The sequence below is a fragment of the Oncorhynchus kisutch genome, linkage group LG12 (genome assembly GCF_002021735.2).
Source record: "Oncorhynchus kisutch isolate 150728-3 linkage group LG12, Okis_V2, whole genome shotgun sequence".
Classification (NCBI taxonomy): Eukaryota; Metazoa; Chordata; class Actinopteri; order Salmoniformes; family Salmonidae; genus Oncorhynchus; species Oncorhynchus kisutch.
This window is the reverse complement of record NC_034185.2, coordinates 11145110-11217198: the sequence shown is the minus strand read 5'-3', so window position 1 is coordinate 11217198 and position 72089 is coordinate 11145110. Positions and strand designations below refer to the sequence as shown.

The 72089-nt window shown below is 42.3% G+C and overlaps 3 protein-coding genes across 7 annotated transcripts; all 3 read right to left on the bottom strand.

Annotated features, from left to right (window-relative positions):
- Nucleotides 1–6718: 6718 nt before the first annotated feature.
- On the bottom strand, nt 6719–16573 carry LOC109900512 (eukaryotic translation initiation factor 5). Of its 4 annotated transcripts, none has more exons than XM_020496163.2 (12): nt 16482–16573; nt 15973–16203; nt 13779–14058; nt 12866–12947; nt 11992–12164; nt 10057–10168; nt 9274–9389; nt 8725–8886; nt 8057–8218; nt 7727–7891; nt 7364–7501; nt 6719–7057 (listed from the first exon to the last, which is right to left on the bottom strand). In XM_020496163.2, exons 3-12 carry the CDS (start codon nt 13848–13850, stop codon nt 6959–6961), a joined length of 1281 nt encoding a protein of 426 aa, XP_020351752.1. In that variant the 5' UTR covers nt 13851–14058; nt 15973–16203; nt 16482–16573; the 3' UTR covers nt 6719–6958. The 4 variants fall into 4 exon arrangements, with proteins under 4 accessions (XP_020351752.1, XP_020351754.1, XP_020351753.1 ...); XM_020496165.2 differs by having other exon boundaries at nt 16010–16203; XM_020496164.2 differs by having other exon boundaries at nt 16453–16530.
- Nucleotides 16574–18143: 1570 nt separating this feature from the next.
- LOC109900511 (tripartite motif-containing protein 16) lies at nt 18144–20591 on the bottom strand. Its single transcript, XM_020496162.2, has one exon. It carries the CDS (start codon nt 20550–20552, stop codon nt 18945–18947), a length of 1608 nt encoding a protein of 535 aa, XP_020351751.1. The 5' UTR covers nt 20553–20591; the 3' UTR covers nt 18144–18944.
- A 24046-nt stretch (nt 20592–44637) lies between these two features.
- Nucleotides 44638–71756, bottom strand: LOC109900509 (tumor necrosis factor alpha-induced protein 2-like). 2 transcript variants are annotated; one of them, XR_004211859.1, is made up of 14 exons: nt 71531–71756; nt 66026–66191; nt 60449–60619; nt 58563–59250; nt 57937–58051; nt 56786–56908; nt 55425–55519; nt 54717–54809; nt 52900–53026; nt 50120–50245; nt 49888–50043; nt 48274–48395; nt 46345–46652; nt 44638–45015 (listed from the first exon to the last, which is right to left on the bottom strand). XR_004211859.1 is itself a non-coding variant. In XM_020496161.2 (13 exons), the coding sequence occupies exons 2-13, from the start codon at nt 66177–66179 to the stop codon at nt 46436–46438; spliced, it is 2187 nt and encodes a 728-aa protein (XP_020351750.2). In that variant the 5' UTR covers nt 66180–66191; nt 71531–71756; the 3' UTR covers nt 46067–46435. The 2 variants fall into 2 exon arrangements, 1 of the variants encoding a protein (XP_020351750.2); XM_020496161.2 differs by lacking the exon at nt 44638–45015 and having other exon boundaries at nt 46067–46652.
- Between the last annotated feature and the right edge of the window lie 333 nt (nt 71757–72089).

Below are 72089 nucleotides of genomic sequence, written 5' to 3'. Positions count from 1 at the left end.
GAGACCGATGGGATTAAATAGGTTAATGCTTAGTGGATTGCCACTTTAAAATAACATAACTTTAGCAGTTCTAAATGTAGGTAAATCATTTTATAGATGATTTGGGAGTTCACTCAAAGCTTTGACATACTTATAGGCAGTGGTGGAAAAAGTACCCAATTGTCATACTTGAGTTAAAGTAAAGAATTCTACCTGAATAGAAATTGGCTTAAGTAAAAGTGAAAGTAATGCAGTAAAATCCTACTTGAGTAAGTCTAAAAGTATTTGGTTTTAAATATACTTAAGTATCAAAGTACATGTAATTGCTCAAATATATTTAAGTATAAGTATACATAATATCAAATTCCTTATATTAAGCAAAACAGACGGCACCATTTTCTTGTTTTTTAATTTACTGATAGCAAAAGCACGCTCCAACACTCACATCATTTACAAGCAATGCAAGTGTTTAGTGAGTCCATTAGATCAGAGGAAGTAGAGATGACCAGGGATGTTGTCTTGAAAAGTGTGTAAACTAGACCATTTTCCTGTCATGCATTCCAAATGTAATGAGTACTTTTGGGTGTCAAGGAAAATTTATGGAGTAAAAAGTACATCACTGTCTTTAGGAATGTAGTGAAGTAAAAGTAGTCAAAAATAATAAACAGTAAAGTACAGATACCCCCAAAAATGACTTGAGTACTTTCAAGTATTTTTACTTAATTATTTTACACCCCTGCTTATAGGCAGTACTAGGTACTCATCACTACATACAGTGCCTTGCGAAAGTATTCGGCCCCCTTGAACTTTGCGACCTTTTGCCACATTTCAGGCTTCAAACATAAAGATATAAAACTGTATTCTTTTGTGAAGAATCAACAACAAGTGGGACACAATCATGAAGTGGAACGACATTTATTGGATATTTCAAACTTTTTTAACAAATCAAAAACTGAAAAATTGGGCGAGCAAAATTATTCAGCCCCCTTAAGTTAATACTTTGTAGCGCCACCTTTTGCTGCGATTACAGCTGTAAGTCGCTTGGGGTATGTCTCTATCAGTTTTGCACATCGAGAGACTGAAATTTTTTCCCATTCCTCCTTGCAAAACAGCTCGAGCTCAGTGAGGTTGGATGGAGAGCATTTGTGAACAGCAGTTTTCAGTTCTTTCCACAGATTCTCGATTGGATTCAGGTCTGGACTTTGACTTGGCCATTCTAACACCTGGATATGTTTATTTTTGAACCATTCCATTGTAGATTTTGCTTTATGTTTTGGATCATTGTCTTGTTGGAAGACAAATCTCCGTCCCAGTCTCAGGTCTTTTGCAGACTCCATCAGGTTTTCTTCCAGAATGGTCCTGTATTTGGCTCCATCCATCTTCCCATCAATTTTAACCATCTTCCCTGTCCCTGCTGAAGAAAAGCAGGCCCAAACCATGATGCTGCCACCACCATGTTTGACAGTGGGGATGATGTGTTCAGGGTGATGAGCTGTGTTCCTTTTACGCCAAACATAACGTTTTGCATTGTTGTCAAATAGTTCAATTTTGGTTTCATCTGACCAGAGCACCTTCTTCCACATGTTTGGTGTGTCTCCCAGGTGGCTTGTGGCAAACTTTAAACAACACTTTTTATGGATATCTTTAAGAAATGGCTTTCTTCTTGCCACTCTTCCATAAAAGCCAGATTTGTGCAATATACGACTGATTGTTGTCCTATGGACAGAGTCTCCCACCTCAGCTGTAGATCTCTGCAGTTCATCCAGAGTGATCATGGGCCTCTTGGCTGCATCTCTGATCAGTCTTCTCCTTGTATGAGCTGAAAGTTTAGAGGGACGGCCAGGTCTTGGTAGATTTGCAGTGGTCTGATACTCCTTCCATTTCAATATTATCGCTTGCACAGTGCTCCTTAGGATGTTTAAAGCTTGGGAAATCTTTTTGTATCCAAATCCGGCTTTAAACTTCTTCACAACAGTATCTCGGACCTGCCTGGTGTGTTCCTTGTTCTTCATGATGCTCTCTGCGCTTTTAACGGACCTCTGAGACTATCACAGTGCAGGTGCATTTATACGGAGACTTGATTACACACAGGTGGATTGTATTTATCATCATTAGTCATTTAGGTCAACATTGGATCATTCAGAGATCCTCACTGAACTTCTGGAGAGAGTAAAGGGGGATTATCCCATTTCATCTCTCTCTCTCGTTCACACACACACACACACACACACACACACACACACGTGGGTTAACTGCCTGTTCAAGGGCAGAACGACAGATTTTGTACCTTGTCAGCTCGGGGATTTGAACTTGCAACCTTTCGGTTACTAGTCCAATGCTCTAACCACTAGGCTACACTGCTGCCCCCTCATTGATCTGGGAAACCATGTTGTTTGAGGTCATTGATCTGGGCAGCCATGCTGTTTGAGGTCCTTGATCTGGGCAGCCATGCTGTTTGAGGTCCTTGATCTGGGCAGCCATGCTGTTTGAGGTCAGCAGCATCAAGGAACTTGATGTACACTGAACACAAACATAAAACGCAACATGTAAAGCGTTAAAAGATCCCAAAAATATTCCATATGCACAAAAAGCTTATTTCTCTCAATTTTTTGGGGCACAAATTTGTTTAAATCCCCGTAAGTGAGAATTTCTCCTTTGCCAAGATAATCCACCCACAGGTGTGGAATATTAAGAAGCTAATTAAACAGCATGATCATTATACAGGTCCACCTGGTGCTGCGGACAATAAAAGCCACTAAAATATGCAGATTTATCACACAACACAATGCCGCAGATGTCTCAAGTTGAGGGAACGTACATTCCTGCCGACTGCAGGATTGTCCACCAGAGCTGTTGCCAGAGAATTGAAAGTTAATTTCTATACCTTAAGCCACCTCCAACATTGTTTTAGAGAATTTGGCCGTACTTTCAACTGGCCTCACAACAGCAGACCAGGTACAGTGCAGTTGGAAAGTATTCAGACCCCTAAAATTAAATACTTTTTTCCCCCTCATCAATCTATACACAATACTCCATAATTACAAAGCAAAAACAGGTTTTTATACATTTTTAAACATTTGTATTAAACAAAAACGGAAATAATATATTTACATAACTATTCTTTACTCAGTACTTTGTTGAAGCAACTTTGGCAGCGATTACAGCCTCAAGTCTTCTTGGGCACTGTGATAGTCTCAGAGGCACACCTGTATTTGGGGAGTTTCTCCCCTTCTTCTCTGCAGATCCTCTCAAGTTCTGTCAGGTTGGATGTGGAGCGTTGCTGCACAGCTATTTTCAGGTCTCGCCAGAGATGTTCGATCGGGTTCAAGTCTGTGCTCTGGCAGGGCCACTAAAGGACATTCAGAGACCTGTCCCGAAGCCACTCCTGCATTGTCTTGGCTGTGTGCTTGTATCACACCGACAGCGTCATTGCGCAAAATATATATCCAACCTTCTATAAATCCAGCGTTCTATAAATCCAACGTTCTATAAATCCAACGTTCTATAAATCCAACGTTCTATAAATCCAGCGTTCTATAAATCCAGCGTTCTATAAATCCAACGTTCTATAAATCCAACGTTCTATAAATCCAACGTTCTATAAATCCAACGTATGCACCACACCGAAGGCACTGCAACTTCCTCAGCAACACAATGCTGCAAGGAAAACACAGGGTTCCATTGGAAATGAATGTAATTCTGGTGTTTCAAAATGCAATGATGCTGTCGGTGTGATAGAAGCGTCAGGGTTGTTGTCCTGTTGGAAGGTGAAACTTCTCCCCAGTCTGAGGTCCAAAGCGCTCTGGATCTCGCTGTACTCTGCTCCGTACATCTTTGCCTCGATCCAGACAAGTCTCAGAGTCCCTGCCACTAAAAAAACCATGCCCACAGCATGATGCTGCCACCACCATGCTTCAACGTAGGGATGGTGCCAGGTTTCCTCCAGACGTGACGCTTTGCATTCAGGCCAAAGAGTTCAACCTTGATTTCATTAGACCATGGTCTTGTTTCTCATGGTCAGAGTCTTTAGGTGCCTTTTGCAAACTCATAGTGGCTACCGTCTGGCCACTCTACCATACAGGCCAGATTGGTGGAGTTCTGCAGAGATGGTTGTCCTTCTGGCAGGTTCTCCCATCTCCACAGAGGAACTGTAGAGCTCTGTCAGAGTGACCATGGGGTTCTTGGTCACCGCCCTGACCAAGGCCCTTCTCCCCCGATTGCTCAGTTTTGCCTGGGCGCCCAGCTCTACAGTCGTGGCCAAAAGTTTTGAGAATGACACAAATATTAATTTTCACAAAGTCTGCTGCCTCAGTTTGTATGATGGCAATTTGCATTTTTCCAGAATGTTACGAAGAGTGATCAGATGAATTGCAATTAATTGCAAAGTCCCTCTTTGCCATGCAAATGAACTGGATCCCTAAAAAACATTTCCACTGCATTTCAGCCCTGCCACAAAAGGACCAGCTGACATCATGTCAGCCATTCTCATTAACAAAGGTGTGAGTGTTGACGAGGACAAGGCTGGAGATCACTCTGTCATGCTGATTGAGTTCGAATAACAGACGGGAAGCTTCAAAAGGAGGGTGGTTCTTGGAATCATTGTTCTTCCTCTGTCAACCTTTGTTACCTGCAAGGAAACACATGCCGTCATCATTGCTTTGCACAAAAAGGGCTTCACAGGCAAGGATGTTGCTACCAGTAAGATTGTACCTAAATCAACCATTTATCGGATCATCAAGAACTTCAAGGAGAGCGGTTCAATCGTTGTGAAGAAGGCTTGGGGTAAAGTCCTTTTGTCTGATGAATCCCCTTTCCGATTGTTTGAAAAAAGCTTTTCCGGAGAAGACAAGTTGAGCGCTACCATCAGTCCTGTGTCATGCCAACAGCGAAGCATCCTGAGACCATTCATGTGTGGGGTTGCTTCTCAGCCAAGGGAGTGGGCTCACTCACAATTTTTCCTAAGAACACAGCCATGAATAAAGAATGGTACCAACACATCCTCCGAGAGCAACTTCTCCCAACCATCCAGGAACAGTTTGGTGATGAACAATGCCTTTTCCAGCATGATGGAGCACCTTGCTATAAGGCAAAAGTGAAAGCTAAGTGGCTCAGGGAACAAAACATCGATATTTTGGGTCCATGGCCAGGAAACTCCCCAGACCTTAATCCCATTGAGAACTTGTGGTCAATTCTCAAGAGGCGGGTGGCAAACAAAAACCCACAAATTCTGACAAACTCCAAGCATTGATCATGCAAGAATGGGCTGCCATCAGTCAGGATGTGGCCCAGAAGGTAATTGACAGCATGCCAGGGCGGATTGCAGAGGTCTTGAAAAAGAAGGGTCAACACTGCAAATATTGAGTCTTTGCATCAACTTCATGTAATTGTCAATAAAAGCATTTGACACTAATTAAATGCTCGTAATTATACTTCAGTATTCCATAGTAACATCTGACAAAAAATATCTAAAGACACTGAGGCAGCAGACTTTGTGAAAATGTATATTTGTGTCATTCTCAAAACTTTTGGCCACAACTGTAGAAAGTCTTGGTGGTTCTAAACTTCTATCGTTTAAGAATGATGAGGCCACTGTGTTCTTGGGGACCTTCAATGTCGCAGAAATGTTTTGCTTTCCTTCCCCAGATCTGTGCCTCGACACAATTCTGTCTCAAAGCTCTACGGACAATTCCGTCGACCTCATGGCTTGTTTGTTTTTTCTTGTGGGACCTTATATAGACAGGTGTGTGCCTTTCCAAATCATGTCCAATCAATTGAATTTACCACAGGTGGACTCCAATCAAGTTGTAGGAACATCTCAAGGATGATCAATGGAAACAGGATGCACCTGAGCTCAATTTCAAGTAGCATAGCAAAGGGTCAGAATATTTATGTAAATAAGGTGTTTGTTTTTAAATTTACAAACATTTCCAAAAAACTGTTTTCATTTTGTCATTATGGGGTATTGTGTATAGATTGCAGAGGAAATTGTTAAATTTCATAAATTTTAGAATAAAGATTTAACATAACGTGGAAAATGTCAAGGGGTCTGAATATTTTCCGGTCGCTGTGTCTGCAGACATCACGTTTCTGTATGATAATGCACTGCCCCATGTCACAACGATCTGTTCACAATTCCTGGATGCTGAAATCGTCCGTTTTTTCCATGGCCTGCATACTCACCACATATCACCAGTTGAGGATGTTTGGGACGCTCAGGATTGACTTGTACTACAGCATGTTCCAAGTTCCTGCCAATACCCAGCAACCTCGTCGTGTGGGACAACATTACAGAGCCTGATCTACTCTACGTGAAGGTGGTGTTGCGCTGCATGAGCCAAACCGTAGACGCACCAGAAGATCAGAAAACCAGTCACGCCCCTACCTTAAGGTATCTGTGACCAACAGACCCATATCTGTATTACCAGTCAATTGACTGATGTCCTTATATGGACTGTAACTCAGTAAAATCCTTGAAATTGTTGCACTTTTTTTGTTCAGTATAACTCTCAGTACACCTACAGCATTGCAGACTATTATGCAGTCGGCTCACAAACTTCCTGTTTCACTAAGTTTCCAGATGCCAAAACCTCAAGGTGATCAGTACATGTAGGGAAGGGCCATCCGCTAAGAGTCAGATGAAAGCCTTGGCTCGAGAAAAACAATTGTCAGCTCCATTTTCTTTGTAGTCACAGAAATGTTGTAGTCACTGAAACTGTTTAACTTCAGAAATGACTCTATATGCAGCAAACATTCTTTAATTGATTGGAGGCAAAATACACAGAAAACAAATGCAGTGCATTTAGTGCTGTAGTATAAACCACAAAATACTCTCCACCCATATAGAAACATCACTCCATCTAGCGATCTTGATAAAACAGGCGCAAAGTAAATAGATTCATCTGGTAAAGCTGGAAGGTAGTGGGGGAGGGGCATGCAAAATTGATGTTCCAAAACTGGTTGGTGGAGGCCTGTTTTGTTTCTAGATGGCGTCGATGTCAAGGTCGTCCTCTTCCTCAGCGGGCTTCTCTGGTGTTACACTCTCCACTTTCAGCTCGCGGGCAGAGGACGAGTAGACCACCTGGGAAAGCGAAGTGGGGGGGAGGGGTTGAGGGAAATGTTAATTGGGTGAAATCGAGACACTCCGGCACCACTAATTTCTCACCAGGATGCACAATAAACAGAACGGTTAGATAGAAATGTATTGAGTAGAAAAGTCAAGTGCTTTGCCATGCAGAGTTGGGCATCATGTCAGCTCTACACCCATCTGAATAGATCCATAGACAGGGATCATTTGCATTTCAATGCCGTAACACCAAACCTACATCTTTGTGTATGACGGGAATGACCATCTTCAGGTAAATCAACTGTAGCAATAAGTCATTACCTCCACGTTATCATCTTCCTCCTCATCTGCGCCGCTGCCCTCGCTCTCCTCTTCCGCCTCCTTAAGCCACTTGACGAAAGGCGCAGCCTTGGCGTGGATCTCTTTGGCCAGCTCTTTGGACACGTACTTCTTGGACACCTGAGACACACAGGGTTGATGTGTTAAGAGGTAGCATGTGAGAGGACTTGTAGGTCTCGGGTTCTAGTGTAGATTACCAGCTTTAAAAATATCAGTTTAACATGTAAAATCTTTTGGATCAGGCGTGTCTAACAAAATACATTCTCTCAAATGACACAGACCTAGATGAATAACAAAATGTTTTATTCTATTATCTCAGTTAACCCTGATGGGCATCCTAGTTACCTTCTCAGCCCAGGCCAGGATGACATCCTCCTCAAGCAGGTCGGCGTCGTACAGGTCTTTGAGGACGATGGGCACGCGGGGCAGAAGCTGGGCCTGGTGCAGTTTCACCAGACACTCAAAGCCCCCCAGGAGGTACTTCTGGGCCTTCTTGTTGTTGTGGGTAAACTGGACACCAGAGAAGAGATTAGGCTAAAATCTATTGCCACAATAATTTTTTGTTGAGGTTATGCCAAACAATTAGTGTGACAGAACTGACCAGTTTGAGTTACGGCACAGAGCTAAAGAGACGAAGGAGCCAGAACGGACACAGTAAAGCGAAGTGGGACTCACTCTGAGGAAGTGTCGTTTGTACTTCTTGATCTGGTCACGGATGTTCTCGTCCATCAGCAGCTCTGTCAGGATCAGCGGGGCCGTGTCCTTCACGTCCAGACGCTCCGCCTCCGCCAGGATCTCTTTATCCGAGGAGTCGACGGCACCGTCCTCCTTCTTTTGCTGTGGAGGGAGTGACAAGAGGTGAGAGCCACCCAGAGACGTCTCACACAGTTACAAGGACCTCTTCATTTATTTTATTTCATTCTTATACAACTGATAAGAGTCAAATGTATTTTTAAATCAGAGACCTGTCCAAAGGCAGTAACAATGGTGCATTTGCACTCTGCTTAGCGCATGTTTATTTCCCAGACAAAACAGCCATAATACCTGGATGTAGCAAACAGTCTCTGGGATGAGAATAGTCTCGAGTTTATAGGCGGAACACAAGACTTGGATGAGCGAGGCACCCCGTCACCTCTGTAACACCCTTAAGGTCAATACTGTGACCACAGTAAATAGAATTGGTACGACACGAGCAGAGGCAAATCTGAACTACAGCAGTGGGGGGGGGTTCCATGCAAGGCCCATGCAAGCGAGCAATAAGCAAGGCAGAGCGTGTTGAGTTGACAGGGCCCAGGTAAAACAGAAATGGGGTCATTTCTGGACAGGGTCCTCCTGAGTCTGACCTTGACAAAGTTGTAGAAGAGGTTGACCCTTTCCTCCAGGGGTTTCTCCAGGTCCTCGCTGAGGGTCAGGTTCTTAGCATGCGCGCTGATCTCCTCCATCCGACGCTGCTGGGCCTCCTCTGTCGTCTCTTCCCCCCAGTCCTGGTCATCATCGTCACCGTCCTACAGCAAATTCATCACATTTCATTTATACAGTGCTTTTGAAAATAAGACGGTCAGCGCTACACAGTGGAAACTGTTCCCATGAGGCTGTACGCTACAGAGAAACAAGAACAAGGAGAGCATGGACACGGGTTGCATTTAATTCCAGAAAGCGGTCCATTCAATACCCTTCACGGATTGAAGACAACTAGACAAGAAAGAAAAAGCTCTACCTAGACCCTAGAAAACAGCTCTACCTAGATTCTGCTTTCACCTATCCAGTTCTATCAGAAGTGTGAAGGATGATACTGAAACTTCTCCAGGTCAAGGTAGATCAAGCACCCCTCAGGTTTCTGCCGATGCTTGAGGTCTGGCTGGCCACTGAGGCGATGAAGTGCTGGTACTCACCACAGCATCAGGGGCGTCTATGTCGTTGTGGTTGGAGGCTTCTCCATCACTGGAGCCGTTCTCCTTGTCCTTCTTCTTGCTCTTCTTCTCCTTCTTCTTGACAGACCCAGTGTCCTCTATTTGCAGAGAGAGAGAGAGAACGGTGGTAAGTCAGGACAGACAACTTATAATTTCTCGATGCCTTGTGTTTCTGACATTTACCCGACTGGAGAATGGTTCTTCAGTGTAATAAATTCAACAAACATACAGCCTTGGATGACTTGAGACAGTGCCAAGAAGTGCTGTGAGAACAGGTGCCACAGCAGACACTGCCCTCTGATACTGCAATGCTCACTGCTGCTCATCTTTGACTCATGACAATGACTCATGTAAAAAAAGAAAAGGTGCATTGCGTAAGATTTCAGCAGCAAAATACCACCCAACATGACTCATCTAATGCCTTAAGTTTCTTGTGACCCATCAGACAAACTAATCCTGTGCCTAGTAGCAAAACAATAGCTGTGTTCACATGTGGTTTAAAAATGAAGGACATAGCATATCTGGCATTGTTTTTAAACCAAGCCCACATTGAACAAGCCTCAGCTTGAACAACCCTGTACAGTAAATTCTGAAATTTCCAGATTTTCAAAGAACAAATTAAATTTATGGAATTTCCAGAATGGCAATGCTGGGAGAGTATGCATGTCTGACAAAGCAGTGTTCCTGAAAGCGCTAAATAAGAATGAATATTTTTCCAAAGAGTCGTAGCTTCCGTCAGACAGCATTGGAACACGTCTGGCTCACCTGGTGGGTTCCTGAGGATGAACGTGCAGAGCTTGTGTCGCGTGTCCAGCATACCCCTGTAGCCGCAGGCCTTGCAGGAGTTCCCGATGGTTTGTTTCTTGGCATTGATGTGCTGAAGGACAGAGAAAGAATTCAATCTTCAGTATGGTCTTATTAGTACTCAAGTCTCATATCCTAAGCGGTAGCCAAAGCAACAATTAGCTACGAAAAAAAATAAAAGCCAACCTTGTTAAGTTGGGTAGCAAAAAATATGCAGATGTGTGCATAACGTATGCAGGATGGCCAGTTTGAGAAGCTAATTTTGTTCTTGCTGTTAACACCTTTATGACCGAATATTCTGTTTAATATCATCCCTGAAAAAGAATGGTGCTCAAGTACCATTGCTCTATGGGCCAGCTGCACAGACCTAGATCAAGCATGGCCTGGGACAAAAAAGTCTATGCAACCACCCCAAAATATACCAAGATTTTTTGGGGGGACTAGATAATTGAGCAGACAGCTAACAACATTGTTCTAGACAGTGTAATACAGTATGATGTCTCGGTCGGCAAACACTGTCCTCTACTATAGCGCTTGAGGGTAAGGCCTACTGTAGAAAACCAATGAATAATGCAAGCGGTTCGTTCCTGTTCTTAGAATAGACTGCATTCACTCCATTCCAAAGGGACACGACCAGTCTGACAGGCGTATGAATAAGCCCAGTGTGGCCAGGAAAGATGTGCACGGATCCTGTGTCAGTTCATGATTGGTTTAGGGGGATGGAGGCTTCGCTAGTAACATTATTCTCAACATCTGAACCTAATCGAGCATCTGATGCAAGATTTTAGTTCTCGGTTTTCGAGATTAATCAAAGTTCATCTGACCTATTCTTTACATTGCCATTGGGAATGTTTCAGGCCCTGATGAACAAGCACCTTGCCGCCTCCACAGATACGTAAGGTGTCAGCAGGCCACAGACCGACTGCAGCATCCTGAGCCCCACGGAGAGATCATGCGACACCTCCAGGAAGTGGCTGGATCGCTGCAGTGCAGGGGACGGAAAAACACACCGCCACTTTGGGGAAACACTGATTTTCTATCAAATTAGGGTCATCCATTGACCAGTATAGCTTGTCTTTCTAATTCTGTGCTAATCCTCTATGAGGACAACTTAGACATATTATAGGAGATATGCATCTATCAAACAGCAGGTTTAGAACCTGACATTTCGGTATCAATACATTGGATTTCTAGTCAGCTCTGACATAAGAACCCCTGCCAACTAAACAGTGTCAGCCAGCCACAGTTAACCGCTGAAAGCTGTGGAATGAGTCACTGTGCACATTCCTTCCGGTCATCTGTAACAGCACTGGAGTTCTCTCGGGAAAGCATCCGTGCATCGACTCGTGATGCAGGCCCTGCCTAGACATGCCTCGCTGCAGAACAGATCCCCCATGGCTGCGCTGACCAGTGACAGTGCTGACCTAATTACAATAGAAACCTGTCCTGTCAGCGAAAACGCAACAGAGGGGTGTGGTGGGACCATCGAGTTCACCCCTCCCTCCCTGTTGGGACAACACAACACAGAGGGGTGTGGTGGGACCATCGAGTTCCCCCCCTCCCTCCCTGTTGGGACAACAACACAGAGGATACCAAGTCCAGCAGAAAGGGCTGTTTGGATGAAGAAAAAAAGCAAATACCAAAAGGAAGCTCCATCATGTCACACTGCACCTGCAAAACAGTGGATTTGGTATCTAAAAGGAAGGGAGCCCGGTCAGTCCTGGTTGGACCTAGGAAAAGAGTACGGCCAAAAGCTAAAATGGAGTGATAGTGCGTGCATGCCACCCCCCCCGCCCCCCCCCTCTTAATTCATTCGATAGCAGAGGGCGGGTCAGTTTCAATGAGGTCTTTTCCAGGATCTGACAAATGCGAGGAAAAGCTTTCCAGACTATTTACCAGGTCAGTTTCGGGATTGTCACATTCGGGACACAGCACAAACTTGCGGATGAATCCGTCCAGCATGTCCTGCAGCTTGTTCGCTTCGTGCGACCCATTGACGATGAAGCGGTCGTTCTTGGCGTCAAACTGGGTCTGGGCACCCAACTCACAACCAAAGAACTTGGTGGGATCTGGATAAGGAGATCAAGAAATAAAATGTCAGTTTACTTCGTCCAAATATGATCAGATTAAAGCTTTTACCTTCCTCATAGCTTGGAGAGCTTGCCTTTATTGTATTTTGTGCTGACGTTCATAGCCTCACTCTTTCCTACAGATGAAAGGGGTTCCAACATATTGTCAAAATGAGTCCACATCCCACAACATCAGTTGTGTAGATCGGCCACATCCCACAATCCAAAATGAATGGAAAAGATAAGCAGCATTTAACTTCCAGATTTGCTGCGCTCATCTTTTCCATTCATTTTGTGTTGATGCATAGGCCTATAGCCCAATCTACCACACACCATATTGTGGGACCTGGACTCATCTTGATGTCAAGACTATATCCAAAAAAACATCCAATAAACTTTAAATGTGGAGTGCGATGTCCCCTTTTAACCTATCGTTAGATGACTGGGCACAATGTAGGGAACAGAGAGAGGCATTTACAAGTACTAAAAACTTGTCACAACCTTGTGAAATAGATGTCAATCTAGGTCGGTCAGACCATTGCCCAAAAGGCTGGGGTGTGTTCAGCAGGACAATGTTGTGGAACATTCAGATAGAAAATGGCCTGTTATAAATAAACATGGCATTTCTACCTGCAAAGTTGGACAAGTTTTGGCTACTGAAGGTGTCCCTTGGAACAGAGGTGGTGGGGGGGTATACTTACAGGTGGGAGGCCTATTCAGAGACTTGGCAACGTCAGTCATGTTGACTATAACAGTCTTTATACCATTCCCCTTGCCTTCCACCTGGAGGAGACATGAGAAACATTTGTTGAAGACATTTTTTTTATTTTACCTTTAACTAGGCAAGTCAGTTAAGAACAAATTCTTATTTTCAATGATGGCCTAGGAACAGTGGGTTAACTGCCTTGTTCAGGGGCAGAACGACAGACTTTTTACCTTATCAGCTCAGAGATTTGATCTCGCAACTTTTCGGTTACTAGATCCAACGCTCTAACCACTAGGCTACCTGCCGCCCCTTCCAACTGGATCACATTTTTACAGCGTAAAATCCCTTTGCACCACCAATCAAGATGCTCCTCACGTGTGAGGGGACATTTACATAACATTTTGTAATTGTAACCTTTTTATTTAACTAAGCAAGTCAGTTAAGAACAAATTCTTATTAACAATGACGGCCTACACTGGCCAAACCCAGACGACGCTGGGCCAGTTAAGCGTCGCCCTATGGGACTCCCAATCATGGCCGAATGTGACGCAGGCTGAAATGCTGTCTTTCAGAGGAAATCTCCTTCTGTGTCTTAAGAACAAGTTAACCTGCAGTTAAGCTATGTGTGGCCTTATTCTCTTGCCTCGAGCACTAAAATGGATTGTTTAGGTTTCTATCATATTGATTTCCTTTATTTCATTGCGGGAAACATGGGAATGATGCTTTGACTATTTGGACATCCCTAGGTCACTGGACTAGTTGTGCTCTGGTCACTGACCTAACCCTTATGGGAACAACTAAACTGTTCAAGGTAGACATTTCCCCTAACCACAGGTCTAGAATCAGATCCTGACCTCCAAACCATTAGGGATGACAGTGACTCCAGTCAACTATGACTCCGTACTCACCTTGGCGATTATACGGGGCATCTTGTATCGGTAGAACTGATCCAACACGCTGCGGTTGACGTTGACGGACATGATGGCTGGCCGCAGGCTTTATCAGTATGATAGAAAGATCTTGGACTGCAAATTTTTGGTATCCTCTGTCTGGCGAAGATGGGATGACATAAACGACTGGAAGAGGGTTCGGGCTCGGACATGAAAAAGGTCTTGCCAATGAGGCTGCAAGCTCCGCGCTTGTAGGTTAAGTTCACCCCACACAGGTTCCAACAGCTGCGCAACAGCTCTGAGAAGAGAGAGGGGGGGGGGGGAAGACATCACAGCAAAGAATGAATGCTAGTATAAAGTATGAATGTACCCTGCTATCTTGTGAGACCGGTACAAGACATGATTCCCTATTGGCTTCCCACCCTTGCCCCATGGTCACTTATCTGTGGTGAACACCTGCCAAAAGGCGTACCATCAACTGTATGTTTTTGCGCGATATTCCAAATGACTATTGCAAGAATAATTTTTTATATATGAGCGTTTAGGTCCGCTTGTTTCCATGTCTTTTGGGTCTAGTCTCCTTTGCGCCTTCCCATTTACACCAGAGATCTGTATATAATGACGAGATGCTCATGTCTCCGCCCTAACAATTGGAGTTATTGTCCCAAAGACAAGCGACAATAGAAACATATAGGGGATTATTTAGGACAGACTTCAGCGAGTGAAACCTTTTGCATCGCATCTTCTTCCACACACAAACTCACAATAAAAAGATATCACTTCCACCTCACTATTTCCATGAGGTTTGGTCAAACAGACAAAAATATAAATAAAGATGTCAAAATGGACACCTTTTACTGTAAAAGAGAACCTTCCTTCTAACAATACTCTTATTGTGTCTCAAATCTTCAATTAGCACACAGAGCAGACGCTACAAAAATTAACATTGATTCTGGAAAATGCTCAGTTTGTCACACCTGGCATTGCGGTACCACATACTACTAGCAGCATTTTAACCCAAGACCATTGTGCTAGCTGTCTAGTCAGTGATTTATAGAAGATGCCAAATAAGATTTTTTTTTTTAAACAAGGAGCCGGCAGCACATTATTCGGAGAAAGGTAAGCCACTTGATTTCTGAACAAAGTGAAGAGGCTGTTCAAACAGTTGGAGACAGAGGGGTGCGTTTACAACAATTCCACAGTTCTTCCTTGCTAGCAAATAGATCCAACTTGGTTAAATATGAAATATAAAAAGATTAGCTGGCTACTCTCTAGCATGTAGGCTTGTGGTGAGAGTGTTTTGAGACCAGTGCTCATTTTATGTAAATGCACAATACAATAAGTTATTCATTAGTTCTGGTTAAATGAACAAAATAGGCATTTTAATAGACAGACTCGAATGCCAGATCTGTTTTTTTGCTATCACTGTTTACACTTTGGATAAAATTATTACATTAATGAGTCCTGTGGAAGGCTTATATTTATCCGTGGTATAATTTCACAAGCCCTTGAATTCATTAGATTATTGCTGACTGTTTGTAATGAAGTTTAATAGTAGAACGCTTATTTAGAGAAATAAATACATTGTGAATCGCCCTGAAGAGTGAAAAAAAAAAAAAAAGGCCATATCGCCCGCCGTAGGTTATATCCCATTATTTTGGATAGTACTGAAGTAGCCATTACTTTTTTTTTACGTGAAAAGTACGAATATAGCTTATTTTTCGAATCTTCTTCCAAAAAAACACAATGTACAAGTTCATTTGGAAAGGAATAACTGGCCTACAAACAGTAGTATCATATGGTTAGCTATGCCATTGTAGCTTGCCAACACTAACCATAGGAAAATGCACACATCTATTACTCAAACATATGGCATATGAATCATATAACGTACGTGCACTACAGTGGGTTTCAATATAAACCTAACACGTCAATTCCACTATTTGTACGAAAAGATACAATTGCCAATATAGCTAACATTATCACTATTAAATCATGGCACATGTAATAGGCAATAATGGGGTTTGAGAAGCAAACCAGGCCTCGGTTGAGCAATGTGCTGCAGAGTGCGTCATTCAGAGGAACAGTACGCGAGGGGAGGAAGACGCCATCTTGGTCCACCTAGGAGGCGCATTCACCGTAAGAACATGCTGTAAATAAATGCAGCACGAAATGCCACACAGTAATTAAAGTATAATTGAGTTTAAAATACCTTTCCCATCCGTCGCTCCTGTCGTCCGGGTACTCACCGTTTTCGCAAAACAAAGACATAAACACACCGCTGGTCGCCCAGAGACGCAATAAAGTGTTGTGTGGATGAGCAGTAACGTTAGGGTTGTGGAGACCAAGCGGCACTGCAACAGTGCCGAAAGAGCAGTCCGACCTTACGGTGGAGGGTACTAGAGCCCGCAGAGAAAACTCGAGACGCCCAAAAATGGGGTATCTGGAATAAACCAAAAAAGGGACACTCAAATCAGTACAAAATGACAGGTGTCAGCTTATAGTAATAACTAGTTAACATTAGCCAATGACTATAACATATGGAAGCCACAGAAAACTTAACTAACCTAGTTATAGTTGGCCAATATTTTTTTTTATACAAGTTGATCTGCTCTGTTACCCTTGAATATTTGCTGAATAATTAACATAAAATATATATATATATATTTTAAAGGTCATCTAGCTTAGTCACCATTGCTCTTCAAACTTGCTTCGACTCACCTCCAGAACGTTCTCAGTCTGTTCTTGCAACGCCACTGTAATGTAGCTGTCAACGTAGCTGTCAATCTACACCAGCTCCGTCACTACTTACGCCCATTTTGTACGACGTCACTTAAAATGGCAACTTCTTACTCGTTTATTTTGGTGCCAATCATTGTTGGCTGAGAAGCAATCTCACGAGCTCGCGACAGTAAAATTGATGGGGGAAAAATATGAATGAAAAATGAGGACACTTGTTCAATTGGATGAGATCCCTACATTTTGAGGACAGGTTCATTTATATTATGTGGTGGCTTTTCTGTCTCCAGGAAATATCAGTTCTTATTAAGTGTAAAATGTGGATTCCAACAGGCTTTACATATAATGTCAGGTGTCCTTTACCTTAAAAACATCGAAATATGCACACTGAAAAGGAATTTTATGCATTTTAAACACTTTTTTTGTCACTGGATGTAGGCGTTTTTGCCATGTCCCCAGGTGTTATCAACTTCCACAAGAAATATACAATCAAATAATCAAAGTTAAAAAAATATTTCTTAATTGTTTTTAGTCCTATGTAAAGTATCTTTCATAAAATAAGATTTTTTTCTTGGTTGCTTTGAAGCTAGGAGAGAGCATGCACATGTTAAAGTATAACATATGAGAGAGTGCTTACGTGGTGGCTCAGTTACTTCTTTTAAACTGTATGTAAACTGCAATACATCTCTTTGTGGTGGCACGTATAATGGTCAGTCGGCCTGGGCAGAGAGGGCTGCATACAGGCCGAAGTCTCTGGACGTGTTTTCAGCCACTGTAGTAAAAAACAAATACAGCTCTAGCAGGGTGTGAGGCCAGGGGACAGATTGCTAAAGCATGTGGAATGCTGGTCTGAATAGAGTGGGCCACTGGCAACCTTTCTGGATTACCTGTGGAATTATTGTTGGGGGCGGAGAGTGGAGGTTGTTGTTGACCACTGAAATCTGGGGCAACCTAGTTCAACAGTGAGCGAAGCATTTAACCCTTACTGACCACCAAAATTAAGATTATAGCCTCCCTCATGTGTAGTGTATATAAGAATAATATGCTATACTTCATAGTTACAATTCGTCTTACTTCCTTTTCAGGGTACAGTATACCCACAGGCACAGTCCACACCACAGCTTTGTTGACAGGACCTGGTTCACCTTGAAAATATTACTGAGTGTGGTGCTCAGTTATGCCATTGTGCACTTTAACAAAAAAATATTGCCTGTTCAACAACATGTTGGCGGAATCATCTGGCGAACACTCCACCAAGTCAAGCATTCACACAGTGCCATCATGTGAGCTTAATTGAAATTTCAAACTGTTCCACAATCCACAGTGGTTGGGTTCAGCAACTTCAGTAAAAAGCAAACTGGGTTCATTCATTTGATTGCATGCTGGCTCTATGGAAAAAAAGCTGACTTGACTACTTTTAAAATCAGCCAGATGTACGGTTCATCTACTCTATGCCAATCAGATCCTCCCTTCAGGGTTGGAATTGGTGTGACCTCAGTTTAACCTTTCACCTCACCTCATGTCAGAAATAGACTTGCAACCCCAAATGGAAACTCAAGAGTGTGAAGGCAAAGAGACACTCAAAAGATGAACAGATAGGACAATCAAATGAGATTTCAATTAACTTGACAAAATCAAACTGTGAATAGTAATAAACACGTTTTATTTGGCTAATGGATTGAAAACAATGAAGAAAGTCAGTCTTTCCAACTGATAGCTATATAGGTACATGTCAAATCTGTCTGATTTCCAAGAATACATTTGTCAGGCCACACCCCTATGCACATTAATTGGTTCGTAATGGCCACATTCGAGCTAAAAATCGTATCATATTTATCTACTCCTTGGACTATAGATGCTGTAGGCTATTGTCTACCATCTACAACATCTTCTTTCACTAAAATGAAAAATACTTTTACTAACATAGCTTACATAGATTTTACTTATATAGTCTACTAAAGAAATCAGACCTATCCATACTAGGCTATTATTAAACTGCTTCAGTTTCTGTTCATCTGAAATTCTACATCTAACACACCTCCTACTTCCATAACAAATATGTGTAGACGGCTGAAGCAAGCACACACATATTCTTTAGGACATTTAACCTTTCTAGTTGTAAAGTATATATTTTTTCAGATCATTACATATGTAGGATCTTAATTTGATCCCTCTGTTGCAGGATAACTTTCCTGCAATGGAGGGAATTTAACTTGCAGTTTAAAAAGAATTCAGAAGTTTGAAATTTCCACTTTGAAATTTCAGACTTGTTTTTTCCTTTACGAAAAATTGATCAACCCGAACAAAAATCTCCATTATTTAATCCACATAAAAATGATAATTTCCTGTTGCTGGAGTTTTTTTTCTTCCTTATGTAGTAGCAAACTGGGCTCATATTAAGATCCTACATCTGTATGCAGTTACTGTAATCATGTCTACATATAGTCATACCAAAGTTCCTTTCTGTGTCAATGAAAGTATCTTAACAGATGGTCCAAAACCAAAATGGATCCCATGCTGAAATCCAAGCCCAGGATAGAGGGGCTGAGTGAATTTGGTCTGGACTCTGTGGAGGAGGATCATTGTATCAGAGACGTTGTAAAAGGACAGAGTCCCTGCCTTGTGGTCTAGGTACACTCCTACTCTGGAGGAGTAGGGGACACGTATGGCAGTCTTTTTATCATTGTGGTAGAAAGAACAGCCCGAGTGAGAGCAGATTAAACACCAGGATTGATCATTTTGTCCAAACAAACACTCCTCTCTGCATTTCTTGCTGATGCCTTTATATGAGACAGCTATATAAACCCCAAACCCTCTCCACTCAACCTCCCAGTAGCAGGCTCCAGACAGACCCTTGCTACATAGGACCTGTGGGTTTGAGGTAAATCTGTCTGGATGGTCAGGATAGGACTGGAAACTAGAACTCCATGTCACCTTTCTATTCCCCTCAGATAGACACAGACGGTTATGTACTGTGTTGGGATCCAATGTAAGCTGATCCAGTCCAGGTACCTTGGTCATTTCCTTCTTAAATACATCTTCTAGTTGCTTTTTCAGCCCAGAGAGTAATGTCTTTACACCCTCAAAGGAGATGCTTTGGTTGACAGTGATGATCTCAGATCCAGGAGGGTCAGAGAGAGACTTGAAACTCTGGAGGAAATGGATATGATCCTCTGTGTTTGAGAGCTGCTCCAACTCAGCGTCTCTCCTCCTCAACTCAGCGACCTCCTGCTTCAATTGCTCCAGGAGTTCTTCAGCCAGAATCACTTGCATCTTCTCCTGGGCTCTGATCAACTCCTTCACCTTAGAGCAACTTCGTTCAATGGAGCGCATCAGCTCAGTAAATATCCTCTCAGTGTCCTCTATCGCTGCCTGAACAGAGAACTTGAGTGACTTCATAGACTGTCTCACCTCCTGCATCTCCTTCTCTCTCTTCTGGATTCTCTGCTGGGATTTCTGCCTTTTGTTCTCCAACTGCCTTTGTTTCTCAGTCCTTTCTGCTGCAAGTGAGACTGTATTGTGACCTTTATGTTCATCTAATAAACACTGATAACAGATAAACTGCTGATCGGTGCGGCAGTAAACCTCTAACAGTTTGTCATGACGAGAGCAGATCTTCTCTTGTAGTTGTGTGGAGGCTTTGATCAGCTTGTGCTTCTTGAAAGCAGGAGATTCATGGTGAGGCTGGAGGTGAGTCTCACAGTAAGAGGCCAGACACCCCAGACAGGACATGACGGCTTTGAGTTTTCTCCCAGTGCAGAAGTCACACTCCACATCTCCAGATCCAGCATAATAGTGAACTGGAGAAGCAACTTCAAGTCTTTCCTTCAATTTTTCCACTAATTCAGCCAGCAGAGTGTTTTTCCTCAGAACTGGTCGAGGAAAAAAGCTTTCCTTGCACAGTGGGCAGCTGTAGACATCCTTCTGATTATCCTGATCCCAGTAACCCTTCATACAGCCCATGCAGTAGCTGTGTCCACAGGGAATAGTCACTGGATCCTTCTGTGTATCCAGACAAATCGAACAACTGATCGAGTCCATAGCTTCTGCCATTTTGCCGCACTCACTTCCTGGTTCTGTGTATGAGCATGTGCACTCTGAACCTCTAGAGGGTGTGGTGTTGGATAGAGGCCAAGAAGAGATTAGCTCTGATTGGATAGACAAAATTCCACACCCCTTATAATACATTCAAAATGTCTTCTTCTTCTCTCTGGTAACAGAATAAATGTTTGATTATTTTAAGCAAATACGGTACATCTTAGTTAGGGTGCTGAGTCAAGGCCTCAGACCTAAGTCAACTAATGTCCCAGGTATGTAAGCTACTTTTGTAAGGGATCTCGTCCTCCTCTTCTGAGGAGGAGAAGCGAGAAGAATCGGAGGACCAAAACGCACCGTGGTAAGTGTCCATAATGTTTATTTTAAAACATAAACTGAACACTACGAAATACAAAACAATAGATGTGAAATAAACGAAACAGTCCCGTGTGGCGACAAACACTGACACGGAAGACAAACACCCACAACTCAAAAGTGAAACCCAGGCTACCTAAGTATGATTCTCAATCAGGGACAACAATTGACAGCTGCCTCTGATTGAGAACCATACTAGGCCGAACTCAAAAACCAACATAGAAAAACAAAACAGACTGCCCACCCCAACTCATACTAAAACAAAGACAAAGGAACCAAGGTCAGAACCTGACAACTTTTCAGCTGACTTGGGGATTCAGCTGAGGTCTAGAACATAGGGAATGATTTGTACCAAATACAATGCTCTTAGTTTTAGAGATGTTTAGGAACAGTTTATTACTGGCCACCCATTCCAAAACAGACAGCAATTCTTAAGGGTTTCAGCGACTTCATTAGCTGTGGTTGCTGACACATATATGGTTGAATCATCAGCATACATGGACACACAGGCTTTGTTTAATGCCTGTGGCAGGTCATGGGTAAAATTAGAAAAGAGTATGTATTTGTATACATAAAAGCCCCGAAAACAATTTGATGACATTCGGATGTTATAACATTATAATCGATAGACATTTTATCATAGTTTCAATAAATTCCAAAAGAACAACAAAAAATACCGTACCATTATGCAAATGGATTTAGTTATTGGTCAACATGGCATGTTCACAATAGAATTGAAGGCTATTTGTAGAATAATTTTACAAGAAATCAAAATGATTACACTCAAAATATAAGCCTACTCCTTTTCAAATTATAACCACTAGGGGGGAGCAGAGTTTAAAATATGAAATCTATGAATGTGTCTCGGAATGATCTGTTCACTGAGAACCTTTAAACAAAGCAATGTAAATGAAATTATAATTTGTCATCTTTTTCATATTGTCATTTTCTATACATATCTGTCACAATCCATCATCTGCTGTTGCTAAATCCATCTATCAAGAGAAAGCCTTTAATGAACATTTAGCGAAATACTAACTTGACATGTTATTCATTAGGGTTAGTCTGGAAATGCTTGAGCTGAGGTAATGGAAATGTCAGCATTGTTCTACAAAATCAGGAAAATAATTCTGCCAGTCCTTTCTCCTCTATAAGCAATCATCACAGTCATAGGAACGCATTTCCCTCAACATCATCAACTACAACACATTTCCCTCAACATCATCAACTACAACACATTTCCCTCAACATCATCAACTACAACACATTTCCCTCAACATCATCAACTACAACACATTTCCCTCAACATCATCAACTACAACACATTTCCCTCAACATCATCAACTACAACACATTTCCCTCAACATCATCAACTACAACACATTTCCCTCAACATCATCAACTACAACACATTTCCCTCAACATCATCAACTACAACACATTTCCCTCAACATCATCAACTACAACACATTTCCCTCAACATCATCAACTACAACACATTTCCCTCAACATCATCAACTACAAGAACACATTTCCTTTTTCACAATATGTTATTTTCCCCCCCAGAGTCTCATCTGAGAAACCATTCTGTTGAGTGAGTTCTCTTTATAGGCCTATTGTCATTTATATTTCCTAGTTTTGATTAAATCAAATAAGTAGACATACTTTTTATCCCCAGAATTTACCAACAACTTCACAGAGGAAGGAGATTGCTTCTATTGGTCTGTACTGTGTTTCCCATTATTCTAATGGTATGTATTGTATTGAAATGTTGTGATACAAAATCACTAATGTAATTTTGGCTTGATCATTATCAAGGTTTCCCAAACTCAGTCCTGGGGCTCCACCTGGGTGCACAGTTTTGTTTTTGCCCTAGCACTACACAGCTGATTCAAATAATCAAAGCTTGATGATGAGTTATTTGAATCAAGGGCAAAAACCAAAATGGGAGCCACAGGTCAGAGTTTAGGAAACCCCACCCTCTTCCTGAGGTGTGGCATGGTGAGAACAGATCATTGGAACCTGTTTGGAAATGTTGGTCTCATGTTAATCTACTATTGGATTATGATCAAATGGTAACCAGTCACGTTGGAGGGAGACATTTATATAATTGCAAAGGTCTGGAGGGGGTTAAGCCAGACTGACTCTCAACCCTAGCAAAATGTTTATGAAAATGTAGTTTCAACACTCATGACATGTTATGACATTGGCTCCATAACCAAGGAGCATCCTTCATTGATTTGGATGAGTTTCATCATTCTACAGTAGTTGACCTCACCCCCAAAAAATAAAAATAAGAATACAAGCGTTTTAAGTAAGAATACAAAATAAAATACTTTAGGCCGGTTTCCCACACAGATGAATTCTAGTCCTGGACTAAACATTATTCTTAAAGCAGAATCTCCATTAAACATGTTTTCTAGTGCATGACTAGGCCTAATCTGTGTCTGAGGAAACTGGCCCTTTTTTGTCTGATCTGATAATACAAGCTAGTTATCTCAAAGCAACACTTCTCTCCGCACCCCTGTGCCATAATCAAATATAATCAAATCAAATAAAACGTAATTAAAGAGCAGCAGTAATATAACAATAGCGAGACTATATACAGGGCGGTACCGGTACAGGGTCAATGTGCGGGGGCACCGGTTAGTTGAGGTAATATGTACATGTGGGGAGAGTTATTAAAGTGACTATGCATAGATGATAACAACAGAGTGTAGCAGTGGTGTAAAAGGGCGAGGGCGGGGGGGGGCAATGCAAATAGTCTGGGAAGCCATTTGATTACCTGTTCAGGAGTCTCATGGCTTGGGGGTAGAAGCTGTTTAGAAGCCTCTTGGACCTAGACTTGGTGGTACTGCTTGCCATGCGGTAGTAGAGAGAACAGCCTATAACTGGGATGGCATTGACAATTTTTTGGGCCTTCCTCAGACACCGCCTGGTATAGAGGTCCTGGATGGCAGGAAGCTTGGCCCCTGTGATGTACTGGGCCGTACGGACTACCCTCTGTAGTGCCTTGCGGTCGGAGTCCGAGCAGTTGCCATACCAGGCAGTGATGCAACCCATCAGGATGCTCTCGATGGTGCAGCTGCAGAACCTTTGGAGGATCTGAGGACCCATGCCAAATCTTTTCAGTCTCCTGACGGGGAATAGGTTTTGTCGTGCCCTCTTCACAACTGTCTTGGTGTGCTTGGACCATGTTAGTTTGTTGGTGTAGTGGACACCAAGGAACTTGAAGCTCTCAACCTGCTCCACTACAGCCCTGTCGATGAGAATGGGGGCATGATCGGTCCTCCTTTTCCTGTAGTCCACAATCATCTCCATTGTCTTTAAAAAGTTGAGGGAGGGGTTGTTGTCCTGGCACCACACGGGCAGGTCTCTGACCTCCTTATATGCTGTCTCGTCGTTGTCGGTGATCAGGCCTACCAATCGGCAAACTTATTGATGGTGTTGGCGTTATGCCTGGCCGTGCAGTCATGAGTGAACAGGGAGTACAGGAGGGGACTGAGAACGCACCACTGAGGGGCCCCGTGTTGAGGATCAGCGTGGCAGATGTGTTTGTTACCTACCCTTACCACCTGGGGGTGGCCCGTCAGGATGTCCAGGGTCCAGTTGCAGAGGGAGGTGTTTAGTCCCAGGGTCCTTAGTTTATTGGTCACATACACGTGTTTAGCAGACAGTGCAGACAGTGCAGTAATATCTCCCAATTTCACAACATATACCCAATACACACAAATCTATATAAAGGAATGGAATCAAGAATATATAAATACATGGACGAGCAATGTCAGAGTGGCATAGACTAAGATATAGTAGAATAGAATACAGTATATACAGTGGGGCAAAAAGGTATTTAGTCAGCCACCAATTGTGCAAGTTCTCCCACTTAAAAAGATGAGAGGCCTGTAATTTTCATCATAGGTACACTTCAACTATGACAGACAAAATGAGAAAAGAATTGTAGGAATTTGTATTTATTAATTAGCAAATTATGGTGGAAAATAAGTAGGTCAATAACAAGTTTCTCAATACTTTGTTATATACCCTTTGTTGGCAATGACAGAGGTCAAACGTTTTCTGTCAGTCTTCACAAGGTTTTCACACACTGTTGCTGGTATTTTGGCCCATTCCTCCATGCAGATCTCCTCTAGAGCAGTGATGTTTTGGGGCTGTTGCTGTGCTGGGCAACACGGACTTTCAACTCCCTCCAAAGATTTTCTATGGGGTTGAGATCTGGAGACTGGCTAGGCCACTCCAGGACCTTAATGCTTCTTACCGCCCGGGTGGTGTGTTTTGGATCATTGTCATGCTGAAAGACCCAGCCATGTTTCATCTTCAATGCCCTTGCTGATGGAAGGAGGTTTTCACTCAAAATCTCACGATACATGGCCCCATTCATTCTTTCCTTTACACGGATCAGTCGTCCTGGTCCCTTTGCAGAAAAACAGCCCCAAAGTATGATGTTTCCACCCCCATGCTTCACAGTAGGTATGGTGTTCTTTGGATGCAACTCAGCATTCTTTGTCCTCCAAACACGACGAGTTGAGTTTTTACCAAAAAGGTTTCATCTGACCATATGACATTCTCCCAATCTTCTTCTGGATCATCCAAATGCTCTCTAGCAAACTTCAGACGGGCATGGACATGTACTGGCTTAAGCAGGGGGGCACGTCTGGCACTGCAGGATTTTAGTCCCTGGCGGCGTAGTGTGTTACTGATGGTAGGCTTTGTTACTTTGGTCCCAGCTCTCTGCAGGTCATTCACTAGGTCCCCCCGTGTGGTTCTGGGATTTTTGCTCACCGTTCGTGTGATCATTTTGACCCCACGGGGTGAGATCTTGCGTGGAGCCCCAGATCGAGGGAGATTAGTGGTCGTGTATGTCTTCCATTTCCAAATAATTGCTCCCACAGTTGATTACTTCAAACCAAGCTGCTTACCTATTGCAGATTCAGTCTTCCCAGCCTGGTGCAGGTCTACAATTTTGTTTCTGGTATCCTTTGACAGCTCTTTGGTCTTGGCCATAGTGGAGTTTGGAGTGTGACTGTTTGAGGTTGTGGACAGGTGTCTTTTATACTGATAACAAGTTCAAACAGGTGCCATTAATACAGGTAATGAGTGGAGGACAGAGGAGCCTCTTAAAGAAGAAGTTACAGGTCTGTGAGAGCCAGAAATATTGCTTATTTGTAGGTGACTTATTTTCCATCATAATTTGCAAATAAATTCATTAAAAATCCTACAAATGTGATTTTCTGGATTTTTTTTCTCATTTTGTCTGGCATAGCTGAAGTGTACCTATGATAAATTACAGGCCTCATCTTTTTAAGTGGGAGAACTTGCACAATTGGTGGCTGACTAAATACTTTTTTGCCCCACTGTAAATGTCTGTGACTATAACCAAAGTTAATTTTCTTGGGGGGTAATACGTTCGGCATTTGATTGTGAGGAATTCTAGGTCGGGTGAACAAAAGGACTTGAGTTTCTGTATGTTATCACAATCCTACCATGAGTGGTTAATCATGAAGCATACACCCCCACCTTTCTTCTTCCCAGAGACTTCTTTATTCCAGTCTGCGTGATGAACTGAGAACCCAGCTGGCTGTATGGACGGGGACAGTATATCCCGAGAGAGCCATGAATCCGTGAAACAGAGTATTTTACAGTCCCTGATGCCTCGTTGAAAAGAGATCCTCGCTCTGAGCTCATCTACTTTACTGCCCAGAGAATGAACATTCGGGAGTAATATACTCGGAAGCAGTGGATGGTATGCCCGCTTCCTGAGTCTGTCTAGAAGTCCACTCCGAATACCTTTTCTTCACCGGCAGCATCTTGGAGCAGCTTCTTGGATAAGTTAAAATGCCCTGGGGGGTACGAACAAAGGATCCAATTCGAGAAAGTGGTATTCCTGGTCATAATGCTGGAGAATTACCACCACTCTGATATTCAAAGGTTATTTCCAGCTGTATGTAATAACACAAAAAACATTCTGGCATAATAATGTAAGAAATAATACACACAAAAATGTATTAATGTATAGCTGGCTAAGATATGATTTATATTTTAGGGCACCATGTCTCATCTCACTAACAATTGCTAAGGCAAACCGCAAATTCCACTATTGTGGCTAATCCGTATTGTGGCTAGCTTGACATAGGTGACTTATTCCATCATGACAACATGCTCCTCCTTATTTTACTTATTTGACTATTGCTTGATAAGTGATCTATTTAACATGAGCTAGCCAAAATGCATTGCTTCTGACATGCCACGATCCTGCTTGCTTTACATCTGACAGATATTTACCTACCGTAGCTAGCTAGATAATAATGGTTTGTGATAATTGCAGTTTAGTTCATTATCTAACTAGCTAGGTAAGTGTAAAACTGAGAGTCTGACTGTAAAACGCAGCTAGCTGGCCAACTCAACTTTATCAGGTGTAGCCAAGCTAGCATGTTTGACACTCAGAAACATTAGCTTACCATGATTTTCTGGCCAACTGGACATTCCTCTTGCCCATCCCAGTCAATGCCTTCTTGCCTACTCCCATCTCTTGGACTTTTCTAGGTTAAAAACTACGTTCTTCTTCGATGAGGTTCAAAACTGTGTGGCTGTAGTCTGGTGCATTATTATCAAAAGCAACCCAGTCGTAACACAGCCACCTGGTGCAGGCAGGCAGTCAATGGCTCAGTGTTCCAAAACTGTTCACCTGTTTCTACGTCAAGCAATGTTCCATTTGTTATTTTTGTATGTTTTTATGGTTCTTTTTTTATTTCCCCTTTATTTAACCAGGTAGGCTAGTTGAGAAAACCTTTTATTTAACCAGGTAGGCTAGTTGAGAACACCTTTATTTAACCAGGTAGGCTAGTTGAGAACAAGTTCTCATTTGCAATTGGGACCTGGCCAAGATAAAGCGAAGCAATTCGACACATACAACAACACAGAGTTACACATGGAATAAACAAAACATAGTCAATAATACAGTAGAACAAAGGAAAACAAAAAGTCTATGTACAGTGAGTGTAAATGAGGTAAGATAAGGGAGTAAATAGACCATGGTGACGAAGTAATTACAATATAGCAATTTAACTGGAATGGTAGATGTGCAGAAGATGAATGTGCAAGTAGAGATACTGGGGTGCAAAGGAGCAAGATAAATAAATACAGTATGGGGATGAGGTAGGTAGATAGATGGGCTGTTTACAGATGGGCTATGTACAGGTGCTGTGATCTGTGAGCTGCTCTGACAGCTGGTGCTTAAAGCTAGTGAGGGAGATATGAGTCTCCAGCTTCAGAGATTTTTGCAGTTTGTTCCAGTCATTGGCAGCAGAGAACTGGAAGGAAAGACGACCAAAGGAGGAATTGGCTTTGGGGGGATTGGAGATGCTTAATGTGAGTCTGGAAGGAGAGTTTACAGTCTAACCAGACACCTAGGTATTTGTAGTTGTCCACGTATTCTAAGTCAGAGCAGTCCAGAGTAGTGATGCTGGACGGGTTAGCCGGTACGGGCAGGGATCGGTTGAATATCAAATCAAATCAAATTTATTTATATAGCCCTTCGTACATCAGCTGATATCTCAAAGTGCTGTACAGAAACCCAGCCTAAAAACCCCAAACAGCAAGCAATGCAGGTGTAGAAGCACGGTGGCTAGGAAAAACTCCCTAGAAAGGCCAATACCTAGGAAGAAACCTAGAGAGGAACCAGGCTATGTGGGGTGGCCAGTCCTCTTCTGGCTGTGCCGGGTGGAGATTATAACAGAACATGGCCAAGATGTTCAAATGTTCATAAATGACCAGCATGGTCGAATAATAATAAGGCAGAACAGTTGAAACTGGAGCAGCAGCACAGTCAGGTGGAAGTTGAAACTGGAGCAGCAGCATGGCCAGGTGGACTGGGGACAGCAAGGAGTCATCATGTCAGGTAGTCCTGGGGCATGGTCCTAGGGCTCAGGTCAGTTGAAACTGGAACAGCAGCATGGCCAGGTGGACTGGGGACAGCAAGGAGTCATCATGTCAGGTAGTCCTGGGGCATGGTCCTAGGGCTCAGGTCCTCCGAGAGAGAGAAAGAAAGAGAAGGAGAGAATTAGAGAACGCACACTTAGATTCACACAGGACACCGAATAGGACAGGAGAAGTACTCCAGATATAACAAACTGACCCCAGCCCCCCGACACATAAACTACTGCAGCATAAATACTGGAGGCTGAGACAGGAGGGGTCAGGAGACACTGTGGCCCCATCCGAGGACACCCCCGGACAGGGCCAAACAGGAAGGATATAACCCCACCCACTTTGCCAAAGCACAGCCCCCACACCACTAGAGGGATATCTTCAACCACCAACTTACCATCCTGAGACAAGGCTGAGTATAGCCCACAAAGATCTCCGCCACGGCACAACCCAAGGGGGGGGGGGCGCCAACCCAGACAGGATGACCACAACAGTGAATCAACCCACTCAGGTGACGCACCCCCTCCAGGGACGGCATGAGAGAGCCCCAGCAAGCCAGTGACTCAGCCCCTGTAATAGGGTTAGAGGCAGAGAATCCCAGTGGAAAGAGGGGAACCGGCCAGGCAGAGACAGCAAGGGCGGTTCGTTGCTCCAGAGCCTTTCCGTTCACCTTCCCACTCCTGGGCCAGACTACACTCAATCATATGACCCACTGAAGAGATGAGTCTTCAGTAAAGACTTAAAGGTTGAGACCGAGTTTGCGTCTCTGACATGGGTAGGCAGACCGTTCCATAAAAATGGAGCTCTATAGGAGAAAGCCCTGCCTCCAGCTGTTTGCTTAGAAATTCTAGGGACAATTAGGAGGCCTGCGTCTTGTGACCGTAGCGTAATGCTTTGTAGGTTAGCAGTAAAACCTTGAAATCAGCCCTTGCTTTGACAGGAAGCCAGTGTAGAGAGGCTAGCACTGGAGTAATATGATCAATTTTTTTGGTTCTAGTCAGGATTCTAGCAGCCGTATTTAGCACTAACTGAAGTTTATTTAGTGCTTTATCCGGGTAGCCGGAAAATAGAGCATTGCAGTAGTCTAACCTAGAAGTGACAAAAGCATGGATTAATTTTTCTGCATCATTTTTGGACAAAGTTTCTGATTTTTGCAATGTTACGTAGATGGAAAAAAGCTGTCCTCGAAATGGTCTTGATATGTTCTTCAAAAGAGAGATCAGGGTCCAGAGTAACGCCGAGGTCCTTCACAGTTTTATTTGAGACGACTGTACAACCATTAAGATTAATTGTCAGATTCAACAGAAGATCTCTTTGTTTCTTGGGACCTAGAACAAGCATCTCTGTTTTGTCCGAGTTTAATAGTAGAAAGTTTGCTGCCATCCACTTCCTTATGTCTGAAACACATGCTTCTAGCGAGGGCAATTTTGGGGCTTCACCATGTTTCATTGAAATGTACAGCTGTGTGTCATCCGCATAGCAGTGAAAGTTTACATTATGTTTTCGAATAACATCCCCAAGAGGTAAAATATATAGTGAAAACAATAGTGGTCCTAAAACGGAACCTTGAGGAACACCGAAATTTACAGTTGATTTGTCAGAGGACAAACCATTCACAGAGACAAACTGATATCTTTCCGACAGATAAGATCTAAACCAGGCCAGAACATGTCCGTGTAGACCAATTTGGGTTTCCAATCTCTCCAAAAGAATGTGGTGATCGATGGTATCAAAAGCAGCACTAAGGTCTAGGAGCACGAGGACAGATGCAGAGCCTTGGTCCGATGCCATTAAAATGTCATTTACCACCTTCACAAGTGCCGTCTCAGTGCTATGATGGGGTCTAAAACCAGACTGAAGCATTTCGTATACATTGTTTGTCTTCAGGAAGGCAGTGAGTTGCTGCGCAACAGCCTTCTCTAAAATTTTTGAGAGGAATGGAAGATTCGATATAGGCCGATAGTTTTTTATATTTTCTGGGTCAAGGTTTGGCTTTTTCAAGAGAGGCTTTATTACTGCCACTTTTAGTGAGTTTGGTACACATCCAGTGGATAGAGAGCCGTTTATTATGTTCAACATAGGAGGGCCAAGCACAGGAAGCAGCTCTTTCAGTAGTTTAGTTGGAATAGGGTCCAGTATGCAGCTTGAAGGTTTAGAGGCCATGATTATTTTCATCATTGTGTCAAGAGATATAGTACTAAAACACTTGAGCGTCTCTCTTGATCCTAGGTCCTGGCAGAGTTGTGCAGACTCAGGACAACTGAGGTTTGGAGGAATACGCAGGTTTAAAGAGGAGTCCGTAATTTGCTTTCTAATAATCATAATCTTTTCCTCAAAGAAGTTCATGAATTTATCACTGCTAAAGTGAAAGTCATCCTCTCTTGGGGAATGCTGCTTTTTAGTTAGCTTTGCGACAGTATCAAAAAGGAATTTCGGATTGTTCTTATTTTCCTCAATTAAGTTAGAAAAATAGGATGATCGAGCAGCAGTAAGGGCTCTACGGTACTGCACGGTACCGTCCTTCCAAGCTAGTCGGAAGACTTCCAGTTTGGTGTGGCGCCATTTCCGTTCCAATTTTCTGGAAGCTTGCTTCAGAGCTCGGGTATTTTCTGTGTAACAGGGAGCTAGTTTCTTATGAGAATTTTTTTTAGTTTTTAGGGGTGCAGAGGGAGTCTGGAAGGGCATCAAGGAATCTTTGTGTTGTCTGTGAATTTATAGCACGACTTTTGATGTTCCTTGGTTGGGGTCTAAGCAGATTATTTGTTGCAATTGCAAACGTAATAAAATGGTGGTCCGATAGTCCAGGATTATGAGGAAAAACATTAAGATCCACCACATTTATTCCATGGGACAAAACTAGGTCCAGCGTATGACTGTGACAGTGAGTGGGTCCAGAGACATGTTGGACAAAACCCATTGAGTCGATGATGGCTCCGAAAGCCTTTTGGAGTGGGTCTGTGGACTTTTCCATGTGAATATTAAAGTCACCAAAGATTAGAATATTATCTGCTATGACTACAAGGTCCGATAGGAATTCAGGGAACTCAGTGAGAAATGCTGTATATGGCCCAGGAGGCCTGTAAACAGTAGCTATAAAAAGTGATTGAGTAGGCTGCATAGATTTCATGACTAGAAGCTCAAAAGACGAAAACGTCATTTTTTTTTTTGTAAATTGAAATTTGCTATCGTAAATGTTAGCAACACCTCCGCCTTTGCGGGATGCACGGGGGATATGGTCACTAGTGTAGCCAGGAGGTGAGGCCTCATTTAAAACAGTAAATTCATCAGGCTTAAGCCATGTTTCAGTCAGGCCAATCACATCAAGATTATGATCAGTGATTAGTTCATTGACTATAATTGCCTTTGAAGTAAGGGATCTAACATTAAGTAGCCCTATTTTCAGATGTGAGGTATCATGATCTCTTTCAGTAATGACAGGAATGGAGGTGGTCTTTATCCTAGTGAGATTGCTAAGGCGAACACCGCCATGTTTAGTTTTGCCCAACCTAGGTCGAGGCACAGACACGGTCTCAATGGTGATAGCTGAGCTGACTACACTGACTGTGCTAGTGGCAGACTCCACTATGCTGGCAGGTTGGCTAACAGCCTGCTGCCTGGCCTGCACCCTATTTCATTGTGGAGCTAGAGGAGTTAGAGCCCTGTCTATGTTGGTAGATAAGATGAGAGCACCCCTCCAGCTAGGATGGAGTCCGTCACTCCTCAGCAGGTCAGGCTTGGTCCTGTTTGTGGGTGAGTCCCAGAAAGAGGGCCAATTATCTACAAATTCTAACTTTTGGGAGGGGCAGAAAACAGTTTTCAACCAGCGATTGAGTTGTGAGACTCTGCTGTAGAGCTCATCACTCCCCCTAACTGGGAGGGGGCCAGAGACAATTACTCGATGCCGACACATCTTTCTAGCTGATATGCACGCAGAAGCTATGTTGCGCTTGGTGATTTCTGACTGTTTCATCCTAACATCGTTGGTGCCGACGTGGATAACAATATCTCTATACTCTCTACACTCGCCAGTTTTAGCTTTAGCCAGCACCATCTTCAGATTAGCCTTAACGTCGGTAGCCCTGCCCCCGGGTAAACAGTGTATGATCGCTGGATGATTCGCTTTAAGTCTAATACTGCGGGTAATGGAGTCGCCAATGACTAGAGTTTTCAATTTGTCAGAGCTAATGGTGGGAAGCTTCGGCGTCTCAGACCCCGTAACGGGAGGAGTAGAGACCAGAGAAGAATCGGCCTCTGACTCCTACCGGCTGCTTAATGGGGAAAACCGGTTGAAAGTTTCTGTCGGCTGAATGAGCGACACCGGTTGAGCGTTCCTACAGCATTTCCTTCCAGAAACCGTGAGAAAGTTGTCCGGCTGCGGGGACTGTGCCAGGGGATTTACACTACTATCTGTACTTACTGGTGGCACAGACGCTGTTTCATCCTTTCCTACACTGAAATTACCCTTGCCTAACGATTGCGTCTGAAGCTGGGCTTGCAGCACAGCTATCCTCGCCGTAAGGCGAGTACAGCGGCTGCAATTAGAAGGCATCATGTTAATGTTACTACTTAGCTTCGGCTGTTGGAGGTCCTGACGAATCGTGTCCAGATAAAGCGTCCGGAGTGAAAAAGTTGAGGAAAAAAATAAATAAATATATGAACGGTAATTAAAAAGTGAAAACCGTAAAGTTGTCAGGTAGCAAAACAGGTTGGCAACAAAACGCACAGCAACTCGAAAACAAGCCTGCAAGTTGTGACCGGAAATGACGTCCTATGGATGTATTATCCCTGGAATAGCATGCATTTAGTTTTCGCTGTGTTTAAGAGCAGTTGGAGGCCACGGAAGGAGAGTTGTATGGCATTGAAGCTCGTCTGGAGGTTGGTTAACAGTGTTCAAAGAGGGGCCAGAAGTATACAGAATGGTGTCGTCTGCGTAGAGGTGTACCAGAGAATCACCAGCAGCAAGAGCAACATTATTAATGTATACAGAGAAGAGAGTCGGCCCGAGGATTGAACTCTGTAGCGCCCCCATAGTGACTGCCAGAGGTCCGGTGCCGGGCAGTTGACCGGAGTAGGGGTAGCCAGGTGGAAAGCATGGCCGGCCGTAGAGAACTGCTTCTTGAAATTCTGATTCATTCTATAGTGGATTTATCGGTGGTGACAGTGTTTCCTAGCCTCAGCAGTGGGCAGATGGGAGGAGGTGCTCTTATTCTCCATGGACTTTACAGTGTCCCAGAACATTTGAGTTAGTACTTCAGAATGCAAATTTCTGTTTGAAAAAGCTAGCCTTAGCTTTCCTAACTGCCTGTGTATATTTGTTCCTAACTTCCCTGAAAAGTTGCATATCACGGGGGCTATTTGATGCTAATGCCGAACGCCACAGGATGTTTTTGTGCTGGTCAAGGGCAGACAGGTCTGGAGTGTACCAAGGACTATATCTATTCCTAGATCAATTTTTTTTGAATGGGGCATGCTTATTTAAGATGGTGAGGAAGGCACTTTTAAAGAATAGCCAGGCATCATCTACTGACAGGATGAGGTCAATGTAATTCCAGGATCCCCCGTCAAGGTCAATTAGAAAGGCCTGCTCGCAGAAATGTTTTAAGGAGCGTTTGACAGTGATGAGGGGTGGTCGTTTGATCGCCAACCCATTACGGATGCAGGCAATGAGGCAGTGATCGCTGAGATCTTGATTGAACACAGCAGAGGTGTATTTGGAGGGCGAGTTAGTTAGGATGACATCTATGAGGGTGCCTGTGTTTACGGATTTGGAGTTGTACCCGGTAGGTTCATTGATAATTTGTGTGAGATTGAGGACAATCAAGCTTGGATTGTAGGATGGCCGGGGTGTTAAGCATGTCCCAGTTTAGGTCACCTAGTAGCACGAGCTCAGAAGATAGATGGGGGGGCAATCAATTCACATATGGCATCGAGGGCACAGCTGAGGGCAGAGGGAGGGCAACAGTGAGAGACTTGTTTCTGGAAAGGTGAATTTTTAGAAGTAGAAGCTCGAATTGTTTGGGTACAGACTTGGATAGTAATACAGAACATCTTTGCAGTAGATTGCAACACCGCCCCCTTTGGTAGTTCTATCTTGGCGGAAAATGTTATAGTTAGCAATGGAGATTAAGGTTTTTGGTGGTTTTCCTAAGCCAGGATTCAGACACGGCTAAGACATCCGGGTTAGCAGAGTGTGCTAAAGCAGTGAGTAAAACAAATTTACGGAGTAGGCTTTTAATGTTAACATGCATGAAGCCAAGGCTTTTACGGTTACAGAAGTCAACAAATTAGAGTACCTGGGGAGTGGTAGTGGAGCTAGGCACTGGATTAACCTCTACATCACCAGAGGAACAGAGGAGAAGTAGGATAAGGGTACGGTTAAAGGCTATACGAACTGGCCGTCTAGCACGTTCAGAACAGAGAGTAAAAGGAGCAGGTTTCTGGGCACGATAGCATAGATTCAAGGCATAGTGTACAGACAAAGGTAAGGTAGGATGTGAGTACATTGGAGGTAAACCTAGGCATTGAGTAATGATGAGAGAGATATAGTCTCTAGAGACGTTTAAACCAGGTGTTGTCATCGCATATGTAGGAGGTGGGATAACATGGTTGGTTAAGGCATTTTGAGCAGGGCTAGAAGCTCTACAGTGAAATAAGACAGTAATCACTAACCAGGACAGTAATGGATGAGGCATATTGATATTAGAGAGAGGCATGCGTGAACATGTGGGTCCACGGCGATTCAGACAGTTAGCAGGCCGATGCTAACACGCTAACAGTTAGCAGACCGGGTTAGCAAGCAAGCAGTTACCAGGGGCTAGCAGTTAGCAGACCGGGGCAGGCAAGCTTGCAGATAGTAGACCGGGGCTAGCAAGTTAGCCTTTGGTGGACATCGCGATGGGGGTAAGTCTGTTTTTGCCTCTTCTTGCGGTGACGTCGATAGACCAGTCGTGGAGTTAGTAGGGTTCCAAGTAGCTCTAAGTAGCCGGTCTAGCAGGTTAGTAGAATGGGCCTTCAGCGGGCGTCGCGCCGGAATCCTCAGGCAGGTTATGTCTGTATTCCAGTCGTAGAGGATTGGCGGGGTTCCGTGCCCCGTACTGGCAGTAGAAGGGGTTCGGATATTGTAGCCCAGGAGTGAGCCAGGAGATAGGTCTAGCATGGGTTAGCCCCAGGCTAGTTGGTGCTAGCTCTGGGACGGAAACGTTAGCCAGGAGTAGTCAACCCGGGTTACAGTTAGCTAGTTGTGATGATCCAGATGAGAAGGTTCAGAGTTTGTGGTAGGAATTCGGGTATATGGAGAGAAAAATAGGTCCATTATGCTCTGGTTTGAAACACATTGTTCAAACTGACGAGAGCTTTCCGAGCTAAATGTTAGCTGATGACTGCTAGCAGTGGTTAGCTGACTGGATAGCTGGTATTCCAGTTCAGAGGTAAATAGAAATACTTTAGGAAAAAAATAAAAATAATAATTGATCCACACCACATTGGGTGAGGTGAGTTGCAGGAGAATATTTTGAAGTTGAGGTTTATAAAAAATATTAAAGATAACGCGAACAAAAATATATATACACATTGGACGAGACAAGACAAAGACGTCTGACTGCTACGCCATCTTGGAATGTATACTGTGTAGCACAGCAGCATATAATAGATTTTTATCTCAAATTTCCCCACAATAAGTGACATATCATGATATATAGCTACAGTATATGGGCTCTACACGTTATTGTTTGGGGGGCAGTAATGTGGAACATGGCCTTTAAACTACGCCTTGGCATTGATCAACCAATGGTGTGTTAGATACCACCCACATACGTTTGTTTGACACCCCCCCATTATCATATTGGTGGAAGAAATACATAAAAATAAATGAAGAAAAGGAAACAGTAGGATTAATGTGTGCAATCATTCATCCATTTATGTTTGCATTTATTTATCTATTTGTGTGTGCATTTGTTGATTCATTTAATTCTAATTTCAGTAGCTTTGGTACCCTATGTCTACCGGTTTGCTGAAATGGGTGCATGTAATGGTATTCATCGTCTGAAGAAGAGGAATCATCGGACCAAAGCGCAACGTGGTAATTGTTCATGCTTGTTTTATTAAAACTGAACACTATAACAAGAGAATAACCGAAACAGTCCTGTAAGGTGAAAACACTAAACAGAAATTAACTACCCACAAAAAACATGTGGGATAAAGCTACCTAAGTATGGTTTCCAATCAGAGACAACGATAGACAGCTGTCCCTGATTGAGAACCATACCCAGCCAAAAACAAAGAAATACAAAATATAGAAAAAGGTACATAGAATGCCCACCCAAATCACATCCTGACCAAACCAAAATAGAGACACAAAAAGCTCTAAGCTTTTTTAAAAGCACTGCGTGACAGTGCTAGAGGGAAGTGTGGGTGGATATCTGCAGCAAAAAAACAAAGACTGCCAAAAAATAAACAAAATAGCCTACCTATCACTCTTGTAATTGCTTTGGCCCGGTCAGAATCAGTTGCCAAGGACTGCTTGAATGCAGAGGGGAGATGATGTTGTGTTTCTTTGCGTTTCGATTTTCTAGTATATTGGGGTGATGTAACTGAAGAGTTGGAAGCTGCATAGCCTATTCCGTTGAGCATGGCGACATATAAAACTGTTAACGTTTTATACACAACTCTGCCCATCGCTGTTGTAATCTACTGGCAAACCAAAAATGTTCCCAACCTGGAGATTTAAACGATGGAGAATCCTCCTGTAATACCCTGTTAAAACATGTATTTAGAACTATGGTTAAATAATATGTGGATGTATATTTTGTCAACATTTAATCAGATGAGTTTTATTTTAATAAACTCTACTACTACGGGCTTTGCTGTTGGGCCTATGTTGGTTAAATTATTATGTACTATTGAATGATTGGAACAGTTCCTGTTCACCTGAAGGGATTGGGCCAATAAAGGTGGACGATGGGTGGTGTGCAGAGGACTTCGCAGGTTTTTCCGGTGTGGTGGAGGAGAAAAAGAAAGGGGGAGGGATGCTCTTGAGGGAAAATAACATTTTGTGTACTAAAAATGGTTTTTTTCCTGAATTGGTTTTAATTACACTCTACTTTACTTATTGTAACTAAACGATGTATAGGTCTAATATTTTAGCAATTGAGTCATCTCAATTCTCTTGGTGCTTGGCTGGATTAAAAAAGGTTCCAGTCGTTTTGGGAGCTAGCTTGCCTTGGGATTGGTTGCATCGGGAGCTGGAGAGTACGGTTTGGTCTGACATGCTGACCACACCGCTCCCGCCGTGGGTGCGAGCGTTGCAAAAGAAATGTACACATACATGTTCTTCAATCATTGTACCCACACTGATCACGCGCGTCAACGACTGTCTGCGTAGCCAGGCGCTAAAATAGAACTTGGTTGTATTTGTGATGCTTGACACACTGCAAGTTCTGCCTCTCGCATCTCCTCATTGGTTTTAAGGAGCATATACCCACGTGCGTGATTGAAAGATGAACTGAGGTCCACACTCCAGTCTAGTTTGTTGTGGTAATGCACCTTATAGTTGGTTGCCAACTGTCAAATAAAAATCCAAAGAAGAAGAAGAATCCTGAAGGAGGAGAGATTACTAGAAACAAACTTGGTTTACCGTTTTATCTGTGGATTAATTGTCGGGTTAGAGGACCTTGTGCATTTCCGGTAAAATAACAACCCAATTTTTATATCCCAGGACAAATGAACAAACACCAGCAAGCTAGCTAGCTAAATTTCGATAAATATTTAATGATTTTCAACCTGTCCCCAAATTAATATAATTAGTTCAGAGTTTGCTTTGATATTTCAACCTGCGTGTCCTGATCGCATCTGGTGTGGGTGGACAAAATCAACATGCACGCAATGGCGCAAGCGGTGCGGTCTGGTCAACATGTGAGTCAGTAAGCTGGACAATAGAACTAGTCAAAATTCACCCGAAGGCTGAAATCAAATCAATTATTTAACCAGTTTACCATTTATAAACTACCATTTGCTTTTTTTGTGTTTAACTTTTTGTGGTTTGTAATCTAGCGGTTAAGAGCGTTGGGCAATAACTGAAAGGTGGCTGGTTCGAATCCCCGAACCGACTAGGTGAAAAATCTGATGAGGTGCCCTTGAGCAAGGCATTCACTCTAGTCGATCTGGATAAGAGTGTCTGCTAAATTACTAAAATGTAAACTAGGCCTCTTTGTGAAAGAGTGGCAATAACGTATTAACTTTTAATTATTCAAATATCTACCTCTGATGACATGGCAAGCAGACAGACTCCTCTTGATGACAGGCAGGCAGCACACTCCTGAAAACAAACTGCTCAGCAAAGTAAAGGCTCTTTTGAGAGCTACCAGATTTATTTATATTTTTTAAAAGCTACTTTTCAGTGTCCATGTTATTATGTTAAGGGGGTGTTACTTTGGCAGATAATATCACCCATCTAAATAAATATTTTTTTATTAACTAAATGTATGTCAGATTCATTTATGCTATAAATTGTTATTTTATTGTTGTAAGTGATAAGATTAACGAGACAAATGTTTAATTCTGCAATTCTGAGTAATTACTACTTTAGTAAGGATATACACTTTATTCAGTACTACTGCAGTTCCTAAACAATTCCAATATATGGCAGCATATGACCACGAATGGCATTTCAGAAGATTCGTTTTCTCCCTGGATACACCACTCCCCCTCAAAGGAAAACTCCTGCGTGAGATTTCTGTCCCTTTTCACACTGCTAATGCAAGAGGAAGGACTGAAAAGGCATTTAACATATTATTGTGAAGTAATATAATGAAGATTCATGTTTATTACCTGTTTTTATGCTGATGTTTTGAAATTATACTTCCTTACTATAACGATTATCCATAAGTCTGAATATTAATTCAGTCACCTCTGGTCGACAAACAAAAACATAATTTCCTAGTACATTCATTGTCAAATTCATCAACCAGCATCAACACTCTCTGCCTTCTCGCAAAAGTAGCCAACTCAACAAGTCCGCCAAAAGCTTGTGTAGTCAGCAGCAGCGAGCAGTCTGCCTTCTCACGCGGTAAATTTGATAACCTCGAAGGTTGCATGATGTAATTTATTGGCGGGCTGGAAGATGTGCTCTTGTCTTTTCCGAGGCTGTTTACTCCCAATTTGATATGTTGAGTTTAAAAAATAAATAATGCATGTCTACTAGGGTTGAGGTTTAGTGCGTCTGATCAGTGATGCTTTTGTCGGGGTTCAATACCTACTCACAATTTTTTTTTTGCTCTCCCAAAAGCAACACAGGCCTAAAAAGATAACTGTAAAGTAATGAGTGACCATTTTAGAAAATCGTCGGACATATACTCTTTGGTTGCATGCTATTTTATGTCAATCATATTGCTGCTATAGCCTATAACTGATACTTCATGGTCTTATGCTGCCGTCTATTGGAAATTTGAATTAATATTGGAAATATTAATTCATTAATTCACATTAAAACATTGGTGAGGCAGCTGAGATATAAAGTGTATTTTTCTTACTAATTCTTGAGATCAGTCTCAATCACACCTATCGCAGCCAATTTCTGGACTTTCACAGAGGTTATTAGGGATGCGTTTGTAAATTCCCTCTGGCTATCTACTCCGATTTCAGAGCACTCTAGTCTGAGTGTGCCAGAGCGCAGAATAACGCAATAATGTTTTACTCTCAACACCCGTTGAATATGGCTGGTGTCAGTAAACGTCAGCATAAAAAAGTGTTATTAAATTGTTGCCAGCAGCACAGTTAGTCACCAATGCTCTGGATAACATACAAACAGGCTAACCAGCTCTGCTAAGGGGAGTAAAATGGTCAGAGTGAGGTGTTCTCTCATTTGTGTCTGAAAGTAGTGTAAGGGATGTCGTCTGGAGATAGAGAGGAGGACCAAGGTGCAGCGTGGTAAGTGTTCATGATGTAATATTTAATGAAACAAACTGAACACTGAAATACTAAACAATAAAGTGAACGAACGAAAACCGAAACAGTACCGTGTGGCCCAAACACTCACAAGGCAACAAACACCCACAAACCAAAAGTGAAACCCAGGCTACCCAAGTATGATTCTCAATCAGGGACAACAATTGACAGCTGCCTCTGATTGAGAACCATACTAGGCCGAACTCAAAAACCAACATAGAAAAACAAACAGACTGCCCACCCCAACTCACACCCTGACCATACTAAAACAAAGACAAAAACAAAGGAACTAAGGTCAGAACGTGACAAGTAGCAAGCAAACTAGCCAATGTTAGCCAGTTAGCTTGGGTGCTTGACTGCCGTTGTGAGTTCAGAACGCTCTGGTCAACCCTACTCCTCTGCCAGAGCATCCAGTGTGCGCTCTGAACCTGACTTGTTCACCGGATGTGCTACCTGTCCCAAACCTGCTGTTTTCAACTCTCTAGAGACAGCAGGAGAGGCTATAAAAAGCCAACTGACATTTACTCCTGAAGTGCTGACCTGTTGCACCCTCTACAACCACTATGATTATTATTATTTGACCCTGCTGGTCATCTATGAACATTTGAACATCTTGGCCATGTTCTGTTATAATCTCCACCCGGCACAGCCAGAAGAGGACTGGCCACCCCTCATAGCCTGGTTCCTCTCCTCTCTAGGTTTCTTCCTAGGTTCTGGCCTTTCTAGGGAGTTTTTCCTAGCCACCGTGCTTCTACACCTGCATTGCTTGCTGCTTGGGGTTTTTGGCTGGGTTTCTGTACAGAACTTTGTGCCATCAGCTGATGTAAGAAGGGATTTATAAATACATTTGATTGATTGAACGCTCCAAGAGCAAAACGCTCTGAATTTAAGAAATGGACAATCTGACAAAGCTCTGAGTTTACGAACGCCCAGAGCAAACTCTGAGCGCTCTCTGGCACTCCAGAGTGAATTTACTAACGCACCCTAGGTCACGCCCAATTCAAACCACATGTGGCTTGTTTAGCAAGTGTTCTGCCCTGCAATAATAAATATGATAAAATAACTAATAATAACAAAAAAACAGCAAAATCCTGACATAGCTTTTGATTTTCTAAATGCTATTTAGTACTATAATGGTATTTACTAACATAATATTATTACTAAAATAGTTTCTAAAAGTGTTCTAGGCTACCCTACCCAAGAATTAGGGTTAGGGTTAAGGCTAAAATAGGTTATACCTATTGTTAGGGGTTAGGGCTAAAATAGGTTGTCGGTTTAGGGTTTTTAAGGCAAAAAAACAGTATGGGTTTATAGCTCCCTTGCGCCATCCCGTGGCCATCTGTGGGTATGACATAACTCATTCATGACACTATAGGCCTTCGTAGTGTTTAAATATATTTTTTGATATATATATTTTTTTAATCAATTCATTCGTTCACAGTGCGGACCAAACCAAGGTCTCTGAACCGTTCAGTACGAATATGTGTACCGTTACACCCCTACACGGTACAGTATGGCACAGTAAAGTAACATACGGTACATACAGGACAGCAGAGTTTTATTCAGTAGAATACAGTAGACTACAGTATGGCATGCTACAGTATAGTAGAGGTTAATACAGTAGAGTACAGTACAGAACAGTCAAGTTTAATTCAGCAGCATAGAGTACAGTTTAATTAATCTGAACACTGACATTGAGTCACCCACCACTCCTGGACATGATTCCAAAACCAAGCCACTGAAGGAGAGTACCAAAGGAGATGATCTATTGATTCTGTTTCTTTGTTGCAGTCCGCACATGCAGGGCTGACTGTTCAACACCCCATATATTTAGGATTATTTTTTATTGGCAAGAATTGTATATAATAGTTCAAACTGAAAATAACAGAATGATGTGTCTTGTTGATTTGCATATCAGTTCATAATCCCGATGCCATGATATTGGGACATCAAAAATCTGTTAGAAATTATGCGGTATAGTTCTCAAAGCTCTCAACCTTTTATACAAGTTATTTTAAGCCATGCATGGTTTTGGATTGGCTGCAGACAAACTAATTCATTCCTTTCTCTTTTGAGTAATTGCCTCTTCCATTTTTGTGGCAGAGTTGTGATTGAGTTGGTTATATTTTTGTATTGAGCATTCATCTCCATACACCTTTATCAATTTCTTGGGTGACAACATTTTAGTGTCCTTGTTTACAATGTCATTCATAAACATGATACTGTCCTTATATACTTTATTTTATTCATTTTCATTTAATCTTTATTTAACTAGAAAAGTCAGTTAAGAACAGGTTCTTGTTTACAATGAGGGCCTAGATGCGCCACATCGATTCATCATCAAGTAGTATATTCAAGGCAATCCAGCTTCCTTGAGGATCTATTAACAGATTGCACCTAAATATCTAGATTGTTTTTCAGTAGGATCATAAATCGGTTAGGACATCTACTTTGTGGATGACACAAGTCATTTTTCCAACAATTGCTTACAGAGATTATTTCACTGTATCACAATCCCAGTGAGTCAGAAGTTTACATACACTAAGTTGACTGCCTTTAAACAGCTTGGAAAATTACAGAAAAATATGTGATGGCTTTAGAAGCTTCTGATAGGCGAATTGACATCATTTGAGGTGTACCTGTGGATGTATTTCAAGGCCTACCTTCAAACTCAGTGCCTCTTTGCCTGACATCATGGGAAAATCGAAAGAAATCCACAAAGACCTCAGAAAAAGAATTGTAGACCTCCACAAGTCTGGTTCATCCTTGGGTGCAATTTCCAAATGCCTGAAGATACCACGTTCATCTGTACAAACAATAGTACTCAAGTAAAAACACCATGGGACCACACAGCCGTCATACTGCTCATGAAGGAGTCGCGTTGTCTCTTAGAGGTTAATGTACTTTGGTGCGAAACGTGCAAATCAATCCCAGAACAACAGCAAAGGACCTTGTGAAGATGCTGGAGGAAATCGGTGCAAAAGTATCTATATCCACTGTAAAACGAGTCCTATATCGACATAACCTGAAAGGCCGCTCAGCATTGAAAAAGCCACTGCTCCAAAACCGCCATAAAAAAGCCAGACTACGGTTTGCAACTGCACATGGGGAGAAAGATCATCCTTTTTGGAGAAATGTCTTCTGGTCTGATGAAACAAAAATATAACTGTTTGGCCATTATGACCATCGTTATGTTTGGAGGAAAAAGGGGGAGGCTTGCAAGCCGTAGAACACCATCCAAACCGTGAAGCACAGGGGTGGCAGCATCATGTTGTGGCGGTGCTTTGCTGCAGGAGGGACTGTTGAATTTCACAAAATAGATAGCATCATGAGGGAGGAAAATTATGTGGATTTATTGAAGCAACATCTCAAGACATCAGTCAGGAACTTAAAGCTTGGTCGCAAATGGGTCTTCCAAATGGACAATGACCCCAAGCATACTTCCAAAGTTGTGGCAAAATGGCTTAAGGACAACAAAGTCAAAGTATTGGAGTGGCCATCACAAAGCCCTGACCTCAATCCTGTAGAAAATATGTGGGAAGAACTGAAAAAGTGTGTGCAAGCAAGGAGACCTACAAACCTGACAGTTACACCAGCTCTGTCAGGAGGAATGGGCCAAAATTCACACAACTTATTGTGGGAAGCTTGTGGAAGGCTACCTGAAACCTTTGACTGAAGTTAAACAATTTAAAGGCAATGCTACCAAATACTAATTAAGTGTATGTAAACTTCTGACCCACTGGGGATGTGATGAAAGAAATAGAAGCTGAAATAAATCATTCTCTCTACTATTATTCTGAAATTTCACATTCTGAAAATAAAGTGGTGATCCTAACAGACCTAAGACAGGGAATTTTTTTACTAGGATTAAATGTCAGGAATTGTGAAAAACGGAGTTTAAATGCATTTGGTTAAGGTGTACATAAACTTCAACTGTAGGTTATATTTTGAGATAACACTGTCCTTACCACCATTTTGAGATACTTATCCATACTTACCAGTTCCACCATAATCAATGCCTGTCCATTATCCACGTAGATGTACCACGATAGATACCCTGCTACACATACTGCTCCATTTCCCTCTAAGTAGATCTCCAGTTGTCTTCCATTTTCCCTCCCGGGAAAAAAACGTCCCCATCCCAGGTAGGGAAATTCTCCCTGTCACTAGAAGACCACCCCCGTACACATGGATCCTCGGGCACAAACGAAGTTGGGACCTGTCCCTTGAAGAGCATAAAGTGTCACTTGCAGCAGAACGCAGTTCTAACCCTTTCAACAACAGTTGTACTACATTCAGAAAGTCTTTCTACATGTTGTTACCTTCCAGCCTTATTTTAAAATGGATTCAATTGTTTTTTCCCCTCTCATCAATCTACACACAATACCACATAATGACAAAGGAAAAACAGGTTTGAATACATTTGAGCAAATGTATAAAAAAAACTAAACGGAAATATCACATTTACATAAGTATTAAGACCCTTAACTAAGTACTTTTTTGAAGCACCTTTGGCAGTGATTACAGCCTAGGGGGCCTTTTTTGGTTCTTGAGTTCAATCTTGTTTTTCATGGTCTAAGAGTCTTTAGGTGCCTTTTGGCAAACTCCAAGCAGGCTGTCATGTGTCTTTTACTGAGGTTTGAATTCTGTCTGGCCACTCTACCATAAAGGCCTGATTGGTGGAGTGCTGCAGAGATGGTTGTCCTTCTGAAAGGTTCTTCCATCTCCACAGAGGAACTCTAGTGCTCAGACAGAGTGACCATCGGGTTCTTTGTCACCTCCCTGACCAAGGCCCTTCTCCCCTGATTTCTCAGTTAGGCCAGGCGGACAGCTCTAGGAAGAGTCTTGGTGGTTCCAAACTTCTTCCATTTAAGAATCATGGCCACTGTGTTGTTGGAGACCTTCAATGCTGCAGAATGTTTTTGGTACCCTTCCCCAGATCTGTGCCTCGACACAATCCTGTCTCGGAGCTCTACCAACAATTGCTTGGACCTCATGGCTTGGTTTTTGCTCTGACATGCACTGTCAACTGTGGCACCTTATATAGACAGGTGTGTGCCTTTCCAAATCATGTCCAATCAATTGGATTGACCACAGGTTGTAGAAACATCTCAAGGATGATCAATGGAAACAGGATGCACCTGAGCTCAATTTTGAGTCTCATAGCAAAGGGTCTGAATACTGATGTAAATAAGCTATTTCTGTTTTTTTATTTTTAATACATTTCCAAAAATGTCTGAACCTGTTTTCGTTTTGTCATTATAGGGTATTGTGTGTGATGAGGAAAAAATGTAATGTAACTTAACAAAATGTAGAAAAAGTCAAGGGGTCTGAATACTTTCCGAAGGCACTGTATATATATTTTATCTAATGCCTTAATTCCTTTCACATTAGATTTGATAGAATTTCCTCCAAAAAGATAGCGACCTTTGACAAAGGAACCGCTAATAGAGAATCAACATTTAGGCAAGCAGATATTATTTAATCACAATTGTGGGATGAACATGTCCCCACCCACACATAGACATCTATCCCCTTCCACTTGTACACTCACCTACACAAGAGTAGACTTGCTAAGTGAATGTGCATGCAGTATCATTGTAGCCATTCGAGATGAGCGACAAAATGGGTAGATAGCCCAATGTCTAATCCTGGCTTGAATACCCCCTTCCCCCATAACAGATGCACGCTGGTCTGCACATGTTCCAAGTTTTGCCCGCTGGGACCTTGGAGAAGAATGGTGGGTTGGTATTGCAGGTGGTGACCGTGGGCCGGTTCTCTACCAGGCTCTCTTTGATGCTGCGGACATCAGCAGTGGATAGGTTGGCTTTGAGGGAAAGCAGAGCCGAAATATGTCTCCAACTGAGAAAGGTGGAAGAGCAACAAAAAAAAACACAATCATCAACAAAGTTCAAAACACTCAATTTTAGTCCATTATAGTTCATCAACATGCAGCCATGTGAAAAAGCAAGCACAACCCCTGGAAAGTGGTCTTTTGTAAACATTTGGACAAATGAATATGTAATCTTCACTTCAACACTGTTGACAGATGAAGGTAACCTAATTGAACAAATTAAAAGCCCCCTTTGGCTGAAATAACTTAATGCAGTCGTTTCTTGTAACAGTCTATCAGTCTCTTATACTGACTGGGAGGAATTTTTCCCCACTCTTCTTTACAGTACTGCTTCAACTATGTCATGTTCAAGGGATTTCTTGCATTCACGGCCCGCTTCAAGTCCCCCAACAGCATTTGGACAGGATTGAGATCTTGGCTTTGACTCGGCCATTCTATAACCCTCAACTTTTTGAGCCATTCTGTTATAGCTTTGCTTGTGTGTTTTGGATCATTGTCCTGTTGCAAGATCCATGTTCGGCCTAAATTCCATTGCTCTCAGGAAACCGGGCCCTGGTCAATCTGATAGGAGACAATTTCGTCTAGAGACCATTCATCCTGACTTGCCTAGTTAAATAAAGGTTAAATCCCCTGAAAACATCATGCTTGATTTGACATAACTATTGGAACATTATATAAAAAATAAAATATGTGTGAGCCTGTGTATGAATTACCTGGTTTCATAGGCTACTGTATATTGCAAGAAATTATGACCATTGGGTAACAGGAGGAAAATCTTTGCGTTACTTCAACGCTCACATGAAAATCTTTCTGCAAACCCTCCACTAGTTGTAGCTGGGCAGATTTAATCTACCATATCCCGAGCCAAATCAATAGTGGCGCCAATCTAGCAATAGACAAGAGCCAGCAAGCCAGCCAGTACGAGCAAGCAAAATACTTCAGTAACCAAAATACCAAATATGTCTAAACAAACCCTGAATCATTTGTTTTGCTTTCAAACGCAGAAATATAGAGAAGACCAGAACCATGTCAAATATGTAGCAGAAATAGAGGAGAAGACCAGAACCATGTCAAATATGTATCAGAAATATAGAAGAGAAGACCAGAACCATGTCAAATATGTAGCAGAAATATAGAGAAGACCAGAACCATGTCAAATATGTAGCAGAAATATAGAGAAGACCAGAACCATGTCGAATATGTAGCAGAAATATAGAGAAGACCAGAACCATGTCAAATATGTAGCAGAAATATAGAGGAGAAGACCAGAACCATGTCAAATATGTATCAGAAATATAGAGGAGAAGACCAGAACAATGTCGAACTTCAAAACTCCGACCCAGTGACTCAGACGTGAGCACTGGGAGTCGGATTTCAGCCAAAGACCATTGGTGACTTGGACTCGACTCGGATTTAGCGATAGGTACTCGAGCACAGGGGACATGGACTCGACTCGGATTTAGCCATAGGTACTCGAGCACAGGGGACTTGGGACTTGACCTTGAGATTTAGTGACTCGACTACAACACTGGTACCAGGTCATGTGACTGGGGTTCTGTGATTATGTGAATGTAAACTCTCCATCTATGTCTTCAGCCTGTGGAGGATCTGTCTGTCTGTCTGTCTCACCTAAGGTCTGGGAAGTCCCTAGCCAGGGTGACAATCTCCAGCTGGATGCTTCCTGGGTCCTGCAGTCTGACCACCTCTGCCATTTTAGGGAGGACCTCACTCAGCCAGCTTATTTTGGACCCCTGTGGACAGTGGATAGGTCAAATCATGCATACTTTCATATTTAATGTCTTTCATTTACTGTATTATGGCATTAAAATGTCTAATTTACTGCATTGAGATGTTTACATTAATTGATACTACACTGAACAAAAATATTAACGCAACATGTAAAGTATTGGTCCCATGTTTCATGAGCTGAAATGAAACATCCCTGAAATGTTCCAAACATACAATGAAAGCTTATTTCTCTGAAAAGTTGACAGAGTTCCATCTTTACAACCATTGAATCTATATGTTTTGACCATGACAGTTTACAATCTAAGGTAACGCCAAGTAAATTAGTATCCTCAACTTGTTCAACAGCCACATCACTCATTACCAGATTCAGCTGAGGTCTATAGGGAATGATTTGTACCAAATAGAATGCTCTTAGTAGTGGAGATGTTCAGGACCAGTTTATTACTGGCCACCTATTTCCAAAAATGACTGCAACTCTTTTAAGGGTTTCAGTGACTTCATTAGCTGTGGGTGCTGATGCGTTTATGGTTGAATCATCAGCATTAAAATAATTACAGTTGCAACATCAAATGGTTTTGTGATGAATAAGCCATCTGATTCAATGAAAGATGGAGTTGAATTTCTTTCTGCCCATATTTTCATTTAAAGTACTCAAGTTTTTCTGAAAGAAGTTGAATACATTTGTTATCATCATGAGATAGCAAGCCTATGTATTTCTAACATTCATATTCTTTATTTTATAGATAGCCAATATCTTACAGAACATTCATTATGGAGGGATGGAGTGACGAGGTTGGCCTGCTATAGAGCAGCGAGAGAGAAAGCTTGAGGAAGGTGTTGACAGACAGGTGATGAGGGAAGTGTAGATCAGGATCAAGCTCCTCGTGAAAGGCATGAAGAGGGAAGGAGAGAAAGGCTGAGAAAAGGGGAATGAGAGACTGGGGAAAGAAAGAAAACAGAAACATGAGCGAGCAGAAAGACGGAGACCGAATAAGAGGAGAAAGAGAAGGCTGGAGGACATAGTGGAAAAAAAGAGACGGAATGAAAAAGAACAGAAGGTTTGGAGGGTGAGAAAAATATTGGGGGGCGAGAGAGCAAGTGCATATTTCCGGAGGAGAGAAAAAGAGAGATGGAAAGACATGAGAAGAGAATGGAAGAGGACAGAGAATGAGAAGAGAAATAAAGAGAAGGAGAAACAGGCAGAGGACATGCAAATTAGAAAGGAGGAGATGAAATAGAGCAGACACACTGCAGAGCAAGAGGAAGACCTAGAAAGGAATGCAGAATGGCCAGAGACTAAAGAAAGAGAAAGTGATGATGAAGAACAATACAGTACATAGAAAGTCAAAGCTTTGAAGTGTTTGAGTAGTTTGTGGGTCAGAGCAAGAACAATGCTATTACTTTCATGTGTTTGTGTACACAAACGCTCAAGCTATATTAACTGCAATATGAGGTGTGTGTGTGTGTGTGTGTGTGTGCGTCTTCGGTGATTACCGCTTCAGTAAAGTAGGTGCTCAGTTTGCTGCTGTCTTCAGCCAGTAATTTGGCTGCTGCCTCCTGCTGCTCCTTGTCCTTCAGCCTCATCTTCCTCTTCATCATCCTCTTCACATACTCCACCATCATCTCCATGTGCAGCCGGCCCAGCAGCTCCTACACACACACATGTCCATATGTGTGTAATGTTACTATGTGTGTAAGGTCAATGTGTGTGTGAGTGTTAACGTACCTCCATACAAATGGATTTGAGGTCTGTGAATTGCTGCATGTGTCTGTCCAGTGTCCCCAGAACTTCATCCAGTACCATCTGACCCCCAGTAAACCAGGCCTGTGTCCACAGCCTATGGTACTGCACCTGAGGATACAGGAAGTCATGGAGAGGTCAATATCTGACCTTGAAGCAGTTGATACCATTGGTCAGAAAATGCTGCAGAGGCACAGACTCATTAGCATTTTTTTTCTTTCTGTTATTTTATAAAATCGTAGAAATGAGCACCACTTGGTTTCTGCCTGGAAATGACCCAGAGGATCTTTGACCCAGTTTGATAGAAATTTTGGGGAGACCATTGACAGGATATTGGACCGGTTTGAATGGCCATGTCCACTGCTCTCAGGGAGTGACTCGACACAGGGCAAGACCACCACCCAGCTGCCCGCTCCGAGGTCCCCCCCCCTTAACACCGGGGCAGAGTCGACACCCCTCTGCTGTTACACGGGGCCTCGATGAAAGCACCACCAGACTTGTTTTGGGTGCAGAGAAGAATCAGCCCTCACTGAATCTCCTGTGTTCCTACTGTAGACATCCTGACATCTCAGGCACTGCAGTGGAGCCCATTGTGGCAGAAAAGCGCAGACCAGCTACGAGCTGTCTGTTGACAGTACTTTTTTTTATTCCACCTGTAGTTAGTGAAGTTAGCTAGCTAGCTAGTTAGTGCTAGCATCAACTATCTAGCTTCTTAGTACCTGATTAACTAGCCATTTTTAAATACTATAGCTGTCATTGTTACTGTAGCCTGTACATCTTGCCTTTTTTCACAGCCTTCACAAATCCTGTTGTTCCCCAGCAGTGTTGATTTTGTTGTCAAATTCTATTTGTTTCCTTTTCGTTTCAATGTTGTTGTTTTTTGGGGGGCAAGTTGTTGGTATTATAATGGTTCCTTTTTTAAATAATTAATGTACATCTGTGCTCCCATTTGACCATGTTTCTTGGAGATCCTTTTGAATGGTAAAGTTTTGTGATACTCTCAACTCATCCTGTGGTATAAGTACATTCATAACTGTATAATAACACTTCAAATTAAGGTCACTTTACTTAAGGCATCTATGCACACTCTATAGGGGCTGTTATTTTCTCTGGGAATTAGAACCTAACTCTACGGACACTATGAAAAGCTTAACCACGACACTATGAAAAGCTGAACCAAGACACTATGAAAAGCTTAACCAAGACACTATGAAAAGCTTAACCAAGACACTATGAAAAGCTTAACCAAGACACTATGAAAAGCTTAACCAAGACACTATGAAAAGCTTAACCAAGACACTATGAAAAGCTTAACCAAGACACTATGAAAAGCTTAACCAAGACACCATGAAAAGCTTAACCAAGACACCATGAAAAGCTTAACCAAGACACCATGAAAAGCTTAACCAAGACACCATGAAAAGCTTAACCAAGACACCATGAAAAGCTTAACCAAGACACTATGAAAAGCTTAACCAAGACAATATGAAAAGCTTAACCAAGACACCATGAAAAGCTTAACCAAGACACCATGAAAAGCTTAACCAAGACACCATGAAAAGCTTAACCAAGACACCATGAAAAGCTTAACCAAGACACCATGAAAAGCTTAACCAAGACACCATGAAAAGCTTAACCAAGACACCATGAAAAGCTTAACCAAGACACCATGAAAAGCTTAACCAAGACACCATGAAAAGCTTAACCAAGACACCATGAAAAGCTTAACCAAGACACTATGAAAAGCTTAACCAAGACAATATGAAAAGCTTAACCAAGACACTATGAAAAGCTTAACCAAGACACTATGAAAAGCTTAACCAAGACACTATGAAAAGCTTAACCAAGTTAAATTCCTCCCAGAGGACCAATACAGCTGCATTCAGACAAAACATGTTTCCACCACCACTAGTATATATACTCCAATTTAGGCACAACTCCTTCTCTCCAATCCTTACATATTTTATGGTTCGACAGGAAGACAAAGTGATTGGGTAATAAACCATTGTTTCTCCCTTAAGGGGATCTGACCTCAACCCCCTTGATGCCTAATCCAAAGACCGCCACCTGTATCCCCTCTAGCAATCCTGTGACTTCCTCCCGTCCACCCAACACATACCAAAGTCATCTGGCTCCTACAGATAACCATTAACTTCTGATGTAAAAAAACAGTCTCTATCACTCCTCAGATACTATACTTCTGAGTATTACAATGTTCCAAGTTTAACCCGGAATCTAACAGGGCATATGACATTCTATATACACAGAGGGTGGTAAATTACACAACATCCTGTTATTACATCTGGTATGTAGAATCTAATGTAGCATGTAATAACATAAGTTGTCAAGAAGACTGTATAATAGTAGTTGTTATTAACAGTTGACATCAGAGCATGACAACAAGATGAACAGTCATTTATAACACCCATTATAATCGGTTTCATAACATCTCATGCCGTGACTCATAAGTCTTGAACATTACTTTTCGACAGCTTATGACATATGTTATGTGTTATATAGCTGTTATAAATGGCATATGAATGCATGCATAAGGACAGTAAACTGTTTTAAGATTTGAACTATGGTGCTATCCAGAGCCCGTTTAACTCGTTGGTAAGGCAAAATCATCTCATTTGAGAAAGGCTGTCTGGGATTTTGAACTAGATGGCAAAAGTTAACCAAATTAACAGTGCAGATGTAACGTTGTACATTGGAGTATTGCTAGACTATTATGCTTGGTGTCTCTGCTGTCACATGTAGCCTACCCTGAGCTCCTCATGTATGGGGCCGGTGAAGTATCCGTAGCCACAGTCTCTCAGGTCTGCCAATGTGGACATACAGCTTGTCCTGATCTCTTCTGGGATTGACTCCTCTCTTCTCACTATGAAGTCTCTGTAAAGGAGGAACCAATGTCATTACATCAATGTTGGATTTATGAAGTCAAATAAGAGATTGGGAGGATTGGAGGGATAGAATGACAATGGACAGTTCAAAAGGTACTTTCAATCACCGAGCCGACAAGGTCAAAATCAGTTGTTCTGCCCCAGAGCAAGACAGTTAACCCACTGTTCCCCCGGGCGCCGATGACGTGGATGTCGATTAAGGCAGCCCCCCCACAGGGGTTGGGTTAAGTGCAGTGGTGTAAAGTACTTAAGTAAAAATACTTTAAAGTACTACTTAAGTAGCTTTTTGGGGATATCTGTACCCAAAAGGAGCACCAGGGGACAAGCTGGCCCCACGGATAGTAGCCCAGCCCAGCATGTGAGTAAAGGTGATCAGAGGCAGTTAAGCACAGCTGACGGTACTAATCACCTATTTTCTTCCACCTACAAGAACTGGCAGTGGGGGAGACTGGAGGAAAAACAGGGTGGTTGATTCTCCAAAGGGGAGGATTTACCTGATGAAAAGGGAGAAGAAGAGGACAAACTACCTCTTGGGAATGGCAACCAGGGATCTGCAACACCAACCGAAAGGAGCTCTCCACGAACGGATAGTTAATAAGGCAGAGACACACCCGTGATTTATGTTATAGTTAAAAGTTACTCACCTTGTGTTCGTTATTCCTGTAAAGAAGAAGATTTGTGATATCCTTGTGAGATCATCCTTGATTGTGTGGGAGTGTTTGAGAAGAGAAAATACCTCAATAGAGAACTTTGTTCAATGTGAGAAAACCTGCTCCCGACTCATTTATTCCAACTTTCCACTTTAGAGCAACCTAAGTCCGCTCACAGTACTTTACTATATATATTTTTAACAACTTTTACTTCACTACATTCCCAAAGAGAATACTGTACTTTTTACTCCATACATTTACTCCTGCCATCCAAAAGTACTCGTTATATTTTTAATGCTTAGCAGGACAGGACAATGGTCCAATTCACGCATTTATCACTTGAACATCCCTGGTAATCTCTACTGCCTCTGATCTGGTGGACTCACTAAACACAAATGCTTCGGATGTAAATAATGTATGAGTGTTGGAGTGTGTCCCTGGCTATCTGTAAAAATATATATATGAAAATTGTGCCGTCTGGTTTGCTTAACATAAGGAATTTGAAATGATTTATACTTTTTCTTTTGATACTTAAGTATATTTTAGCAATTCAATTTACTGTTGATACTTAAGTATATTTAAAACCAAATACTTCTAGAGTAATATTTTACTGGGTTACTTTTACTTGAGTCACTATATATTAAGGTATCTTTACTTTTACTCAAGTATGACAATTGGGTACTTTTTCCACCACTGGTTAAATGCAGAAGACACATTTTCAATTGAATTGCATTCAGTTACAACTGACCTTTCCCTTTTGTGGAGTGTCTAAAAGTAGCTAGATAAGTAGAACAAATGATACAACTTCAGATTGTGAGACTGCATGCATATAGATCAATACTGTTTCATGAGATTGGGGATTTGTAGAATCAAAAAGCATCCACGAAATGCTTACTTAGTGCTTATGAATGCTTTATGTAAGGGTTAGACATGTGTAATGAAGCTCATGTGTAGCTAGCTACCCTTCAAATACCAAGCAAATTCATGAAAGAAATGACTTGGCGAAATGGACAACGGTCGTTAGCCTACCTGAATTGTTCGATGCTAACCAGGTTAGCTTTCACGACTGCCTGAGTGTTCTCCCCTGTTCTCTTCACAAATTCTTCAAGAGAGCTCTTATAGCTGCAAATATACATTGTACAAAATGTCAACAGGCATCTCCAGGTTCTTCTTTATCATGTCAGTAAAATGTTGAATAGTAACAATGCAGTGCATATTACTCATTTGTAGCATACATATCCATTATAAACTAAACCAGGTCAAAGACAGTCTGCAACAAGACAGTGTAGATAGAACACCAAGGTTGACTTACCAACTCCCAGGAAAAAAGGCCATGTAGAATTACACAATTTGTCTATGTGGCTTTGAAACCAGAACATTGTAAGCTAATTGAATGACTTTGAGCATGATGCTGGAAATCAACGTGCATGTTCATCAGTAAAATATTATTTCGCTCAGTGTGGACACGCCTAAGCCAAACCATTCAAATTTAATGCAAAAACTAATTTGGTTTTCAATAGAAACTTGGTGAATAAGTTAAGAAGAACAATGGAAAAGCAAACGTTCAACTACGACAGGATGTGTTCATTAAGGCACACAACCAAAATGTTTTGCAATGGAAAAGGAAAATCAGTGTTACTTATTGGACAAGTCCAGATAGTCTCTCTCTGTTTCAGTCCATTTGGAGCCTAAGGAGCACGACCCAGTGGCCAGGGCTATAAGGAATGGGTACACTACCTTATCAAGAAGCTGTCCAGCTGACGCAGGATTCTCTGGGCTTTAGCCTCACTGCCCAGAATAGTCCTGGCCTCTCTCATGGCCCCATCAACAGCCTAGTAAACAGAACAACATACAGTATTAGCACATAAAACCTGACCCTGTACAGTCAAAATAGCTTAGAGCAGGGATGGGATTAATTCCATGTCAACTCAATTCAGTGTAGTGTTAGGTTCTAATTCTCAGAGTAAAAAAACTCTACGGACACTATGAAAAGCTTAACCACGTTTATTCTGCCCAGATGATCAATACAGCTGCATTCAGACAAAACATGTTTCCACCAAATCTTTATTTTATTTCTCTGTTATTTTACCAGGTAAGTTGACTGAGAACACGTTCTCATTTACAGCAACCGTGATGGTTTGAGGGCCAGTTTGGGAATTTAGCCAGGACACCGTGGTTAACACCACTACTCTTACGATAAGTGCCATGGGATCTTTTATGACCTCAGAGAGTCAGGACACCCGTTTAACATCCCATACGAAAGACGGCACCCTACACAGGGTCCCCAATCCCCAATCACTGTCCTGGGGCATTGGGGTATTTTTTAGACCAGAGGAAAGAGTGCCTTCTACCGGCCCTCCAACACCACTTCCAGCAGCATCTGGCCTCCCATCCAGGGACTGACCAGGACCAACCCTGCTTAGCTTCAGAAGCAAGCCAGCAGTGGTATGCAGGGTGGTATGCTGCTGGTAAGCTGCTAGCACCACAAGTATATATACTCCAATTTAGGCACAACTCCTTCTATCCAATCCTTACATCTATTATGGTTTGACAGGAAGACAAAGTAATAGGGTAATAAACCATAATTTCTTCCTTAAGGGCATCTGACCTGACCTCAACCTCTCATTTGCCTAATCCACAGATGTCCACCCGTCTCCCCTATAGCAATCCTGTGACTTCCTCCCATGCAACCAGCACATTCCAAAGCCATCTGGCTCCTACAGATAACCATTAACTTCTGATGTAAAACCCCTCTAAACCTCAGCACTCCATCAGTAAGTATATTTTCATATTCTCAGAACCCAACAGCAGAAATGTATGAAATTCAGTGCATTTATTAAATATTTCTGATTTATGGTGCTCATTGTTTTGAGGTCTGAAAATATCAGACAAACTTTGGTTTTGGAGGGTAATGTCAGTTTAAATAGAATTATGTCAAGGTTGACATGTTAATATGAAGCTTATATAAAACCATGCGGGAGAAAAAGCTACATATCTGTAGTATGAAAACGAAGAAGAACATGTTCAGGTCAAAGAAAGAGTAGGGCTGAACACAGAAAAGTACTAGAAGAAGTAGTAGTAATCTAATAGGTTTCAACCTGTATGATGTCAATGGCCAGAGGACAGAAGCAGTACCCATCAATGAGTTCTGGACTCTTTCCACTGAGCCAACCCTCCTCCTCCTTACTGAGAGCCTTGGAGAACCAGGTCCTGACTTTACTCTGAAATCGACATAGCACAGGTCATCACAATTTAGTAAGTTTGACACTATGGCTCTGAAAGACATTCCATGCAACATATTACAATAATACATTATTTCCAATTCTAAAGCACTTTGAAAGTAGCCTGGTCCCAGATCTGTTTGTGCTATCTTGCCGAGCCCTATGGTCATTAACACACCATAGCAGTTGGCAAGACAGCACAAACAGATCTGGGACCAGGCTACTCTGAAAGTACACACTCTTAGAAAAAAGGGTTCCGAAAGGGTTCTTCGGCTGTTTTCATAGGAGAACCCTTTTTGGTTCCAGGTAGAACACTTTTGAGTTCCATGTAGAACCCTCTGTGGAAAGGGTTCTACCTGGAGCCATTGTCACGTTCTGACCTTTATTTCCTTTGTTTTGTCTTTATTTAGTATGGTCAGGGCGTGAAGTCTATGTTTTGTGTTTCTATGTTTTTCTATTTCTGTGTTTGGCCTGATATGGTCCTCAATCAGAGGCAGCTGTTTATCGTTGTCACTGATTGCGAACCATATTTAGGTAGCCTGGTTTTCATTGTTGTTTTGTGGGTGTTTGTTTCCTGTGTCAGTGTTTGTGCCACACGGGACTGTTTCGTTTCATTTCACTTTGTTATTTTGTATTCTGTCGTGTTCAGTTTATACTATTAAAAACATGGACCCTTACCACGCTGCGTTTTGGTCCGATCCTTGCTACACCTCTTCAGACCTTTACAGCCATAAAGGTTTATTCAAGGGTTATCCTATGGGGAGAGCTGAAAAACCCTTTTGGACAAAAAAAATTTCTAAGAGTGTAGGGATTGGAAAGATAGCGCAAACATCTTGGACCAGGCCACTTTCAGAGTGCTTTAGAATTGGAAAAAAACAAACATTATTTCCAAGAGTGTATGGTCGTTAACACACCATAGGAGTTGGCAAGACAGCACAAACAGACGCTACTCTGAAAGGACGGTCTAGACGTATACACATGGATTTAGCCTGTTCATTAGATTTAGCTGTTTCTGGCATCCTGTTTACCTCTTTTTGTAGTAGATACTGCTCCTCCAATGTTGTGAGATCCTTCTCAGATAAAAGAGTTCCCAAAGACTCCATGTTGATGTGCCCCTCAAGGTCTTTGTGTTTTAAGATGTCACTGAAACAGATATAAACATGTTGTAAATGACATCAAGTCATTGATAGAAACCATACGAGACATCTCAGAAACACTCAAAGACTGTACAAGGCAGGAGGATAATGTAGAAAAACTTTTACGCAAAATATGCAGCATTCTAAAAAGGGGAACTAGCCTTTTTTAAAAGGGGAAGGTCAGGATTTTACAACTTTGTTAAATGATTCATCATAATGTAAATAGTCTATGGGTCTGGAGAAACTAGAATCCATGGTTCAGTTCTTTAAACAGCCACTACAAACTTCAGCTAACTTTAGCCACTGCTAGCTAACAATCAATGGCAGTGATAGGGGAAATTGTGCAATTTTCTAAAATGTAAAATGGCCCAATCAACTCAAATCAACTACATATGCAGTTTGACATCACTTAAATGTGATTTGGACATTTTAAAAAGAAAATTGCCCCTATCACTTCCACTGATTGTTAACAAGCCCTTCAAGAATCCAGGGCAACTGCCCTCCCATTTCCCACTTACTTTGGATAGTAATTGTTCACCCAGCAGAGGAGGTAGTTACAGTCATCCACATCGAGCCCAGAGCGGGCCAGTTCTGTTAACCTTGCTGAGAACTTCTGATGGTAAAGTCTCACATACAAGTTGCACACGTCAAAGTCTGGGGGGTAGCAGTCCCTTATGTCCCTGGCCACCCTGAGAACGTCCTCCTTCAGACGCTTGCCCATCCTACATACCTCCCTTTTCATGGACGTTGACAGGTTGTCCACACTGCTAACGTTAATATTGTCCTCCTCCAATGTCGCATTCCTCATTTGAGAATCTACCATTTCTTCAAGCAGGTTGTCGTGGGTGTGTCGGCACTGGTGTGGCCGCCACACGGGGGCCTCGCTGCTGCCCTCGGGCCGCCCTTCCCATTGCCGGTCCTTCTCTTCCAGCAGCGTTATGGTTTCCACCGCACTCCGAAGTATCTCTAGTTGTTCTCCTGAGGGTGTGGGACTAAAGGTGGTGTGAACTGCCATCCATAAGTGGAGCAGCAGGGTTTCATAGTCTTTTTGGAGCGTGTCTTTATCGTCCTCGTTGCAAACCTGAACCAACCCCTCTATCGTCATGGTTTCTTGGCCAAATAGCTTGTCCTCTCGCAAGAGCAACTGCTGGCAAGCCTCCACCAAGCGATTTTCCTTCAGGTTCTCCAAAAAGTCCATAATCACCTCTGAAAAAACAGACCACCAAGACCACCAAGTACAATGATTGAAAAGTTATTTTAGTGCAGTCTGTACGTGACAATGAATGGTGACACACACATATATATATATACATATGTGTGTGTGTGTGTGTGTGTATGTATGCATGCATGCATGTATATATATAGTGCCAATAATTTCTCATGGTGAACGAAAATATAATATGACACTTAATTTTTTCATTTAGAGTTCCTCTTTAGGGATGATAAATATGACAAATCAATATACTGAGCTAGTAGGCTAGTACTTCATACAGGCTACTTCATAGTATAGTACATTGGAGTTTAACCTTAAAGTAGACAGCTTAGTCTATATACTTCACATCCTTGTCTTTTTCCACATTGTGTTGTGCCTGAATTTTAAATGGATTAAATGGAGATGGTAGTCACTGGCCTACACACAATACCGCATAATGTCCAAGTGGAATTATGTTTTCAGACACTATTTATGTTATGGGTATGCTTGTAATTGTTAAGGACTGGGGAGCTTTTCAGTATAAAAAACGAACAGAATGGAACTAAGCACAGGCAAAATCCTAGAGGAAAACCTGGTTCAGTCTGCTTTCCACCAGACTAGGAGATTAATTCCATCAGGACAATAACCTAAAACACAAGGCCAAATCTACATTGGTGTTGCTTCCCAAGTAGACAGTGAATGTTCCTGAGTGGCCGAGTTACAGTTTTGACTTAAATCTACTTGAAATCTATGGCAAGACCTGAAAATGGTTGTCTAGTAATGATCAACAACCAATTTGACAGAGCTTGAAGAATTTTGAAAAAGATAAATGGGGAAATGTTGCACAGTCCAGGAGTGGAAAGCGCTTAGAGATTTACCCAGAAAGACTCAAAGATTTAATTGCTGCCAATGTGTCACGACTTCTGCCGAAGTTGGTCCCTCTCCTTGTTCGGGCGGCATTCGGTGGTCGACGTCACCGGCTTTCTAGTCACCACCGATCTATGTTTCATTTTCCATTTGTTTTGTCTTCATTATACACACCTGGTTTCCATTTCATAATCAATGTTCCTTATTTAACCCTCTGGCTTCCCTTTCTGTTTTGTGAGTGATTGTCATTGTCATGTGGGTTCGTTCTTTGTGCTCTGGATATTTGTGTTTTTCCTTGTTGGAACATTGCTTACATTTTGAGTAAATTCAGATGATTACTCATACCTGTGTCCTGCGCCTGACGCCTGACGAGTGGACATCGCACAAAGCCTGGTATTTTTGGCATTTTCAGTTTCTGCCTAAACTTCCCATGTACTGTTTTGGGACTGCCCTGCATTGCAGGCGATAGATTAACCATTGCTGCCACCAGGTCGGGTCCAAGCACACCCACTTCCTCTGTAAAAAAAACAAAAACATTTTGTACAGTCGTCAATATTCTATCTTTATAAAAACCTATCATGGCATTGCACAATTTTTTTCTATCGCCTATTATCAATCTGCAACCTCTTACCATTACCATACCATCTTACCATTACCATACCATCTTACCATTACCATACCATCTTACCATTACCATACCATCTTACCATTACCATACCATCTTACCATTACCATACCATCTCACCATTAACATACCATCTTACCATTACCATACCATCTTACCATTCATTGTTGCACAGGTAAAGGTCGATATACAAACTGGATATGAAGTTATAGGCTACAATAGTGGGTTAAACATAATAACAAAAGGCAACACTATTAACACACAGCGTGGGAATGATATGACCGCAGGTGCACAAGAGAGCCAGTGTTATGTCATAAGGCTGATATCTGAGTGGGAGTGACTAACAAAATCAATGGGGGCCCCCCGGAGGTCAGGGTCCCTGGAAACCTACCCTGTGTGCCCGATTGCTATTCGGCCATGATTACTACAAGTTTAGATTGCTGGCTAGATTAATTTACCAATTAAAAAATTGTTAGGCGACATGCTAATCAAATAAAATAAAATAGTATTTGTCACATGCTCCGAATACAACAGGTGTAAACCTTACCGTGAAATGCTTTACTTACAAGCCCTTAACCAACAATGCAGTTCAAGAAATAGTGAACAAAATATGTACTAAATAAACTAAAGTTCAAATAGTCAAATAAAATAACAATAACGAGGCTATATACAGGGGGTACCGGTACCGAGTCAATGTGGAGGCTATATACAGGGGGTACCGGTACCGAGTCAATGTGGAGGCTATATACAGGGGGTACCGGTACCGAGTCAATGTGGAGGCTATATACAGGGGGTACCGGTACAGAGTCAATGTGGAGGCTATATACAGGGGGTACCGGTACCGAGTCAATGTGGAGGCTATATTCAGGGGGTACCGGTACCGAGTCAATGTGGAGGCTATATACAGGGGGTACCGGTACCGAGTCAATGTGGAGGCTATATACAGGGAGTACCGGTACCGAGTCAATGTGGAGGCTATATACAGGGGGTACCGGTACAGAGTCAATGTGGAGGCTATATACAGGGGGTACCGGTACCGAGTCAATGTGGAGGCTATATACAGGAGGTACCGGTACCAAGTCAATGTGGAGACTATATACAGGAGGTACCGGTACCGAGTCAATGTGGAGGCTATATACAGGGGGTACCGGTACCGAGTCAATGTGGAGGCTATATACAGGAGGTACCGGTACCAAGTCAATGTGGAGACTATATACAGGGGGTACCGGTACCGAGTCAATGTGGAGGCTATATACAGGGGGTACCGGTACCGAGTCAATGTGGAGGCTATATACAGGAGGTACCGGTACCAAGTCAATGTGGAGACTATATACAGGAGGTACCGGTACCGAGTCAATGTGGAGGCTATATACAGGGGGTACCGGTACCGAGTCAATGTGGAGGCTATATACAGGGGGTACCGGTACAGAGTCAATGTGGAGGCTATATACAGGGGGTACCGGTACCGAGTCAATGTGGAGGCTATATACAGGAGGTACCGGTACCAAGTCAATGTGGAGACTATATACAGGGGGTACCGGTACCGAGTCAATGTGGAGGCTATATACAGGGGGTACCGGTACCGAGTCAATGTGGAGGCTATATACAGGAGGTACCGGTACCAAGTCAATGTGGAGACTATATACAGGAGGTACCGGTACCGAGTCAATGTGGAGGCTATATACAGGGGGTACCGGTACCGAGTCAATGTGGAGGCTATATACAGGAGGTACCGGTACCAAGTCAATGTGGAGACTATATACAGGAGGTACCGGTACAGAGTCAATGTGGAGGCTATATACAGGGGGTACCGGTACCGAGTCAATGTGCGGGGGTACAGTTTAGTCTAGTTATTTTGTACATGTAGGTAGGGGTAAAGTGACTATGCATATATAATAAACAGTGAGTAGCAGCAGTGTAAAAACAAAGGGAGGGGAGGCGTATCAACGTAAATAGTCCAGGTGGTCATTTAATTCATTGTTCAGTGGTCTTATGGCTTGGGGGTAGAATCTGTTAAGGAGCCTTTTGGTCCTAGATTTGGCACTCCGGTACCGCTTGCCGTGCGGTAGCAGAGAGAACAGTCTATGACTTGGGTGACTGGAGTCTTTGACATCTTTTGGGGCCTTGCTCTGACACCACCTAGCATATACAGATGAAGTTAGAAGTTTACATACTCCTTAGCCAAACACATTTAAACTTAGTTCTTCACAATTCCTGACATTTAATCCTAGTAAAAATTCACTGTCTTAGGTCAGTTAGGATCACCACTTTATTTTAAGAATATGAAATGTCAGAATAATAGTAGAGAGAATTATTTATTTCAGCTTCTATTTCTTTCATCACATTCCCAGTGCATCAGAAGTTTACATACACTCAATTAGTATTAGCATTGCCTTTAAATTGTTTAACTTGGGTCAAACATTTTGGGTAGCCTTCCACAAGCTTCCCATAATAAGTTGGGGGAATTTTGGCCCATTCCTCCTGACAGAGCTGGTGTAACTGAGTCAGGCCTCCTTGCTCGTACACGCTTTTTCAGTTCTGCCCACAAATTGTCTATGGGATTGAGGTCAGGGCTTTGTGATGGCCACTCCAATACCTTGACTTTGTTGTCCTTAAGCCATTTTGCCACAACTTTGGAAGTATGCTTGGGGTCATTGTCCGTTTGGAAGATCCATTTTCAACCAAGCTTTAAATTCCTGACTGATGTCTTGAGATGTTGCTTCAATATATCCACATAATTTTCCTCCCTCAAGGTGCCATCTATTTTGTGAAGTGCACCAGTCCCTCCTGCAGCAAAGCAACCCCACAACATAATGCTGCTACCCCCATGCTTCATGGTTGGGATGGTGTTCTACGGCTTGCAAGCCTCCCCTTTATCCTCCAAACATAACGATGGTCATTATGGCCAAACAGTTCTATTTTTGTTTCATCAGACCAGAGGACATTTCTCCAAAAAGTACGATCTTTGTCCCCATGTGCAGTTGCAAACCGTAGTTTGGCTTTTTATGTCGGTTTTGGAGCAGTGGCTTCTTCCTTGCTGAGCGGCCTTTCAGGTTATGTTGATATAGGACTCGTTTTACTGTGGATTTAGATACTTTTGTACCCGTTTCCTCCACCATCTTCACAAGGTCCTTTGCTGTTGTTCTGGGATTGATTTGCACTTTCGCACGAAAGTACGTTCATCTCCAGGAGACAGAACGCGTCTCCTTCCTGAGCGATATGACGGCTGCATGGTCCCATGGTGTTTATACTTGCGTACTTGTGGAGGTCCACATTTTTTTTCGGAGGTCTTGGCTGATTTCTTTAGATTTTCCCATGATGCCAAGCAAAGAGGCACTAAGTTTGAAGGTAGGCCTTGAAATACATCCACAGGTACACCTAATTGACACCATTTGAGTCAATTGGAGCCTATCAGAAGCTTCTAAAGCCAAGACATCATTTTCTGACATTTTAAAGGCACAGTCAACTTAGTGTATGTAAACTTCTGACCCACTGGAATTGTGATACAGTGAATTATAAGGGAAATAATCTGTTTGTAAACAATTGTTGGAAAAATTACTTGTGTCATGCACAAAGTAGATGTCCTAACGGACTTGGAAAAACTGTAATTTGTTAACAAGAAATTTGTGGAGTGGTTGAAAAATTTGTTTTAATGACTCCAACCTAAGTGTATGTAAACCTCTGACTTCAACTGTAGGTCCTGGATGTCAGGAAGCTTGCCCCAATGATGTACTGGGCCATACGCACTACCCTCTGTAGCACCTTATGGTTAGATGCCGAGCAGTTCTCATACCAGGCATTGATGCAACCGGTCAGGATGCTCTTGATGGTGCAGCTGCAGAACTTTTTGAAGATCTGGGGACCCATGCCAAATCTTGTCAGTCTCCTGAGGGTGGAAAGGTGTTGTCGTGCCCTCTTTGCGACTGTCTTGGTGATGTGTACACCAAGGAACTTGAAATGTTTTACCCGCTCCACTACAGCCCTGTCGATGTGAATGGGACTTCTTCAGGATCGGTGTCCCGTCCGTGGGATGGTTGAGCTAACGTAGGCTAATGTGATTCGACTGAGGTTGTAAGAAACAAAAGAAAATCCCAGAACATCCCAGAACATCCCAGAACATAGACATGTCATTTTCCTGTAGTCCACGATCAGCTCCTTTGTCTTGCTCACATTGAGGTAGAGGTTGTTGTCCTGGCACCACACTGCCAGGTCTTTGAGTGACTGTCAGTGATTGACATAACAGGAGAGAAACTGTTGATGCACAACAACATTTTGAAATTGCACCTTGTGTATTTTACTATTCTAATGCCCCGTACATACACATCGTGATGTATTTTGGGAGATTACAAAAAAAAAAAATAATTCTATATAGGAGAAACATTTTGTTCAGGTTACAATAAAACATGATTTGTTTAGTCACTTTTCCCTCAACTTGTTTCTCTAAATGTCTAGCAAGTCAAACTAGCTGACAGAGCATTACCACCACAATAAACTAAAATGGGAGGCAACATTCATATAATTGGCTTAAATCACCCATGCAGTCTATTTAATTTAATCTTTAAATCATCACTGTGTCTAATATATCACTGTGTGTGTATATTTCATGAATATACACTACCGTTCAAAAGTTTAAGGTCACTTAGAAATGTCCTTGTTTTTTAAAGAAAAGCTCATTTTTTGTCCAATAAAATAACATCAAGTTGATCAGAAATACAGTGTAGACATTGTTAGTATTGTAAATGACTACTGTAGCTGGAAACGGCTGATTACTTATGAAATATCTACATAGGAGTACAGAGGTCCAATATCAGCAACCATCACTCCTGTGTTCCAATGGCAAGTTCTGTTAGTTAATCCAAGTTTATCATTTTAAAAGGCTAATTGATCATTAGAAAACCCTTTTGCAATTATGTTAGCACAGCTGAAAACTGTTGCTCTGATTAAAGAAGCAATAAAACTGAGAATCTGGAGCATCAGCATTTGTGGGTTCGATTACAGGCTCAAAATGGCCAGAAACAAATAACTTTCTTCTGAAACTCGTTAGTCTATTCTTGTTCTGAGAAATGAAGGCTATTCCATTAGAGAAATTGCCAAGAAACTGAAGATCTCGTAAAATTCTGTGTACTACTCCCTTCACAGAACAGCGCAAACTGGCTCTAACCAAAATAGAAAGCCTTCAATCGCAAGGAGCACTGCGATACCACTCCGTTGCGGAGGGTCCCCGTTGAAATGACATCCGGTGAAACGTAACAGACTGCTCAGATGTCATAATGTGAATGAAGTATAAGGCTATTTACCTGGGTTATCAACCCCAGTTTGAATGACATCATCCACTGTATATCCACTTGGAGTTTCTTTGTCCCGCAGGTTGTTAAGCTGGCTCAGGTCGGGGTACTCCTGCTCCGCGGAGTAGTTCATCTTCAGCTTTTTGTGGGTGTTACCGAAAGGCATGATTTCTTTCACCTGTGAGCAAGGATGAAACAATGTAATGTTAGTGGACGAAATACAGCAAATCAAATACCTTACAGTTTAATAGGAAAAGGTTGAAATACTTTTTTATACTGCATGAAATGTGACGCAGTGGTAGGCTATTTAGGTGTCACAGTATTGCTTCCGCCCCTCTCCTCACCCCTACCTGGGCTCGAACCAGGGACTCTCTGCACACATCAACAACAGCCACCCACGAAGCATTGTTACCCATCGCTCCACAAAAGACACGACCCTTGCAGATTAAGGGGAACAACTACTTCAAGGTCTCAGAGCGAGTGACGTCGCCGATTGAAACACTATTAGCGCGCACCACCGCTAACTAGCTAGCCATTTCGCATCGGTTACATAGGCACCCCCAGTTTAAAGAAATAGTACAAATTTCAGCATTTGCATCCCCATTCCTCAAGCCTCATGTCCACCAGATGCATCAAACTCAGTCATTCATTGGAGCAGTCTGCAATGGTACGTTGGGGATGCTGCGTTCGGTGTACCGTGCGTTGCTTTACCTTGTGGTGATACAAACAGTAGTACACACACAGACTCCAACTAGCTAGATTTGAGCTAGTTGAAAAGCGAAGCAAATGTGCGTTATAGGTACGGAAAATGCAGGCTAGACATCCCTTCCGGAAAAACAAAACTCCTATGCATCTGGTGGACATCAACGTCAGGTCCTCAAAACATACATGCTACTTTCCCTTATGGTATTATTTACAAAGTGTGCAACCAATGTGCCACAGATCAATCAAAACCTATGGGTTTGATGCTTTGTGTGTCAGAGTATACAGCAATTCTTGACACTTCTGCTGCCTGGAGAAAGGTTGGTGTAATGGTTTCTAATGTTTTTGTTTGCTTTTTTCTGTGTGTGTGTGTGTGTGTGTGTGTGTGTGTGTGTTTAATACTAGTTAATCATTTGAATATTCATTTCACAGTTTGCAGAGGAAGTGGCGCAAACTTAGAGACAACCACATCAAGGGGCAGAGAAGGAGAGCAGTATGAGTGAGGCAGCAGCTGCAAACCATAGGCCATAGCGGTTTAGCCATATCATTTATTTTAATAAGCCATTCGTTAAGGTGATGGCAAGAGGCTTTCTCAGTCTCATTGTAGAATGAAAGATAACTTGTCATCCACCAGCAGAGTTGGGTAGGTTACTTTCTAAATGTAATCCGTTAGTTACTAGTTAACGGTCCAAAATTGTAATCGTTACTTTTAGATTACTTTCCCCTTAAGAGACATTGGAAGAATACTAAAATGTATGTTACCAATTGAACGACATCTATTGTAGGATAAATCAATGTTCAAGTTTACATAGCTGGCCATATATGGATGTAAAATGTTACTTTATGGGTTGGTTATGTAGGCTTCTTCTAACCCATCGCTTTCTACTACATATAATAATATGATTTTAAAAAACAGTCTATCAGTCTATCAGAACCTCAGACATTCCAATAAATGCTATACCCGTTGATCTTCAAGACTAGGACTTGGAAATATGGAAGTATAGATTAGCCTAATTGTTTTCCCTGAGTATGACCCCACTTATTAGCCAGCCCTACTCTGTTGTTTATGATTTTGTTGTCATATGGAGGACTGATTGGGCTCATTGATTCGATTTGAAAAATAAATGCTGTGCTCATGGAATGGCATGCTTTGAGCACTACTGAAAAGTAATATTTACATGTGAACAATGAATGCCACATGCTTCATTTTCTATAGGCCTATTGTCACGTGTGCACCCTCTCCAGCCTCTAGGTCACCAGGCAGCTCGTTATAGCGCACACCGGTCACCATCGTTACGCGCACCTGCGCGTCATCAGACTCATTTGGATTCCATCACCTCCCTTATGTCATTCCCTTTGGTTCCTTAGACAGACCTTATTGCGTGCCTGTGTGCTGTTAGTGTTTCTTGCTTGGTATCATGTTCCGCTTATTTTATTAAAACACTCACTCCCTGAAATTGCTGACCGACTCTCAGCTCACTCGTTACAGAATAACGCCTCACCTAGGAGAAGCATCAGGGAGTGGTTTTTTTTCGGTGGGAATGAGGTCCGGTCCAGGAGCCGCTACAGGCTCTCATGCCTTCGCCGGATCGCCAGGTTCCCGTGCCTCAATCGGTCAGTCAGGTTCCTGCGCATCAGCAGGAGTGTCCGCTCCTGATCCTCCTTTTGGTTGGTGTCCTGCGGCTGGAGCCGAACGTGCCGGGTAGGGGGTACCATTATGTATGCTCTCTCTGCGGCGCTCTAGGTCGCCATGCTCCTGCGCCTCAGCAGAGGTGACAGGTCCGCTCCTGATCTCCGGGATCGTCATTTTGGTCTGCGTCCTGCGGTTGAAGCCGTGCATCAGGGAGGGGAGACTGTCACGTGTGCTCCCTCACTGGCCTCAAGGTCACCAGGCTGCTCGTTATGGCGCACCCCTGTCACCATCGTTACACACAACTGCGGTCATCAGACTCACCTGGACTACATCAACTCCCTGATTACCTTCCTGATATATGTCCCTCCCTTTGGTTCCTTCCCCAGGCGTTATTGTTTGTTTCATGTCTGTGTGCTGTTAGTGTTTTTTGTTTTGTATTATGTTCCGTTTTATCTTATTAAAACACTCACTCCCTAAACTTGCTTCCTGATTCTCCGTGCACTCGTTAAACCTATTGTTTACCTTTTTGTTGATGACACTTTGATATCTTGATACTATGCAGAAAATGAAGCATGTGGCAAATCCACAGACGAAACAATAACAAAACGACGCCCCGCCTCTGTTTTGGGTAAAAAGCTGAGGGATGGGAATGGAGAAATGTAAACACTATCAGATTAATAGATAACGCTATGGATGCAAGTGTAGCGTGGTTCATTCTGCGTTGTGTACTGTTAATTAGGACGCTGCCACAACTGAAGGTCTGCTAGTTGAATTATTTTTATTTACCCTGCACACATTATTTTAACCCTTGGCGCAGTCCTAGCTCTCAGGCACCTTGCTAGCCGAAGGTCAGGCAAAAGAGAACAATAAGGGGGTACGGAAATACAGATAACCCGCGATGGGCCAAACCAAAATATACAAAACTTTTACAATCACATGTATGTACAATATTGATATGAAAAAGTGTTTGTACACCAAAGAAAAACATTAGCTATGCAGCTGTAATTTAAAAATACACGGAATTATTATTAAATTATTAACATCCCCTCTTGACCTGGCCTATTTGAATTGGTCCTTGTTTGCAACTTGGTGCATAATCTAGGGGAACAACATCACACTGCTACACAAGGACTGACCATCCATGATATCAACATTTTTGTTTTAACCATGTTATGACGCTATACAGCGTTTGTTTACATTTACAAAATGTACAAACATTTGACAAAAACAAGGTTATATTTTGGGTTCTCATTGAGTGTGACAGTTGAAGTATGCTCATCAGGCATTTCTAAGTTATATTCAATGGATATATATATATATATATATATATATATATATATATACATAACCAGTCAAAAGTTTGGACACACCTACTCTTGAGTTTTTTATTTATTTTTTACTATTTTCTACATTGGTGAATAACAGTGAAGACAACTAACACATGGAATCATGTAGTAACCAAGAAGGTGTTAATGAAATCTAAATATATTTTAGATATTCAAAGTAGCCACCCTTTGCCTTGACAGCTTTGCACCCGCTTGGCATTCTCTCAACCAGCTTCACCTGGAATGCTTTTCCAACAGTCTTGAAGGAGTTCCCACATAAGCTGAGCACCTGTTGGCTGCTTTTCCTTCATACTGTGGTCCATCTCATCCCAAACCATCTCAATTGGGTTGAGGTCAGGTGGTTGTAGAGGCCAGGTGATCTGATGCAGCACTCCATAACTCTAGGTCAAATAAAACATTTCACATTGACTGACCTTCATGTCTTAAAGTAATGGACTGTCATTTCTCTTTGCTTATTTAACCTGTTCTTGCTATAACATGGATTTAGCCCTATTTGGCAAAATACCATCTTCGTATACCACCCCTGGCTTGTCACAACACAACTGATTGGCTCAAACACATTAAGGAGGAAATCGATTCCACAAATTGACATTTAACAAGGTGCACCGTTTAATTGAAATGCTTTCCAGGTGACTACCTCATGAAGCTGGTTGAGAGAATGCCAAGAGTGTGCAAAGCTGTCATCAAGGCAAAGGGTGGCTACTTTGAAGAATCTAAAATATATTTTGATTTAGCCAAGTCAAAAAGGTATATTGTAGCCATCCCATGAACATATGTCGAAAGCTACACATATTCATCTTCTTTGATTGGTTCATCAACTTCCGTTTCTGTGACTGCACAGAAAACTAGCTCACGAGTTGGATTCGTTCAACGCATGCAACGCAAACCAGCCTGGTTCCAGCAACTTGTTGCAACTGCGCTTATTGCGTCACATTGAAATTAATGGACTTCCGCCGGATCGCAAACAATTGGTGGGAGTCTGTCTGTACGAGGCTTCATCACCGAGATAGAACACACCCAACCTACCCTCGGTGTCCACACGCATCCGAGATAGGATTCACCCAACCTACCCTCGGTGTCCAAATCTAGCAACTGTTATTTTCTCTTGAATGTCAAATCTACAACATGAATTCGTTCAACGCATGCAACGCAAACCACCCGGGTCCCAGCAACTTGTTGCAACTGCGCTTATTGCGTCACATTGAAATTAATGGACTTCCGCCGGATCGCAAACAATTGGTGGGAGTCTGTCTGTACGAGGCTTCATCACCGAGATAGAACACACCCAACCTACCCTCGGTGTCCACACGCATCCGAGATAGGATTCACCCAACCTACCCTCGGTGTCCAAATCTAGCAACTGTCATTTTCTCTTGAATGTCAAAAATCTACAACATATATATGGAATGCTTCATTTAAAATGCATGCATTCAAATGTAGGCTAAAGTGCGAGTATATACTGTGCACCTTTGGTTGAAACCCTCGACTGCGTAGTACTCACCTCCATACAATACCTTGCAAATTGGACAGACTGCATGGTCATTGTCGATGTAAACTGCTATGGCAAACGTTAAATACAACCATTGTTCACACTAGATTGAGTCAGTTTTAACCAGGATAAAATATGACATGTCAGTTCGATTTAATCATCCAGCATTTTGAAACCAAATCACTGACATCTACAAATCTAGATGCGCTTTCCCCTAAATTCCAAATGTTTTGCCATTGTCATCATATAAGTGCTAAATACAAACCACATTCGATGCATTAAAACAATGACACACATTATGCATTTGCCTATTTCTACAAGTAAAAAAATATATATATATATCCTACCTATGACGTTTTTCTTTGGGAAAAACACAATTTATTTCGACCAGGAACGAACACACCGAAGCTAATTCTTGGGGTTCAGAATTAAGCGGCTTAGCTACTTTTTTCTATTAATTCTATCGGAGAGGGAATATGCAATTGCATATAGCGACAGCGCAATTTAACAGCCGAGACCTCTGATCACGCACTGTGATGGCCTCTCCCGAGTCCGTACGAGAGTTGTAGCGATGGGACAAGACTAACTACCAATTGGATACCACGAAATTGGGGAGAAACAGAGGTACAAAAAAATAAACCATGGTGCTTTTCTTGAACGCTCTCATGATTGACAGTAGTTGGAGAGAATTGTATGGTATCAGTGACGACAGTACATTTATCAGCCCTGGAATGGATAGTGATATGCTAATAGTAAGCCTGAATGTCTCCACACACAGAACAACAAAAACCGTGGTAAAGACAGATTCAGGTTGGATATTCGCCTGTCGTTTTCCTTACGACCATCAACACAGTGACAAATCACATTTTTCAAATTTCATTTTTTTCAAATTTCAGCTCTTTAACC

Coding starts and splice junctions, on each gene's coding strand:
- LOC109900509 (XM_020496161.2), bottom strand. CDS start 66,179: ATGCCTTTCGGTAACACCCACAAAAAGCTGAAGATGAACTACTCCGCG. Junction 58,052..58,562: donor GTGAACAATTACTATCCAAA/GTAAGTGGGAAA, acceptor TATCTGTTTCAG/TGACATCTTAAAACACAAAG. Junction 55,520..56,785: donor TGGCCATTGACATCATACAG/GTTGAAACCTAT, acceptor TCTGTTTACTAG/GCTGTTGATGGGGCCATGAG.
- LOC109900512 (XM_020496163.2), bottom strand. CDS start 13,850: ATGTCCGTCAACGTCAACCGCAGCGTGTTGGATCAGTTCTACCGATAC. Junction 8,887..9,273: donor TAGACGCCCCTGATGCTGTG/GTGAGTACCAGC, acceptor AATTTGCTGTAG/GACGGTGACGATGATGACCA. Junction 8,219..8,724: donor TCTTCTACAACTTTGTCAAG/GTCAGACTCAGG, acceptor CTCCCTCCACAG/CAAAAGAAGGAGGACGGTGC.
- LOC109900511 (XM_020496162.2), bottom strand. CDS start 20,552: ATGGCAGAAGCTATGGACTCGATCAGTTGTTCGATTTGTCTGGATACA.